At 39.2% G+C, this 72,089-nt stretch overlaps 3 protein-coding genes across 5 annotated transcripts in view; 2 read left to right on the top strand and 1 right to left on the bottom strand.

Moving 5' to 3' along the window:
• LOC128693045 (secreted protein C-like) overlaps window positions 1–6,352 on the top strand; it is a 234,384-nt gene extending 228,032 nt beyond the window's left edge. Inside the window, exon 3 of the mRNA XM_053782549.2 lies at window positions 3,173–6,352. Coding sequence (XP_053638524.2) covers window positions 3,173–3,234 — 62 coding nt within the window. The 3' untranslated portion in view covers window positions 3,235–6,352. The remainder of the gene's footprint in view (window positions 1–3,172) is intronic.
• An 8,610-nt stretch (window positions 6,353–14,962) lies between these two features.
• LOC128693044 (uncharacterized) lies at window positions 14,963–42,156 on the top strand. Of its 2 annotated transcripts, XM_053782547.2 has the most exons (7): window positions 14,963–15,352; window positions 23,454–23,654; window positions 23,837–23,923; window positions 35,044–35,246; window positions 38,266–38,313; window positions 39,702–39,843; window positions 41,696–42,156. In XM_053782547.2, exons 1-7 carry the CDS (start codon window positions 15,094–15,096, stop codon window positions 41,863–41,865), a joined length of 1,110 nt encoding a protein of 369 aa, XP_053638522.1. In that variant the 5' UTR covers window positions 14,963–15,093; the 3' UTR covers window positions 41,866–42,156. The 2 variants fall into 2 exon arrangements, with proteins under 2 accessions (XP_053638522.1, XP_053638523.1); XM_053782548.2 differs by lacking the exon at window positions 38,266–38,313 and having other exon boundaries at window positions 14,965–15,352.
• A 17,810-nt stretch (window positions 42,157–59,966) lies between these two features.
• The window catches only part of LOC128692873 (centrosomal protein of 131 kDa), a 145,241-nt gene continuing 133,118 nt past the window's right edge, over window positions 59,967–72,089 (bottom strand). For both annotated transcript variants that reach the window (XM_070092152.1, XM_070092153.1), the window contains exons 12-13: window positions 68,287–68,458; window positions 59,967–65,306 (exon numbers count right to left, since the gene is read on the bottom strand). In XM_070092152.1, the coding sequence (XP_069948253.1) occupies window positions 65,283–65,306; window positions 68,287–68,458 (196 nt within the window). In that variant the 3' untranslated portion in view covers window positions 59,967–65,282. The remainder of the gene's footprint in view (window positions 65,307–68,286; window positions 68,459–72,089) is intronic.

Raw genomic sequence — 72,089 nt, 5'->3', positions numbered from 1 at the left:
AGTGTAGTATCTAGTGTAGATACTCTAGTGTACTATCTAGTGCAGATACTCTAGTGTATTATCTAGTGTAGATACTCTAGTGTATTATCTAGTGTAGATACTCTAGTGTAGTATGTAGTGTAGATACTCTAGTGTAGTATGTAGTGTAGATACTCTAGTGTAGTATGTAGTGTAGATACTCTAGTGTAGTATCTAGTGTAGATACTCTAGTGTAGTATGTAGTGTAGATATTCTAGTGTAGTATGTTGTGTAGATACTCTAGTGTAGTATGTAGTGTAGATACTCTAGTGTAGTATGTAGTGTAGATACTCTAGTGTAGTATGTAGTGTAGATACTCTAGTGTAGTATGTAGTGTAGATACTCTAGTGTAGTATCTAGTGTAGATACTCTAGTGTAGTATGTAGTGTAGATACTCTAGTGTAGTATCTAGTGTAGATAATCTAGTGTAGTATGTAGTGTAGATACTCTAGTGTAGTATCTAGTGTAGATACTCTAGTGTAGTATGTAGTGTAGATACTCTAGTGTAGTATCTAGTGTAGATACTCTAGTGTAGTATCTAGTGTAGATACTCTAGTGTAGTGTCTAGTGTAGATACTCTAGTGTAGTATCTAGTGTACATATTCTAGTGTAGTATCTAGTGTAGATACTCTAGTGTAGTATCAAGTGTACATATTCTAGTGTAGTATCTAGTGTAGATACTCTAGTGTAGTATCTAGTGTACATATTCTAGGGTAGTATCTAGTGTACATATTCTAGTGTAGTATCTAGTGTAGATACTCTAGTGTAGTATCTAGTGTACATATTCTAGTGTAGTATCTAGTGTACATATTCTAGTGTAGTATCTAATGTAGATACTCTAGTGTAGTATCTAGTGTACATATTCTAGTGTAGTATCTAGTGTACATATTCTATTGTAGTATCTAGTGTAGATACTCTAGTGTAGTATCTAGTGTACATATTCTAGTGTAGTATCTAGTGTAGATACTCTAGTGTAGTATCTAGTGTACATACTCTAGTGTAGTATCTAGTGTACATATTCTATTGTAGTATCTAGTGTAGATACTCTAGTGTAGTATCTAGTGTACATACTCTAGTGTAGTATCTAGTGTAGATACTCTAGTGTAGTATCTAGTGTAGATACTCTAGTCTAGCATCTAGTGTACATGCTCTAGTGTTGTATCTAGTGTACATACTCTAGTGTAGTATCTAGTGTAGATACTCTAGTGTAGTATCTAGTGTAGATACTGTAGTGTAGTATCTATTGTACATACTCTAGTGTAGTATCTAGTGTAGATACTCTAGTCTAGTATCTAGTGTACATGCTCTAGTGTTGTATCTAGTGTACATACTCTAGTGTAGTATCTAGTGTAGATACTCTAGTGTAGTATCTAGTGTAGATACTGTAGTGTAGTATATTGTGTAGATACTCTAGTGTAGTATCTAGTGTAGTATCTAGTGTAGATACTCTAGTGTTGTATCTAGTGTAGTATCTAGTGTACATACTCTAGTGTAGTATCTAGTGTAGATACTCTTGTGTAGTATCTAGTGTAGATACTGTAGTGTAGTATCTTGTGTAGATACTCTAGTGTAGTATCTAGTGTAGATACTCTAGTGTAGTATCTAGTGTAGATACTGTAGTGTAGTATCTTGTGTAGATACTCTAGTGTAGTATCTAGTGTAGTATCTAGTGTAGATACTCTAGTGTAGTATCTAGTGTAGATACTCTAGTGTAGTATCTAGTGTAGTATCTAGTGTAGATACTGTAGTGTAGTATCTAGTGTAGATACTGTAGTGTAGTATCTAGTGTAGTATCTAGTGTAGTATCTAGTGTAGATACTCTAGTGTAGTATCTAGTGTAGTATCTAATGTAGATACTCTAGTGTAGTATCTAGTGTAGTATCTACTGTAGATACTCTAGTGTAGTATCTAGTGTAGTATCTAGTGTAGATACTCTAGTGTACTATCTAGTGTAGTATCTAGTGTAGACACTCTAGTGTAGTATCTAGTATGCCAATGTTTATGAAATTTTGTAGTTTCCAGTGTTGCGTTCTGTAGTGTCGGTGACGGCGATTAGTGAGGCTTCTGCACCGCACCTACACTTATTAATAAGTGTAGGTGCGGTGCAGGAGGCTTCACCACACCAACGCTCCTTCATTACCGTTAATAAGTGGAGGTGCGGTGCAGGAGGCTTCACCACACACACGCTCCTTCATTACATAATGCCTCCTTCCTTATAACACAAACGAAAACGTTTTAAAATTGTAACTTAAAGGACTTTTTTTTCGTGGGTGTAACTTAATGCCTTTTCTCTGAAATCCAGCATGGTAATTATTATCATATTTGTCACAATGTTACACTGACTGTTGCTGGTATATTTAGTTGTGTCCTCAGTCTACTTCACTCAATATTCTTCAAGCTTACCATATATTTGATGCCTTAAAAATAAGCATTGATTTATTTTTTAATGTAAAAACGTACATAAAATATGTCAATAACGTCATTTTTCCATATTATTTTTGTCAAATATTGTTATCTTTATATAATTTTAAGGAATTTCGTGTTGTCTTAAGACTATATCATGTAAATTTAAAAGACTATGAACATAATTTTAAAGGGGTGGACCGGTAAGCCAGCGGAAGGCCTTGGTCAGGTGACCAAAAACTCGAACGGCGGGTCATCATCTTAGAGCGGCGTCAGAAAATACATGTCCTGTTTCCTGACGAACCTTACCTAACCTGTATTTTTTTTTACATAATTTCCCTGTATCACTTAGAAGACAATCATTTTTATCTCACACCTCACAACAAATTTTGAAAAAAATTTGTCTGGCCTATTGTCTCATTATAGGCCGGTGGTAGATAAGCCCACCTTAATTCAAGCTTTTCTTTCCAAACTTTTAAGCTGTTGGTGTATAGCGTAGTAGAGTTTCATATAGATCTGTCTGTTAGTTTCTGCTGCACGTCAGCTCCTGGGCCTCTTGAGAGTGCTTGAGGTCCAGCTCCTGGGCCTCTTGAGAGTGCTTGAGGTCCAGTTGCTGGGCCTCATAGGTATTACTGAGACCTTTTATATATTTTTTGTCAAGTTAGTCTTCATGTATATCCGTCTGCCTCTCACTAAAATATTCACATTTTTACAAGTTGAACCATGTTAACGTTTTCTTCTTTCTTTTCAGATCGCTTAAAATTATCGCCGAGTTTGTTGGTGTTGTTGGTGTTGCTGTGTACTCAAGGCTAGTCAGGAAGGTCTGTATCTGCTTCACACAGCTCTCTTCAAGAGTCCAGGAGACCTTCGTCCTCTGGAGCACCTTACCGTGTAACAAGTTAGGCAAAGGTGCGTCCAGCGGTGTCTGCTGGTTCTTATGGTGTATACCATGGAAATGTTACCAGTGAAAAGTGTCACTTGGTACACTACAGTACGTCGTCCGACTTGAAATGGAGGTTGTGGTAACTGGCTCCTGTAGGTGCAGTTAATGTGATAGCGCTCTGCGTCGTGTGACGGAAGAAATTGTTGGTTGAAGGAAACAGCCACTTGACTGATACCATACAAAAAAAAATTGATTAAAAGTGAATGCCAGCGAAATTTTGTCCCTTGATGAGCCTGTTAAGCGATGTATGTATCCCTATTGTGTATCCCTAGTGTGTATCCCTAGTGTGTATCCCTAGTATGTATCCCTAGTATGTATCCCTAGTGTGTATCCCTACCTGACTGTACGCTGTGTAAAATACTTGTGTACACTACATTAGTAATACTTAATATTTTTAGTATGTAAAATATATTTGAATAACAATTACTGCTTTGTTGATATGTGTTCTTATTGTTCTTAATGTACATAGAAAGCATCTTACAATTTCTTTACAGCAGCAGTCTTACATCAACATGTTAACTGGTGGGCAGTTAGTCACACACAAAAAAATTCCCGCCTACAAAAATAATACAGTAGCATGTCGCCCCGATGAAGTATATTTATTTGAGTTCTAGGAAGTATCTAGTACTTCGTGGTGATGTGTCATTCCTTGCTCATCACTTGACGATGATGCTGAAACAATTGAGGAGCTTGTTGCTGATGTACGGTCGCCTGATTCCATAGCTCCATCACTTTCAGCTGGTGATGAATCTGCCAATGCAGAAACAAATGCTGGGCCATAGAGAAAACTGAATGATGAACTGAATCGCTTTGTTCATGCATACGGTATTATGTGTCATATCGAATCACAGCTGTTCCTGAAATGAAACAATGATATAAGTGAAGGACACGGTGACATACTTACAAGTGCCAACACCAAACCTGTGAAGAGGGAACTCAAAAGACTTGGCCTCACTTTCAAGTAGTTTGTCAAGCCACGTGATGGTAGATTTCCTCTCCATGCTGGAGTCGTGTACCTAAGAGAGCTCTGTTAGTGTCTAGCTTGTGTTGCTACCTGCCATAACATCACGAATACTGTGGATAAGGTTGCTGGATATTTGCGAATGTTGATTAAGTGCACTGATGACATAGTCTGCTTCATCTCGCATGCTTTCACAAACAGTTTCAAAGAACAGGCCTCCTACTGTGTGGTATGCCAATTATACAAACTTAGATGCACTGGGCACGTCATGGTAATCGTGGACAAATTCTATCATGGTGGTTGTCAAGAAAAGCTTGAAGCAGGGCCAGGCACTGATGATCCCAAATATAAAGATGCGCTTGAGCGGAACAGCAAATTAATTCTTAAATATGTCAAAGACAGATCCCACATTGCTGTTCCATAAAACCAATTGAAACATAATTTTCTTGGAAAACGGATGGGCCAGGGAATAATTCCCTCATTGACAGAACTCTCAGCAGTCTTCAACTGTACATCTCTCACTGATACGGCTAGAAGGATCAAAATTTTCTGAAAATGAATGAGTTTCTGATCCCATGCAAGTGACAGTATATACCTTTTCAGAAAGGATACAAGTTTTTTTTTTATAGGGTATATCTGGAGAGTATACCTGGAGAGAATTTCGGGGGTCATCGGCCCCGCAGCCCGGTCGGAGACCAGGCCAGCTGACCAAGGTCCCAGGACCTAAATGTATCCAATAAAGGTGTCTTGAGTGGATGATGTACTCGTGTCCTTCCATCCAGTGCTTGTCAGTCCTGTGCAAAATTTAGCTCCATATTCTGTGGTAAAAATAGTTGATCCCCATTGCACTCTTTTTTTTTTCGTTGTGACAAAAGACTTTCAATGTCTTTACAAAGTTCAAATGGTAGAGTATTCGTTGCCTTGAATGGACTTGCAACAACTCATTCTGAGCGGCGTCCAGCTGTACCAACACTACAGTGAACGAAGCAGCGACGGTACAAACACCCACAGCAACACTACAGTGAACGAAGCAGCGACGGTACAAACACCCACAGCAACACTACGGTGAACGAAGCAGCGACGGTACAAACACCCACAGCAACACTACGGTGAACGAAGCAGCGACGGTACAAACACCCACAGCAACACTACAGTGAACGAAGCAGCGACGGTACAAACACCCACAGCAACACTACAGTGAACGAAGCAGCGACGGTACAAACACCCACAGCAACACTACGGTGAACGAAGCAGCGACGGTACAAACACCCACAGCAACACTACAGTGAACGAAGCAGCGACGGTACAAACACCCACAGCAACACTACAGTGAACGAAGCAGCGACGGTACAAACACCCACAGCAACACTACAGTGAACGAAGCAGCGACGGTATAAACACCCACAAGTTAACACCTATATCACACATTTGTAAAAACAATCTTCCGCAGTAATTACTCTCTCAGTAATTACAACTGACTGATAAATGAGAATACATCAAGTTTATTTAATTGGATTTGTGTTATTCGTACTAAATAAATTATTATTATAATCAAAACTAAGCACTAAACCCACCAGGGTCATGCAGATCTGCCCGTACTAAATAAAAAAAAAATACCAGACTGACTGATAAATGGACATTACTGTTTGATCTGACTTTTATTTGTGATTAATAAAAAAAAAACAAAAGTAGGCCTATGCAAAAGTGAATTATAATTTTTTTTTTGCCTTTTCTCCTTGTACTTTTACTCAATATACAATTAATGCTTTAAAATCTTCTTGCTTATTGCCCCGACAGACATTAATAATGTACATAGGAAGTAACGTAGAATCTCTGTTCAAAATACAACATGTCTCTCTTCCTTCTTAATTCTTAAGTAAATGTTTATTTGATATTTTAAAATCTTCCTTTTGATTATAATAATAATTTAAAATCTTCTTATTGGCCTCAAATATTAAGAAATGTACATAGCAAATATTTTAGAATCTCCTGTTAAAAGTGAAACATTTTTGTTCAATCACAATTATTGAATAAATGTGCATTTTATGCTGTAAAATTTAGGGTAGTGGTTTATTAACCTCTTGTATGTTAAGACGTTAATGCCCAGTTTAACAGTGGTGGGCATAATGAAGATATTTCTCACCATACCCATGGTGTGGGTGGTAGTCACACCATACCCATGGTGTGGGTGGTAGTCAAACCATACCCATGGTGTGGGTGGTAGCCACACCATACCCATGGTGTGGGTGGTAGTCACACCATACCCATGGTGTGGGTGGTAGTCAAACCATATCCATGGTGTGGGTGGTAGCCAAACCATACCCATGGTGTGGGTGGTAGTCACACCATACCCATGGTGTGGGTGGTAGTCACACCATACCCATGGTGTGGGTGGTAGTCACACCATACCCATGTGGGTGATAGTCACACCATACCCATGGTGTGGGTGGTAGTCACACCATACCCATGGTGTGGGTGGTAGTCAAACCATACCCATGATGTGGGTGGTAGTCACACCATACCCATGGTGTGGGTGGTAGTCAAACCATACCCATGATGTGGGTGGTAGTCACACCATACCCATGGTGTGGGTGGTAGTCACACCATACCCATGGTGTGGGTGGTAGTCACACCATACCCATGGTGTGGGTGGTAGTCAAACCATACCCATGATGTGGGTGGTAGTCACACCATACCCATGGTGTGGGTGGTAGTCACACCATACCCATGGTGTGGGTGGTAGTCACACCATACCCATGTTATGGGTGATAGTCACACTATACCCATGGTGTGGGTGGTAGTCACACCATACCCATGGTGTGGGTGGTAGTCACACCATACCCATTAGTAGTGAACCATGTACGCTGCTGGCGGGGTTGTAGCAGGAGTCTGTTGTCGCAGCTCCACTGACCTGAAGTGCAGGCAGAGTTGTAGCAGGGGTCTGTTGTCGCAGCTGCACTGACCTGAAGTGCAGGCAGAGTTGTAGCAGAGGTCTGTGGTCGCAGCTGCACTGACCTGCTCACTTCATTTCAACTTGTCCTCCCTCTACAGAGTGTAAGTCTCTGGATTCCAGCTCGTGATAAGAGGAGTGGCTCACGCAGTCTCCTTGACCATACCCAGGGTGAGCATACATGTTGTTGATGCCCAGTTGAACCTCAACAGCAATATTCTGGAGTAATCATTCATTATTCGTGCATGTTAATGCACGAACGTTAGTAAACATTAACATTATATTCAGACCAAAGTGCTAAACCAGTAGAGGATATACTGGACTTGGAGAAGGGGAGGCAATCTGTCAGTCACATACCTGGCAGTCTGTCAGTCACATACCTGGCAATCTGTCAGTCACATACCTGGCAGTTTGTCGCAGTCACATACCTGGCAGTTTGTCGCAGTCACATACCTGGCAGTCTGTCACAGTCACATACCTGGCAGTCTGTCACAGTCATATACCTGGCAGTCTGTCACAGTCACATACCAGACAGTCTGTCACAGTGTGATGAATGGTTTTGAAAACCGACAAGTTGAAGAATTGAGACATTTATGCCACATATGGGAATCTTTATTGAAGAAACGTTTCGCCACACAGTGGCTTCATCAGCCTTATACAAAGCAGGATGTTATAAGGAGAGAAGGAGTTTGAGGTAATCAGTCCCTCGGCCTGGAGTCGATATGTTCAGTCCATCAATCTTGTAGAAAGTACAGAAGAGGTCCGTAGCTTTGGACGAAGACCTACTTAGCCTAGTGGATGGTACCACTATGACACCGCCTCCTCCTACTTCGCCTCACCTGACTACAGTGTATAAGCCACTGCTACGGCCCTGTGCTGTACATTCTACAAGATTGATAGACTGAACACATCGACTCCAGGCTGAGGGACTGATTACCTCAAACTCCTCCTCTCCTTATACCTTCCTGCTTTGTATAAGACTGATGAAGCCAGCAGTTGTCCCGCAGTGCAAGTGACATCTAGATGAGAGTGACTTAGATTGTCCCGTGACCTCGTATATTGAGCGAGGACTTCACCTCTTCAACAGTAAAATATTTACTGACTAAACGATAACACATTAAGTGGTAATTTTACTGACTGAATGATGACAGACTAAGTGACAACTTTACACATACTGTACTTACTGTAGAATGCTTGACTGTGTCACACTGCCCATCCAAAATCTGATGGATGACGGCAGCAGAAGTCACAACAATACACATGAAAACTATATAGTGTGAATTTTCAGTTCGCACCTTGTGACTCTGATAGACCAGCGTAGCCACACAGTGCGGATGTACCGATGATCATTTAATAATAAAGCAAGAGCTGATCGCTCTGGTGTTGGTGGTCGTGGACTGGTGTGGATAAAGACAGTTATGTACATTGTTCAGGACATTTATCAGAGGAAACGTGTCGCCACGAGTGACTTCTTCATTAGACACATGTGCAACACTTGGGTATCTTATTTTGTGTTTCCTCAATAAAGATTCCCAGGTGTTGCACATGTGTCTAATTGATCAACTTGTCGGTTCTCTGAACCATTTATCTACATTCTTCATGAGGACTGAAGAAGTCACTCCTGGTGAAACATTTCCTTTAATAAATGTCCTGAACTGTACATAAGCGTCTTTTTCCACATCTCGTGGGTATCACCATACGATTTGTCAGTTGTGGAGTGTGTGTACTCACCTAATTGTACTCACTTAATTGTGGCTGCAGGGGGTCGAGACTCAGTTCCTGGCCCCGCCTCTTCACTGAACGCTACTAGGTCCTCTCTCTCTCTCTCTGCTCCCTGAGCTTTATCATACCTCGTCTTAAAGCTATGTATGGTTCCTGCCTCCACTACATCACTTGCCAGACTGTTCCAATTCCTGACGACTCTATGACTGAAAAAATACTTCCTAACATCCCTGTGACTCATCTGAGTCTTCAGCTTCCAAGAGTAACCCCTTGTTTCTGTGTCCCATCTCTGGAACATCCTGTCTCTGTCCACCTTGTCTATTCCACGCAGTATTTTGTATGTCGTTATCATGTCTCCCCTAACTCTCCTGTCCTTCAGTGTCGTCAGGCCGATTTCCCTTAGCCTTTCTTCATAGGACATTTCCCTTAGCTCTGGAACTAACCTTGTCGCAAACCTTTGCACTTTCTCTAATTTCTTAACGTGCTTGACCAGGTGCGGGTTCCAAACTGGTGCTACATACTTCTGTATGGGTCTGACGTACACAGTGTATAGTGTATAGAGTCTTGGATGATTCCTTACTGAGGTACCGGAACGCTATTCTCAGGTTAATAATAATAATAATAATAATAATAATAGATTTATTTACTACAAGTACATGTACATGGCATACAGTCCTAGCTGACATCAATGACATACTACTATATAGAAAGCCCCTTGTTATGCTGAACATTTCGGGCAAATTAAGTCAAGTGTCAAAGGATGCGACCCACACCAGTCGACTAACACTCTGGTACCCGTTTTACTGATGGGGAACATAGACAACAGGTGGAAAGAAACACACCCAATGTTTCTACTCTGGCTGGGAATCGAACACAGGCCCTCGCCGTGGGAAGCGAAAGCTTAAGCACCAGGCCACCAGGCCACTTAGAGAATTGTAAGGTTGTGGAGTTATCCACTAGATCCATCACATGATTATTCTTCCTTGACTTATATTCAGTGACATACACACTACCTTCTTACTGACTTACTGCTGCGTTATTCCTCTCCACCTTATTACAGTTCACCTCAACATGAAGGTAAAGCTGCCTGCTTCTGGCTTAAAATTTCTTCATTTGTCTTTCCTTCTTTAAATAATAATAATAATAATAATAATAATAATAATTATTATTATTATTATTATTATTATTATTATTATTATTATTATTATTATTATTATTATTATTATTATTATTATTATTATTATTATGTATGGTAAATTGATTCAACCTCAACAAACTACAAATAATGGCTATACAGCCCATCAGTCTGTATAGATCAACCTGATACAAGTGACTTAACAAATGGACGATGGTTACATCCAGATTTATTTATCATATCTGATATAACGCTGTCTTCTTGAACTCTGTGTTCAAGTGAACATTCAACAACGCTGTCTTCTTGAACACTGTGTTCAAGTGAACATTCAACAACGTTCTCTTCTTGAACACTGTGTTCAAGTGAACATTCAACAACGCTGTCTTCTTGAACACTGTGTTCAAGTGAACATTCAACAACGCTCTCTTCTTGAACACTGTGTTCAAGTGAACATTCAACAACGCTCTCTTCTTGAACACTGTGTTCAAGTGAACATTCAACAACGTTCTCTTCTTGAACACTGTGTTCAAGTGAACATTCAACAACGCTCTCTTCTTGAACACTGTGTTCAAGTGAACACTGGCATGCTTGATGGCTGGTCTCGGGAGATCAACTTCAGCTGATGCATCACTAACGACTAACATCTTGCACTAGCGGTGAAAATGAAGACATAATCTGTTGTTTATGTCATTTTATTAATGAAGGCGACTGGTCCATAGTGACTTTATCAACCCTCAACCATAGTGACTTTATCAACCCTCAACCATAGTGACTTTATCAACCCTCAACCATAGTGACTTTATCAACCCTCAACCATAGTGACTTTATCAACCCTCAACCATAGTGACTTTATCAACCCTCAACCATAGTGACTTTATCAACCCTCAACCATAGTGACTTTATCAACCCTCAACCATAGTGACTTTATCAACCCTTAACCATAGTAACTTTATCAACCCTCAACCATAGTAACTTTATCAACCCTCAACCATAGTGACTTTATCAACCCTCAACCATAGTGACTTTATCAACCCTCAACCATAGTGACTTTATCAACCCTCAACCATAGTGACTTTATCAACCCTCAACCATAGTGACTTTATCAACCCTCAACCATAGTGACTTTATCAACCCTCAACCATAATGACTTTATCAACCCTCAACCACAGTGACTTTATCAACCCTCAACCATACTGACTTTATCAACCCTCAACCACAGTGACTTTATCAACCCTCAACCACAGTGACTTTATCAACCCTTAACCATAGTAACTTTATCAACCCTCAACCATAGTGACTTTATCAACCCTCAACCATAGTGACTTTATCAACCCTCAACCATAGTGACTTTATCAACCCTCAACCATAGTGACTTTATCAACCCTCAACCATAGTGACTTTATCAACCCTCAACCATAGTGACTTTATCAACCCTCAACCATAGTGACTTTATCAACCCTCAACCATAGTGACTTTATCAACCCTCAACCATAGTGACTTTATCAACCCTCAACCATAATGACTTTATCAACCCTCAACCACAGTGACTTTATCAACCCTCAACCATACTGACTTTATCAACCCTCAACCACAGTGACTTTATCAACCCTCAACCATAGTGACTTTATCAACCCTTAACCATAGTAACTTTATCAACCCTCAACCATAGTGACTTTATCAACCCTCAGCCATAGTAACTTTATCAACCCTCAACCATAGTAACTTTATCAACCCTCAACCATAGTAACTTTATCAACCCTCAACCACAGTGACTTTATCAACCCTTAACCATAGTAACTTTATCAACCCTCAACCACAGTGACTTTATCAACCCTTAACCATAGTAACTTTATCAACCCTCAACCATAGTAACTTTATCAACCCTCAACCATAGTGACTTTATCAACCCTTAACCATAGTAACTTTATCAACCCTCAACCACAGTGACTTTATCAACCCTTAACCATAGTAACTTTATCAACCCTCAACCATAGTAACTTTATCAACCCTCAACCATAGTGACTTTATCAACCCTTAACCATAGTAACTTTATCAACCCTCAACCACAGTGACTTTATCAACCCTTAACCATAGTAACTTTATCAACCCTCAACCACAGTGACTTTATCAACCCTTAACCATAGTAACTTTATCAACCCTCAACCATAGTAACTTTATCAACCCTCAACCATAGTAACTTTATCAACCCTCAACCACAGTGACTTTATCAACCCTTAACCATAGTAACTTTATCAACCCTCAACCACAGTGACTTTATCAACCCTTAACCATAGTAACTTTATCAACCCTCAACCATAGTAACTTTATCAACCCTCAACCACAGTGACTTTATCAACCCTTAACCATAGTAACTTTATCAACCCTCAACCATACTGACTTTATCAACCCTCAACCACAGTGACTTTATCAACCCTCAACCATAGTGACTTTATCAACCCTTAACCATAGTAACTTTATCAACCCTCAACCATAGTGACTTTATCAACCCTCAACCATAGTAACTTTATCAACCCTCAACCATAGTAACTTTATCAACCCTCAACCATAGTAACTTTATCAACCCTCAACCACAGTGACTTTATCAACCCTCAACCATAGTAACTTTATCAACCCTCAACCATAGTGACTTTATCAACCCTTAACCATAGTAACTTTATCAACCCTCAACCATAGTGACTTTATCAACCCTCAACCATAGTAACTTTATCAACCCTCAACCATAGTAACTTTATCAACCCTCAACCATAGTAACTTTATCAACCCTCAACCACAGTGACTTTATCAACCCTTAACCATAGTAACTTTATCAACCCTCAACCATAGCCCCAACGCTTCCGACTCTCCCCTATCCCCCCCCTCCCGCCTATTTAGTGCTCAATATCCCAAACGGGTTTAACGCTTTTTAATATAAGACTGCGTCTGAGGACAGCGGCTAGCATGGAAAGTACCTGAAGACAGCCACTGGCTCCGATACCTATAATAATAATAATAATAATAATAATAATAATAATAATAATAATAATAATAATAATTTTATTTCAGTATGATCTATGTTTGTACAAAGAAATGTAACAATTTGGTGTATATGGCAAAAGGACCCTCATATACAGAACATTTCCAGAAAACTTTAGACTAACTTCTGATTAATAAAACAATAATAATGCAGTAATTTTGTACAAATGGTCATTAGGTGAGTTACAATGAATACAAGAGAATACAATATTCTATTAGTTCATGTTATATGGCTTTAATAAATTTGGTAAAGAAGAATTACAGTTTTGATTATTAATCTGAGGTGGATACGGTGAAATATTTAACATCTGAGAGGATTACTGATATTGAGAGTAATTATATATTAATTATAATGTTTTACCTATGTTCATGATATTGAACAAATGTATGTATAGTTTTTACATATGTATTTATGAAGCCACAAAGGCACGAAAAATAAACTGAAAAGGGTAAATAATTTTAATGTCCAGTGTAATGGGGAGCCCATTACTTCAGTATCCTCAGTGAAGTATCTGGGAATCACCTTTGACTCAAGTTTGTCAAGAGAATTGGTAGGGAACAGTGCAGTTAAGAAAGCGAATACCAGACTGAAGTTCCTCCACAGACAGTCACGGTGTCTACCTACTGAGGCTCGCAGGACCCTATGTCTAGCTCTTATACAGTACCATATACATTACTCTTGCTCTTCATAGTACTCTGCCTAAACAACAACAACAACAAAAATAGACCACAACTCATCCAGAACAAAATGGTGAGGTTCATCCTGGACCCGTGGGCCTGGCTGGAAAAGCTCTCGCTTCACACTTGGAGGGCCCGGGTTCGATTCCCGGCAGGGTGGAAATATTTTGACGCCTTTCCTTACACCTGTTGTCCTGCTCACCTAGCAGCAAATAGGTACCTGGGTGTTAGTCAGCTGGTGTGGGTCGCATCCTGGGGGACTATTAATATTGAGGACCCCAATGGAAATAAGACAATCAGTTCTTGATGACGGACTGCCTTTCTTAGGTTATCCTGGGTGCCTAACCCTCCCGGGTTAAAAATCCGAACGAAATCTTATCTTTCCTTACTTGGCTCAGGTCGAGGTCACCAACTTGTGGGTTCACACGGCCCTCAGGTCGGAGCCACCAACTGGTGGGTTCACACGGCCCTCAGGTCGGAGCCATCAACTGGTGGGTTCACACGGCCCTCATGTCGGAGCCATCAACTGGTGGGTTCACACGGCCCTCATGTCGGAGCCATCAACTGGTGGGTTCACACGGCCCACAGGTCGGAGCCACCAACTGGTGGGTTCACACGGCCCTCAGGTCGGAGCCACCAACTGGTGGGTTCACACGGCCCTCAGGTCGGAGCCACCAACTGGTGGGTTCACACGGCCCTCAGGTCGGAGCCACCAACTGGTGGGTTCACACGGCCCTCAGGTCGGAGCCACCAACTGGTGGGTTCACACGGCCCTCAGGTCGGAGCCACCAACTGGTGGGTTCACACGGCCCTCAGGTCGGAGCCACCAACTGGTGGGTTCACACGGCCCTCAGGTCGGAGCCACCAACTGGTGGGTTCACACGGCCCTCAGGTCGGAGCCACCAACTGGTGGGTTCACACGGCCCTCAGGTCGGAGCCACCAACTGGTGGGTTTACACGGCCCTCAGGTCGGAGCCACCAACTGGTGGGTTCACACGGCCCTCAGGTCGGAGCCACCAACTGGTGGGTTCACACGGCCCTCAGGTCGGAGCCACCAACTGGTGGGTTCACACGGCCCTCAGGTCGGAGCCACCAACTGGTGGGTTCACACGGCCCTCAGGTCGGAGCCACCAACTGGTGGGTTCACACGGCCCTCGGGCCGTCCTAACATTACCTCTAAACAACAACACAAATTTTTCATGGTCGCATTGTTTACATTTATTCTCATACATTAATCTCATGAAGTTAGAATGTCAGACGGGAAGACTATCAGTCTCCTGGAGCTGGATAGAATGAGGAAGAAGCCCAGACAACTCACTCTACTGAAGAAAGTCGAAATTCTGGACAAACTCAAAAACGGTGTGAAAATTAGTCACCTGGCAAGGGAATATGATGTGTCTACCCAGTCAATTAGAACAATGAAGAAGACTGAAGAAGCAATTAGGTTAAGTGTTAGTGTGGGAGGTAGTCACCACCGCAAGAAGATCACCATGATGCCTGTGAAGTCAGGTAAGATGACATGTTCAGTTCACTCTTAAATACAGCACCTGATACGACTTTATTATTATTATTACTGATCAGTACCCCTCAAGGGAGGTTCCTTGAGGCTGGGCTCTTGATCTACGGAATTGGATCTGTGTTCCAGTTCCCTGAATCGAGCCTGAATACCTTCCATCCCCCCCCCCACATGCGCTGTATAATCCTACGGGTTTAGCGCTCTCCCACGATAATAATAATAATAATACTGATTAGTACATAAGGATCATAGTGGAATAAGTAAGTTTATTTAAACACAGGTACACATAAGTACAAGTATCATACTTAGTAATATGTGTGCTACAATAAGTATTAATAATATAATAATAATATCTTTATTTCTACAAGTACATGTACAAGGTATACAGTCCTAGCTGACATCAGTGACATACTACTATATAGAAAGCCGCTTGTTATGCTGAGCATTTTGGGCAAATTAGGTTAGTTTTATCCCAGGATGCAACCCACATCAGTCAACTAACACCCAGGTACCTGTTTTACTGATAGGTGAACAGGGACAGCAGGTACCTTAAGAAACACGTCCTAATGCTTCCACCCGGGCTGGGACTTGACCCCTGGACCTCAGTATACGAGCTGTGGTTGTTTTGCATAGTAATATATGTGTAAATTATGTAGGATAACCCAAAAAAAACAAAAGTCAAAGTGACTTTTTTTTCCATTGGGATGATTTACTTATTTCAGTTTGACTGACTTTTTTTTAGGTTATTCTAGGTAATTTACACATGTATGTATGATAAATGTAATCATCTAAACTTGTGTAACTACACTTATGAGATTTGTTCAGATTTTTAACCCAGAGGGTTAACCACCCAGGATAACCCAGTAAAGTCAGTGCTCAGGATGTAACCCACACCAGTCAATTAATACCCATATACCTACTTATTGCTAGGTGAACAGGGACAACAAGTGTAAGGAAATACATACGCCCAATGTTTCCACCCAGCCAGGGATTGAACCACAGACACTCATTGTGTGAGGCAACAGCATTGCCATACTTTGGAAATTGTACCAATTGTTCATTAGCTGCCTCTATTATTGTATATACAGTACAGTGGACCCCCGGTTTACGATATTATTTCATTCAAGAAGTATGTTCAGGTGCCAATACTGACCGAATTTGTTCCCATAAGGAATATTGCGAATTAGATTAGTCCATTTCAGACCCCCAAACATACACATACAAATGCACTTACATAAATACACTTACATAATTGGTCGCATTGGGAGCTGATCGTAAACCGGGGGTCCACTGTATATGATTATAGTTAACTTCATACGAAATCTTACTTGTTAGTTTATGTCTAGATCTTAAGTAACATTTAAGCATTAGGATTAGTTTGCCCAAAATGCTTTACATAATTAGTGGCATTTTTTTTGTGCCTCCCACTGTGTTATTACATGTAAACTACATTTTATGTATTACATAAGGAAATAAAAATTTTGTATTGTAAATAAACTTACACATAATATTTAGGCTATATGGCATTTTATAAAGTTAGAAAAAGTGTAATTCTAGTTGCCTAATTCCACTACGACAAGGTCCTAGATGCACTAGAAGACAAAAAGAATGCAAATGTAATATACACAGGCTTAGCAAAAGCCTTCGCCAAGTGTGACCATGGCGTAAAAGCACACAAAATGCGTGCTAAAGGAATAACAGGAAAAGTTGGTAGATTGATCTATAATTTCCTGACAAATAGAAAACAAAGAGTAGTAGTCAACAGAGTAAAGTCTGAGGCAGCTACGGTGAAAAGCTCTGTTCCACAAGGCACAGTACTCGCTCCCATCTTGTTCCTCATCCTCATATCCGACATAGACAAGGATGTCAGCCACAGCACCGTGTCTTCCTTTGCAGATGACACCCGAATCTGCATGTCAGTGTCTTCCATTGCAGACACTGCAAGGCTCCTGGCGGACATCAACCAAATTTTTCAATGGGCTGCAGAAAACAATATGAAGTTCAACGATGAGAAATTTCAATTACTCCGATATGGTAAACATGAGGAAATTAAAACTTCATCAGAGTATAAAACAATTTCTAACCACACAGTAGAGCGAAAAACTGATGTCAAAGACCTGGGAGTGATCATGTCAGAGGATCTCACCTTCAAGGACCATAACATTGTATCAGTCGCATCTGCTAGAAAAATGACAGGATGGATAATGAGAACCTTCAAAACTAGGGATGCCAAGCCCATGATGACACTCTTCAGGTCGCTTGTTCTATCTAGGCTGGAATATTGCTGCACACTAACAGCACCTTTCAAGGCAGGTGAAATTGCCGACCTAGAAAATGTACAGAGAGCCTTCACAGCATGCATAACTGAGATAAAACACCTCAGTTACTGGGAGCGCTTGAAGTTCCTGAACCTGTACTCCCTGGAATGCAGGCGGGAGAGATACATAAATATATACACCTGGAAAATCCTAGAGGGACTAGTACCAAACTTGCACACAAAAATCACTCCCTACAAAAGCAAAAGACTCGGCAGGCGATGCAACATCATCCCCAATGAAAAGCAGGGGTGTCATTAGCACGTTAAGAGGCAACACAATAAGTGTTAGGGGCCCAAGACTGTTCAACTGCCTCCCAGCATACATAAGGGGGATTACCAATAGACCCCTGGCTGTCTTCAAGCAGGCACTGGACAAGCACCTAAAGTTGGTACCTGACCAGCTGGGCTGTGGTTTGTACGTTGGATTGCGTGCAGCCAGCAGTAACAGCCTGGTTGATCAGGCCCTAGTCACAGACCAGGCCGCGAGGGTGTTGACCCCCGGAACTCTCTCCAGGTAAACTCCAGGTGCAGGTAAATATTGCAGAACTTGAAAAGTGAAAGTTCGATAATGGAGATAAGATTGTTTCCTTAAAATATTCATCAGAGTCATGGCAGGTATCCAGGCACCAGTTTCTTTAACTTGTTAACATATATCAGCAAGTTTTCCAACAGTGTAATTTAGGTTTAGAGTAGGTCAGAGTATTTTATGAAAATATCAAAGACTTCCCAACAGCTGATGACTTGGTAACGTCAGTGAGATCATTGGCATTCTTCCTTTCATTTATTGTTCCTAATACATAGTAAGTAGGTACCAGGTGTTTTTTGACTGTTGTTGGTCGCTGCCTGGAAAAGATGATTGAAGGACCCTAATGGAAATTACTAACAATGAGTGATTTTCATGGGTTAACCTAGGTTATTAGCCCTCCAGATGAATAATCTAAAATCTTGTTTTTCATCTTGTAAATTGTGTTAAACACTAATATTATATCAGGTGTTATACATACAGTGTGCCATTATCTGCTTAGTTTAAAGTTCACCAGAACACTATTCCAGCTATATTTTAATTTTTTAATATTTTGATTTGCAATATTATCAGTCTTCACTCAGCCTGAAATTATATATATGCATTACATCATCACCAGCTTATTTTTTTCTACACGCCGGCCATCTCCCACCGAGGCAGGGTGACCCAAAAAAGAGACACTTTCACCATCATTCAACACTTCACCATTATTCACACAAAATCAATGTCTTTGCAAAGATGCCCAGATATGATAGTTTAGATGTCACTCCAACCAGCCAGTATCTGAAACCTCTCCTTTAAAGTGCAGGCATTGTACTTCCCACCTCCAGGACTCAAGTCCTGCTAACCAGTTTCCCTGAATCCCTTCATAAAAATATTACCATGCTCACACTCCAACAGCTCGTCAAGTCCCAAAATCCATTTGTCTCTATTCACTCCTATCTAACATGATCACACATGCCTGCTGCATGTCCAGGCCCCTTGCATACAAAACCTCTTTTACCCCTCCCTTCATACTTTCCTAGGACAAACCCTACCTCTCCTTCCCTCCACCACAGATTTATGCACCCTCCAAGTCATTCTATTATGCTCCATCCTTTCTAAATGACCAAACCACCTCAATAATCCCTCTTCAGCCCTTTGAACAATATTTTTTGTAACTCCACACCTACTAATTTCTACACTATGAATTCTATGCATAATATTTAAGCCACACATTTCTCTCAGACCCAACAGCCTCCTTCTCACTGCAGCATTCACAACCCATGCTTCACACCCATATAAGAGTGTTGGTACCACTATACTCTCTTACTTTCCCTTCTCTGCCCTCATGGATAACGTTTTTTTTTTGTCTCCACAGACACCTTAATGCACCATTCACCTTTTTTCCTTCATCAATTCTATGGTTAACCTCGTCCTTCATAAACCCATCTGTTGACAAATCTACTCCCAAATATCTGAACACATTCACTTCTTCCATATTCTCTCCCTACAATGTGAAACCAAATTTTTCTTTACCTAACTCATTTGCTATTGTTATCACCTTACTCTTATCTATGTTCACTTTCAACTTTCTTTTTACACCCTCCCAAACTCGTCCACAAACCTTTGCAACTTCTCTTTAGAATCTCCCAAAAGCACAGTATCATCAGCAAAAAGGAACTGTGACAACTCCCATTTTGTATTGGATTCCCCATAATTTAATCCCACCCCTCTCCCTAACACCCTAGCATTTACTTCTTTTAGAACTCCATCTGTAATGATGATAAACAGCCATGATGACATTACACATTCCTGTCTAAGACTTACTTTTACTGGAAAGTAATTTCCTCTCCTCCACACCCTAACCTGAGCCTCACTATCCTCAAAAACTCTTTAGAGCATTTATTAACTTACTACCTAATCCAGCTTATACCTTCTTTATTTTTTTAATTATAATACATTGAGTGTTACTGTCATTCATATTTTGCCCTTGTGTGCAGTGATACATAATTTTTTGCCATTGAATCTTAAGATTCTGTTCATCATTAGTATTGTATTTTTTTTTACTAATCTTTGTTGTACTTCATGTTATTGTGTATTCTTAGTAGTGTCTTCCAGAGTTATACTGTATATGCTTTACAACATTATCAACATCTTGGTTCATTGTAGATAAATGCAAGGTTCTGAAGCTTGGGAGTGCCCATAACCCTAGTACTTATAAGTTAAATGATGTAGAACTTAGCCATACAGATTGCGAAAAGGACTTGGGGGTTATGGTGAGCAGCAACCTTAAACCAAGACAGCAATGCCTAAGCGTAAGTAATAAGGCAAATAGATTACTGGGATTTATATCAAGAAGTGTAAGCAACAGAAGTCCAGAGGTCATACTGCAGCTTTATACATCATTAGTAAGGCCTCACCTAGATTATGCAGCTCAGTTCTGGTCTCCGTATTACAAAATGGACATAAATTCGTTAGAAAACATTCAGCGTAGGATGACTAAATTAATACATAGCATTAGAAATCTTCCTTATGAAGAAAGATTGAAGACTCTTAAGTTACATTCACTTGTTAGACGAAGAATGAGGGGAGACCTGATCGAAGTGTATAAGTGGAAGATAGGTATTAATAAAGGGGATATTAATAAGGTCTTGAGGATGTCTCTCCAAGAGAGAACCTGCAGTAATGGATTTAAATTAGATAAGTTTAGATTTAGAAAGGACATAGGAAAGTATTGGTTTGGAAATAGGGTAGTTGATGAGTGGAACAGTCTACCTAGTTGGGTTATTGAGACTGGGACTTTGGGTAGTTTCAAATCTAGGTTGGATAAGTACATGAGTGGGAGGGGTTGGATTTGAGTGGGACTTTCACATCAGAGCTTATTTCTTGGGTGGCATTGAAAATTGGGTTGGGCAAATGTTTTGTTAGTGGGATGAATTGTAAAGGACCTGCCTAGTATGGGCCAGCAGGCCTCCTGCAGTGTTCCTCATTTCTTATGTTCTTATGAAAGTGCCAAAGCCATATGGGTCATGCAGTTCTTGAGGATAATGGGAAGGGTTGAAGTAGTCAGGTTTGATCCAAGGAAGGGAAGGGTAGCTTCATGACTGGATTAGAAAAAAACATTAAAGTGAATTCAACACTTACAGAATAATAACATGCTAACTGGTAAGCAATTTGGTTTTCTATCTGCACATTCATATACTTACAGTGGAACCTCAGTTGTTGATTGCATTACTTGTCAAATAAATTGGATTTCAAATGAAGTGCTTGAGTAAAAATGTTCTGGTTTTTATACGTTCTCTTGGTTGTCAACAGACAAGTTTTTGCATGTATGGAACGGGACAAAATGGCTCAGGTCACGTGAGTTTGCTGAAATATAATATCCAGACAAAGCAGTGGCCATTCATCTCTCTAACATTTACAATGACAGTGTAATGTCTCAATTTAGACAAGTGTTAAAATGGAACTTGAAATAGACCTCACTGGACAGGTTTTTAGCGAGACAAAGAACCAGTGAGCCAGAACAAGGTGTTAGTTGTGAAAAGAGACAAAGAAGAGAACACTAGAAGGACAGTTGCCTGACATATTAACAGAAGGTGACTCTCTTTCCAAGCAGTAACATCCCCCCCTGCTTTCAGTATGCCATTAGCTCTCCTCTGTTAGGTAAGGGGCAGTTAAATTTTCATTTAGTATTCAGTATTTCAGTTAAATTTTCATTTAGTATTCATGTTTACAGTTTCCCTGTGCTGTATAATTTTATATCTTGTTTTATATAATAGTACATTATTAAAATATTATTATATTTCATTTGGGGTCTGGAACTGATTAATTCTATTTACATTATTCTTTATGGGAAAAATTGCTTTGGTTGTCGTCAATATTGGTCATCAAATCGACATCTGGAATGAATTAAAAAACAGAGGTTCCACTGTATATCAAATTTGTTAAGTTATTATGGCAGAGTTACAGTAATTGTTCAATCAATGGGCAGATTGCATTTACCTGGACTTTAAGAAAACTGTTATAGTGTTCCCCATAAAAGAGGAAATATATCTACATGGGAGATGTCACAAGTGGGATGCCACAACATTCTGTATTTGTCCCAATAATGTTTCTACTTTATATAAATGATTTACCAGAAGGAATAAAATATTATAAAAATAGGTTTGCAGGTAATGCAAAAAGCATATGTAAAATTAATAATGAAAATGACTAAATCTTTATGAGAGGATGTAGATACTGTACATTGAGCACGAGAAGTGATCGGTGGATGATAGAAATAATGTAGATTAGTGCTAAGGGAGAAGTGGGAGAAAGTGAAATCAGGCCACATGAAGAATATAGACTCTGACAAAATATTGAAAATATCATTTAGAGAAAGGAATCTAGGAATTATTACAGGTCGTCCATCACTAATCCAGCATCATTGGGACCTGTAGTGTGCCGGATTAGTGAGTTTGCTGGATTACAAAGTGGTTAGGTTAGAATGCACTTAATTAACCTATTAATAAAGACTTTCTGCTACATCTTCCTCATTTTCATCACTGTTTTCTCCTCCACTGGCTTTCTGCTGTGGATTTACAACCATCTGCACAATTTCTGAGTCAGTATAATGATGAAATTTGAGTCAGTATAATGATTTGAGTCAGTGTAATGATGAAATTTGAAATTATGTTAGCCGAAATTAGTGCCAGATTACTGATGGAACTGGATAACTGATTGCCGGATTAGTGATGTCTGACCTGTATTAACCAAAAAATTTCACTGGAAGATCATATAAATGAAATTGTGAGAAATTTACATTCTACACTGACAAACTAATTATTATTATTATTATTACAATCAAAAGTAAGCAGTATACCTACAAGGGTCATACAACACTGCAGAGTAGGATGTGTTTAAGATAAAATATGTGAAGATGAGAGGATAGGAGTATACAAGAGGCAGAGTTAGCTAGGGTGGTGAAGTGCACTAAAGGGAAAATATAATCAAAGCTGATGTAATAAGGCAGGTTGTGGCAAAAAGTTAAAGAGGGAGTCTGCATCAAAGGTGGGGCTGTAGGTTAGGTCAGATAAAGTAAGTGCATTAGGGTGGTGACAACATCAGAAGTAAATTGTGTGTGCAAGCTGATAGACAGACAGTCTGTTAAGAAATGGTGAACTGACAACAGAACTTGACAGCTCTCACAGTGATGGTGAGAACTGTAACAAAGTGCGATGAAGAACAGTACTTCCCTATTAACAAAACTAATTTTTCCTGTTTTCATTGCTAGTCGAAATTGCAGAACTAGAATATTTGGAGGCCAAGAAAGCTGTTGAAAACAGAATTAAAGAGTTGGACGAGTTGAAGGCCATAAGAGATCATGAAAACCAACAGGCAGGTTTTCCACCTGAAGAACCAAGATTTAAAAAAGTTGAAGTAATGAAATTTAGAGGGAGACCAACAGCTACAAAAAATACAACTAAATTAACTGGTAAAAATATTTTCACTGTAACTTTGTGAATTTCTCTTCCATTATATGATACTGTGCTTGAAAATATATTGCATATAACTACAATTTTCCATTAAGTTACAGAGTAAACCTCTGACTATACATGACAAAGTGTTAACAAATTTAAAAACAAGTTAACATTAATTGTGCTTAAATTTTTTAAGGCAAAACCCCAGTTTCTCACCCAAGCAGAACTTCCAGCCTCGAGTTTCCTGAGCTTCCTAGAGAAAACGGCGAATCAAACAATGATGGTGCGTAATATTTTTTATACTGTGGAAAAGCGAATATGTATAGATGTACATTTTTGTATAGGTAGTTGTTTTGTAGACACTAATTCCCCAAGGAGGTACTACCATCCTACCAGATGAATGTGAAACAGAAGCCTGTAATTGCTGCACTCAATGGTATGATTGCTGGCATCTTTTCTTTCTGTCTCATAAACACTTAAAATGACAGGTAAATCTTGCTTCTATTACTTACACTTAGTTTACTATACATGCAGTTGTACATGTACGTACATGTATGTATACACACACTTATCTGAGTTTTCTTCTAATTTCTTAATACAGGTACAACATCAATTTTCTGGACCTTTGGTTCCAAAGCCTTTCCAGATTAATTATGTTTCCTCCCTTAGAGAGCACAGTATTCCTTGGTCTTGGGGTTGGATAAGTGACATACAGTTTGGTGGTATATACACTGCTGTGGGAATTTCAAGTTCGTGCTCGTAAATTTGTATGGTTCCAGACCATGTGTGTCCAGAAAATTGATGTTGTACCTGTAGTTCTTGTTCTTGTAGTAGTTCCATTCATCTCCATGCTGTTGTAAAGAGTGACTAAAGTGCCTGGAGCAGAGGGCTAGTAATCCCTTCTCCTAAATAAATTAGTAAATCAGAGAAGAAACTTTTAAAGCTGGAATGTTTTGAATAATCTTAGGTGTAGTACAAATGATAAAAAATTAATTGTGAATGTTATGAATGAAATGAAGCTGGATGTCCTAGCTCTTAAGTGAAACAAAGGTAAAGGGGGGTAGGAGAATATAATTGGGAAGGAGCGAATGGGATTGAATCAGGTGTGTTTGAGAGAGCTAGAGGAAAAGAAAGGATATCAGTAATGTTAAATGGTCAGTTATGGAAGGAGAAGAAAGGATGTAGATTTATAAATTCAAGAATTATATGGATTAGAATATGGGTCTGATGTGAAAAGCGGGTTATAATAAGTACTTATGCACCAGGGAAAGAGAAATGTGCAGAGGAGAGAGATTTGGGGAGATATTAAGCAGGTATTTAGGGAGTTTTGAACCAAGTAAGAAAAGTAATTGTGGGGGACTAGAATGCTAAAGTTGGAGAAACTGTTGTAGAGGGTATAGTAGGTAAACTTGGAATGTCAGGGGTCAACTGTGTAGAGGTGTGGTAATAGGTAATACATTATTTTAAGGAAAAGAAGATAAATAAGTATACATGGTATTTTGTTGGTTGTAATAACAGCCTATTGTTAGACTGTGTATTAGTAGATGAAAGGTTGAGGGGGTAGACTTCTGGATGTACATGTTTTTAGAGGGCAAACAGATGTATCAGATCACATTATTATTGGTAGATACAGTAAGAGGCAGAGGTAGATGGGTTACAAGGAGGGGTAAGAGAGAAATGAGAGTTTAATAGTAAGGGTAAAATATAAGTAACTACTGGGAGAAAAGTGGGCTAGAGGCAGTATATACAGGTAATGAGGGGGTTTCAGGTATAGAGTAGGTTTAAGAGTGTGCAGCAGAAGTTTGTGGATATAAGAGGGTGGGCATGTGAGGGAAGAAGAGTGATTGGTTGAATGATGAGGTAAAGAGGATGATAAGGAAGACAAAGTTACCATATGAGGGATTTTTGTAATGTAGAAGTGATATACAGAGGGTGGAGTATATGCAGAATAAACGAGAGGTTAAAAGAGTGGTGAGAGAGAGCAAGAGAGAGCCAGGGAGTGAGTGAACTTTTAACATATTTTTTTTGAGAGTAAGAAAAAGTTTTCAACCGAGATAAAAACAAAAGAAGGGATCTATTGAATGGAAAGGTGGAGGTACTGGTAAGATGGCAGGTATATTTTGAGGAGTTATCAAATGTCAGGGATGGCACCAACACCCACACACACTCAAACATCCCACCTTGAAAATTTTCTCCTTTCTCCTTTTAGTAATTTATACAGCTGAAAGGGTTATAGTTTATAGTTATGGCCTCTTATTCTTCTAGCTAATGACATTTAGAAGCCTTACTTGTTATTTCCATCATATCCTTTTCTGATCATGAATGTGATTGTCATGTCTCACTTTTTATTCCTATCAGCCAGTGACAGCACATCCAGTGCTTTCAGTCTTCCTTCATATCTCTTATTGTTTAGCTCTTGCAGTTATAAATCCAAGGTAAGTCAAAATGAACAACTGTCTGTGAATAAACAGAAGAATGGATGGAGACTAAACCTATTGCCTGTACATATAGCAAGTTAATAAGACACAGTATTTATTTTATTTATTTATTTTATTTTATTTATTTATTTTATTTTATTTATTTATTTTAATAATTTGAACATACATACAGAGGTACAAAAAAATACAGGTAAGAGCAGCATGCCACTTGTATGCATAGCATTACGGGCTGGCTTAAAATTAACTTAAGATTAACTAAGCAATGATGTAATCAGTGATAAAACATTATTGTAAACAGATAACAATAAAGCACAAATGAGTATTACAAAGACAGGTCATGTGGCTGCATGCATTGCTGTACATTCAATAGAATGGAGTATTCTGTTAGGTAGTGTATTTAAAAGATAACAAAGTTAGATTGGGTCTTAGGTTTAACATTTATGTGATATAATTGTGAGAAACATTTAAGGTATACAATTTATAAGGTTAAGTTATTCAGTATTTATTTGGTTTTGGGTGAGTTAGTGATCTTTGAGAAGAGACTTGAATTTATAAACAGGTAGTGTTTCTTTTATATTTACAGGTAATGAATTCCAGATTTTAGGGCCTTTTATGTGCATTGAGTTTTTGCATAGTGTGAGATGGACACGAGGAACATCAAAGAGTGATCTGTGCCTTGTGTTATGGTCATGTGTTCTGTTGAGGTTGGCAAGGAGATGTTTGAGGGGAGGGTTAATATCAGAGTTAAGTGTTCTATGTATGTAATAGGTGCAGTAATAAGTATGGATGTTTTGTATGGTGAGTAGGTTTAGTGTTTTGAATATTGGTGGAGTGTGCTGCCTGTAGTGGGAATTTGTTATCATTCTGACTGCAGCCTTTTGTTGGGTAATTAGTGGTCTGAGATGGTTAATTGTTGTTGAGCCCCATGCACAAATTCCATAGGTGAGATAGGGGTAAATAAGAGAGTGATATAGGGCCAGGAGGGCTGACTGTGAAACATAGTACCGTATCTTCGATAGTATGCCTACGGTCTTGGAAATTTTCTTAGAAATTTGTTGTATATGTGTATGAAATTTGAGTCTATTATCAAGGTGGATTCCTAAGAATTTTCCCTCTCTTAGCTTTTTGATAGGTGATCCGTTTATCATTATGTTAAGAGGGACATCTGTAGCTCTGTTACCAAACTGAATGAAGTAGGTTTTGTCAATGTTTAGTGTAAGTTTGTTAGTCCTCATCCAGGTAGATATTTTCTGTAATTCGGTATTTACAGTATTGGCTAGCGTGACTGGGCTCGGGTGAGAGAAGACGTATGTAGTGTCATCTGCAAATAGTGTGGGTTTGAGTAATTGCGAAGCATTTGGTAGGTCATTTATGTATAGGAGTAAGAGAAGAGGGCCAAGGACACTTCCCTGTGGGACACCAACTGTAATTGGTTGTGCAGAAGAGTTTGCCCCATTTGCGTACACATATTGGCTTCTGTTGCTGAGGTATGACTTGAGGTAGTTGAGGGAGTGCCCTCTTATACCATAGTGGGACAATTTTATGTGGAGCAAGTCATGGTCAACTGTATCAAAAGCTTTACGTAAGTCAATGAAGATCCCCAGTGGGACTTCTTTTTTCTCTATTGCAGTGTATACGTGTTCTAGCATGTGTATAATAGCATCATTAGTATTTTTATTAGACCTGAATCCAAATTGGCAGGGGTTGAGTATGTTTTGGGAGATGAGGTAGGAGTAGATTCATTTATGAATTAATTTTTCGAAGATTTTTGAGAGATGGTGTAAGTTGGATATTGGTGTATAGTTATTCAACTCTATTTGGTCTCCTCCTTTATGGATCGGGTTGACCCTTGCTATTTTGAGAACTGTAGGGAAGGTGGAGGATTCAATGGATTTGTTAAAGAGTGTTGCAATGATTGGTGATAGCACTTGTGACACTTTTTTGTATATAAAGGGTGGTAAGGTATTTAAATCTCCTGCCTTGTTTTTTAGTGCGTTGATAATAAGGGAGACTTCGTATGGATTAGTCGGAGCTAGGAACAGTGTGTTCGGGTAGTTGCCAGTGAGGTAGTCATTTGGTGGGGTATCTGAGCTTGGGATTTTATTGCCAAGGTTTTGTCCTATAGTAGAGAAGAAATCATTGAGTCTGTTTGCTGTTTCTGTTGGTGGGAGTTGGGGCTCATCTGATTTTGCTAATTTTATTTTGCTATTTTGTGATATCTTTTTTGTTCCTAGAATTTCTGATAGGGTTTTCCAGGTCTTTTTTATATAACCTCATAAGTTGGATAATCTGTTCTCATAATACAATTTTTTTGCCCTTCTTATCAGGCTGGTTAGGAATGACGAGTAACGTTTTGTTTGGTCTCTGGTTATGTGACCCATTCTGTACTGTTTTTCATATCAGTGTTTTGTATTTATGGATTTGAGAATGCTGGGTGTTAGCCAGGGACTGTTCAGTCTCTTAGCTGTCATCTGTTTAGTTTTTTTAGGGCAGTGCTTGTTATAGAGGTATTGGGTCTTTTTTAGAAAATTATTAATTTTTTTTTTTTTTTTTTTTTTCAACAAGTCGGTCGTCTCCCACCGAGGCAGGGTGACCCAAAAAAAGAAAGAAAATTCCCAAAAAGAAAATACTTTCATCATCATTCAACACTTTCACCACACTCACACATTATCACTGCTTTTGCAGAGGTGCTCAGAATACAACAGTTTAGAAGCATATATGTATAAAGATACACAACATATCCCTCCAAACTGCCAATATCCCAAACCCCTCCTTTAAAGTGCAGGCATTGTACTTCCCATTTCCAGGACTCAAGTCCGACTATATGAAAATAACCAGTTTCCCTGAATCCCTTCACTAAATATTACCTTGCTCACACTCCAACAGATCGTCAGGTCCCAAGTATCATTCGTCTCCATTCACTCCTATCTAACACGCTCACGCACGCTTGCTGGAAGTCCAAGCCTCTCGCCCACAAAACTTCCTTTACCCCCTCTTTCCAACCCTTTCGAGGACGACCCCTACCCCTCTTTCCTTCCCCTATAGATTTATATGCTTTCCATGTCATTCTACTTTGATCCATTCTCTCTAAATGACCAAACCACCTCAACAACCCCTCTTCTGCCCTCTGACTAATGCTTTTATTAACTCCACACCTTCTCCTAATTTCCACACTCCAAATTTTCTGCATAATATTTACACCACACATTGCCCTTAGACAGGACATCTCCACTGCCTCCAACCGTCTCCTCGCTGCTGCATTTACCACCCAAGCTTCACATCCATATAAGAGTGTTGGTACTACTATACTTTCATACATTCCCTTCTTTGCCTCCATAGATAACGTTTTTTGACTCCACATATACCTCAACGCACCACTCACCTTTTTTCCCTCATCAATTCTATGATTAACCTCATCCTTCATAAATCCATCCGCCGACACTTCAACTCCCAAGTATCTGAAAACATTCACTTCTTCCATACTACTCCTCCCCAATTTGATACCCAATTTTTCTTTATCTAAATCATTTGATACCCTCATCACCTTACTCTTTTCTATGTTCGCTTTCAACTTTCTACCTTTACACACATTCTCAAACTCATCCACTAATCTTTGCAATTTTTCTTTAGAATCTCCCATAAGCACAGTATCATCAGCAAAAAGTAACTGTGTCAATTCCCATTTTGAATTTGATTCCCCATAATTTAATCCCACCCCTCTCCTGAACACCCTAGCATTTACTTCTTTTACAACCCCATCTATAAATATATTAAACAACCATGGTGACATTACACATCCCTGTCTAAGACCTACTTTTACCGGGAAGTATTCTCCCTCTCTTCTACATACCCTAACCTGAGCCTCACTATCCTCATAAAAGCTCTTTACAGCATTTAGTAACTTACCACCTATTCCATATACAGTGGACCCCCGCATAACGATTACCTCCGAATGTGACCAATTATGTAAGTGTATTTATGTAAGTGCGTTTGTATGTGTATGTTTGGGGGTCTGAAATGGACTAATCTACTTCACAATATTTCTTATGGGAACAAATTCGGTCAGTACCGGCACCTGAACATACTTCTGGAGTGAAAAAATATCGTTAACCGGGGGTCCACTGTACTTGCAACATCTGCCACATTGCTCCTCTATCCACTCTATCATATGCCTTTTCTAAATCCATAAATGCAATAAAAACTTCCCTACCTTTATCTAAATACTGTTCACATATATGCTTCAATGTAAACACTTGATCTACACATCCCCTACCCACTCTGAAACCTCCTTGCTCATCCGCAATTCTACATTCTGTCTTACCTCTAATTCTTTCAGTTATAACCCTACCGTATACTTTTCCTGGTATACTCAGTAAACTTATTCCTCTATAATTTTTACAATCTCTTTTGTCCCCTTTCCCTTTATATAAAGGGACTATACATGCTCTCCGCCAATCCCTAGGTACCTTCCCCTCTTTCATACATTTATTAAACAAAAGTACCAACCACTCCAACACTATATCCTCCCCTGCTTTTAACATTTCTGTCATGATCCCATCAGTTCCAGCTGCTTTACCCCCTTTCATTCTACGTAATGCCTCACGTACCTCCACCACACTTACATTCTGCTCTTCTTCACTCCTAAAAGAGGGTATACCTCCCTGGCCAGTGCATGAAATTACCGCCTCCCTTTCTTCCTCAACATTTAAAAGTTCCTCAAAATATTCTCGCCATCTACCTAATACCTCCCTCTCCCCATCTACTAACTCCCCTACTCTGTTTTTAACTGACAAATCCATACTTTCCCTAGGCTTTCTTAACTTGTTTAACTCACTCCAAATTTTTTTCTTATTTTCATTAAAATTTCTTGACAGTGCCTCTCCCACTCTTTCATCTGCTCTCCTTTTGCACTCTCTCACCACTCTCTTCACCTTTCTTTTACTCTCCATATACTCTGCTCTTCTTATAACACTTCTGCTTTGTAAAAACCTCTCGTAAGCTACCTTTTTCTCTTTAATCACACCCTTTACTTCATCATTCCACCAATCACTCCTCTTTCCTCCTGCCCCCACCCTCCTATGACCACAAATTTCTGCCCCACATTCTAATACTGCATTTTTAAAACTATTCCAACCCTCTTCAACCCCCCACTACTCATCTTTGCACTAGCCCACCTTTCTGCCAATAGTCGCTTATATCTCGCCCGAACTTCCTCCTCCCTTAGTTTATACATTCATCAATATCTGTATAGATTTCTAGCTCAGTGTGCCAGTCATTGTTTGTTACTGCTGTTGTGAAGTTATTAATGGCTGCCTCTTTGTGAAGTCTGAAGGTGACTTTAGTAGTGTCTTGGGGTAATTTACCAAGAGTTGTTATGAGGAAAGTATGGTAGTGGTCTGTGGTATTATCTGTGATTATGCCTGATTTTAAAGGGGATATGGTGTTGGTCCAGATGTAGTCAAGTAGGGGAACACTAGTCTCTGTAACTCTTGTAGGTTTTGTTACTGTTGGTAGCAACAAGCAGTTACTCATAGTGTTTGTGAATTCAGTAACGTGTGGGTCCTGGTCTTGCAGGAGATTTATATTGAAGTCACCTGAGAGTAGTAAGTGATCTTTGTTCATGCGTGCATCAGTTATCATACTTCCTAGGTTTTGACTAAATTGGCTAATGTTTGACTGTGGAACTCTGTAGATGTTTATCAATGTGAGAGGTTTTTATAGGTATTTGGATTTGAATTTAGCTATTATATATTCCCCATGTTCATCCCTTGTGCAAGTATTAGTGATACATTCTAGTTGGTCTGAGTAGCATATAGCTGTGCCACTCCCTTGTTGGTCTGGCCTACAGTTGTGTATGGCTGTGTAACCAGGAATGGCATAGACATCAGTAGTATCAGGCTTTAGCCAGGTTTCAGTTAGTGTAATGATGGACATATTGGCATGCAAGGAATTTAGTAATGCTATGAGGTCATCGTAATGCTTGCTTAAAGATCTGATATTGTAGTTAAAGACAGTTATGTTGTTGTTGGCTCTGAGGAGTGCCTTTGATTGTTCTGCTGTGTAGTAATTACAGTAACTGTTTGATTCATTTAAGTCATTAAATAAGAGGTTGGTATCAGGACCAATGCTTGTAATCATAAGATTTGTAGTGAATCTATAGTTAGAATTAAGTATAAAACAAAGTAAATAGTCAATAGGCATTTCATCCACCAGGGGCTTTATCAATTGATAAAGTCACTGGTGGTCAAAAGTATTCTCAGTAAAATTCTGTAAACTGTATATTGTGTCTTATTTACATACTTGTCAGTATATAATACCATTGATATAGTACATGCATACAGCAGGCACAATGCTGTATCGACTCAGCCACAGAGTTCATAATAGGATGATTTTACACCCAGCACTTCCGTGACATGGTTGTATCAGTGGCACTAACTGTCACCCTACTGTCTTATCCCACAGCCCCAGAAGCTTCTGTGGTATTGCACATCATTCATGTACAGTGGACCCTCAGTTATCAGCCGTAATCTGTTCCAGAAGGTCAGCCTAAATCCAATAAGACCGATAACCAAAATAATATTTCCCATAAGAATATAAATACAATTGTAATCTGTTCCAGACACCCAACAATATTAACAAAAAATTAATTTTTTAAAGATTAACTATAGTTTTACATACAGAAAACAACGAGAAAGAAATATAAAGCACTAATTTTACTAATACATGAACATTACATACCTTTATTAAAGACTCTTGTTGGCATATGGAAGAAGGCGAGGAGGGGAGAGGGAGTTGGGGTTATTGTTTGGAAGGGGAATCCCCCTCCATAAGGACTTCAGGTATCAAAGCCCTCTCTGGAGTTACTTCCATTCTTTGTCTTTTACTGCCACTAGGACCAGCTTGAGAGTCACTGCACCCCTGTTGCACAAAAAAACTGTCCAGAGAGGTCTGTTTCTGGCACCTCTTTAAGATTTGCCTGAAGTGGGACAAGGTTTTGTTACTGAACATGTTGCAAACATGGCTTGAGCTTGGTCAGGGTGATATTTCTCCATGAAACTTTGCAACTCACTCTACTCTACACACGTCCTTAATCACTGAAAAAGGCACATTCTCCCCTCTTTCTTCCTCCTCCTCTGAAGCAGTTTTGTCAGCTGTGGTTTGTTGCTGTTGCAGATGAAGGTCTTGCAGCTCTTGAGTGATTAGCTCTTCCTTGTGGTCCTCCACCAATTCTTCCATATCCTGGCCACTCACATCCAACCCCATGGACTTCCCCAGAGCCACAATACATTCTGCAACAGGCAGAGGGTTGACAGGGTCAGGGTCAGCCTCAGCCTCAAACCCTTCAAAATCCTTCTCATGGACACATTCTGGCCACAATTTTCTCCAAGCAGAGTTCAAAGCCCTGGAAGTCACTCCCTGCCAAGCCTTACCTATAAGGCTTATGCAGTGGAGGATACTGAAGTGATTTCTCCAGAACTCTCTTAGGGTCAAGTCAGTCTCCAAGGTCACTTCAAAGCACCTTTGAAACATTGCTTTTGTGTAGAGTTTTTTTGAAGTTAGAAATGACCTGTTGGTCCATGGGCTGGATGAGAGGAGTGGTGTTAGGAGGCAAGAACGTCACTGTTATAAAACTTAATTCTACAGACAATTGGTCTACCAAGTTTGGAGGATGAACAGGAGCATTGCCCAGTACCAGGAGGCACTTGAGTGGCAATTTATTTTCCTGGAGATATTTTTTCACATGGGCCAAACACTTCATGGACCCAATCAATGAAATTTTGCCTTGTGACCCATGCCTTATTATTAGCTTTCCACAGCACACACAGTTTAGTCTTGACAACATTGTTTTTCTTGAACACTGGGACTTTCAGAGTGACACCAGTAAAGGCTTCACTTTGAATTCCCCACTAGCATTACCACAGAACAAAAGAGTAAGCCTATCCTTCATAGGCTTGTGTCCTGGCAGTGCCTTTTCCTCCTGTGTGGTGTAGGTCCTCTTTGGCATTTTCTTCCAAAAGAGGCCTGTTTCATCACAATTGAACATTTGTCGGGGGAGGAATCCTTCAGCCTCTGCGTACTCCTTGAATTCATGCACAAATTCTTCAGCCGCATATTTGTTTGAACTTGAAGCCTCGCCATGCCTCACAACACTGTGTATGCCACTACGCTTCTTAAATCTCTCAAACCAGCCTTTGCTGGCCTTAAATTCACTAACAGCCTTGCCTTTTCACAAATGATCGACTCCACAACACTATCTCCCACTAATTGCTTATCGTTGATCCACACCAACAATAACTTCTCCACATCTTCAGTTATTGGAAGCAACATTAGCTTCCTTGATTTCTACTTTCCTTGGCAGGATGGAAGTGATTGTTGATTTGGATTTCCCGTACATCCTGGCAAGCTCCAGGACATGTACACCATTCTCGTACTTTGCTATAATTTCTTTCTTGAATTCTATCATGTTTCACACTTTCTTACCAATGGGCTGGCACTAGGAACTTTCTTTGGGCCCATGGTGGCTTATTTTGCAGTTGCACTCAATAAACAACCACAAAAAAAATGGATTATAACGAAATGTTTGGATGAACGCGCAGAGCCTTGCTCACCCACCCAGAGACACAGCCAGACTGACTCATGAATGTGGTGTGGTGGGCGGGCGGATGCATCCAATATGGCCGATTCCAAGTTGCCGGCCGAAATCCAAGATAGAATTTCAGCCAAAAAAGCAGCCGAAATCCAAATTGGCCAATATCCAAGGGTCCACTGTACCTCTTGAAGCCATTTAGTCCATAAACCCAAGATATGTAATGAAGGAAGGACTCTGTGGTTGTATATTATTTTCAAGTTCTTAATATTTTATTAGTGTCAGATTGTTTCTTACAGGCCTTTTCAATTTCATTTTATTATGACAGCAGATCACTGATGCTCTTACGAGCTTACCAAAGTTAATGATTTTTTTCAGGTCTCAGAGGAAAGTGCAAGAGAATGTGTCCGAAATGCTCAGGTATAGTTTCAGTGGGTAAATACAATTGTGACTGTGGTTATAGTTTCAAGGAGGAAAAACAGATGAAGAAACGAAAGAGAGATTCCCACTTACTAGAAATGGGCAGGAGAGCCAGTAAAAATAGAAACCTCTGGCGGGCATTTAATGCTATAGAGAAGCAGGTACAGTACAAAACTATATTTTATTATGTTACTGGGGGTATCTAGTTTATTCTGTTAAAACATGGGTACCAGAACCAGTGAAAATTAATCCTCCTTAGAAATGCCAAATTAAGTCGTATATTTTAAATTTTGGGTAATAGGTTGCAGTCTGACTTGCCAATTTTGACAGGATATGGTAAATTAATTTCTATTAGTTGAAAGCTCATCAAAAAAATTCTTTAAATTCAGTTTCTTAAATATTTTTAGATATTCCTGAAGTGAGATCTTTAACCCTTTGACTGTCGCAACCCCAAATCCTGAAGTGTCTCCTGGTGTCAAAAAATTTTTGGAAAAAAAAAAATATATTTTTCTTATGAAATGATAGAGAATCTTTTCCCAATGGTAATGATACCAAAAGTACAAAATTTGATTGAAAACTTAAGGAATTACACTCCCACGAAGTTAGCAATCTCGGTGATATATACACATCGGCGATTTTGCCGAATTTGACCCCTATTTTCGGCCAATTCTATTGTTCCAGTCGACCAAACTCATAGCTATTTCTTTAGAACTCCATTTTTTCTATCAATTGAGTACAAGATACCGCCCATTTACCGATTTCAGTTACCCAATAAAGTGGTCAGAAATTGGCAATTTGGCCAATTTCACACAAAGTAAAAAAGATGCCAGTTTCAAAGTAGGTTCCAGAATAAATAATGCAGACATTCTTGGCACTAAAATAACATATCCTCTGTTCATTAGTCATGTCTCCAGGCCCCTCTTATATTACTTGTGCTTTCTATTTTGATTTTTTATTCACACAAAAAATAGAAGATTTACTGTTATGCAGAGTACTGCATTATTGTAAAAATAGTATAAATAATATCAGTGCACTACTAAAACAATATTAGACTTCCCAGTTGACGTGTATTGGATGTGTGGTGTGATTTGCTTAATTTCAAAGTCGTTTTCTTCATGAAACTAATGAAAATCATCTCTATTTCTGTAATATGTTTTCCATTCTATCAAATGAGACCAAGAAAACGAGAATACAGCCATAAATACTATAGGAAAATACACCTCAGAATTGGCGTTTTAATCTAAAAACACGGTCGGAGTTTTTTTTTTCTCTCATGCACTGCGTGCTGCAGGACTTTTTTTTATACAGTGCACAGTGACCACACAGACCCATTCTCTTGCATGTGGGCCTACCAGCTGTCTCGTGCTTGATTTGAAGCCATTAGAATTATTGAGTATATATACTACGTCCAAAACACAGGCCCGTAAGACGTATATTTACGGCCAAAACAGTCAAAGGGTTAAGAGTTTGCCTTATTTTTTTATTATTTCTTATTTTTTCTTGCATTTTTTCATTTTTATTTTGCTCATAACTCGTAAAGACCTTATTTAGTTGACTTCAAAATTTCAACCCTTGTACATGATCATTGGGGCCAGATTCTTGGAACAATTGGCATGCTCATGTGCACTATAGCCATTGTTGCACTCATTCCCAGCATCCTGAACTGGCTCAGATAACTTCCAAAGCCCTCAGTGGCATAGCTTTAAACGTTCAAGAAAAATGCTTCCTAATTCAGCTATAGCAGAGAGTGAAATTCAAGTGGTGTTGGTGAAGATTTTACCATTTAGTGTGTAAAATTGTATAAAAAAAAATTTCTCATTACATCCCTTTAAATAAATTTTAGTTTGCCTCTTCTGAATGATCTCAGTATTTATTGGCTGATGCATCTTAGGGCCAGGATAGTACCCACTAAGTTTTACTTGCATGCAGGCAAATTTGTTGATGTAGTAAAATAATTAAAAAAAACTAGAAATTGTTGGAATCTGTGCCATAACTAAAGAATGACTTGTTTGATAATCTTCAGATATTTATCACTGGTGTGGTTTCCTGACTACAAGGCTCATGCTGTTACTAGGTGGCATAAGTCTCAAATCTACATAATGTTTATTTAGTAAATCTCACTTAATTCATTATTTACATACATACTTAAACATTCATACTTAAACTCTGGTAAATCTTATTTAGAGAAAAGTTTGGATTTATTTTGGCCTTTATTGGTCCCAGTTTACCTTTTTTTTACTTGTAGAAGAAACTGTCAAAGTTAAAATACTAATTTGTACGTGATAATTTCTGAGTGCTGATAACTTGATATGCACTAATTCAAATTCTAACTGGCTTCAAATGTAATATGCTGGTGTATTTTAGGATATTGGTCCCTATAAGATAACAAGAGAATTGCTCTTTAGTTTGGCTTCAAAGATGGTGTTTCTTAGTGAAAAGTTTGAATTAGTTTAGTTCTGCATATGTCCTAATTTGTCATTTGTATTGAAAAAATGGGATATTAGTGTCCATGTGATAATTTATGAATACCAAATCTGATTCCCTTCAAATCTTTAACACTAATACTTTATCACTTTACAACCTTATGCCACACTCTTCACCAGTCCTTTTTGAATGCATTGATGTAGAGGGACCAGTGGTTATGCAGTGTAGGGATACCTTTCTCAGGTCATGCAGCGGCTAATGTACATACATGTAGTTTAATTGAAACCCTTTTAAGGGCAGACATTTGTGACTTATAATGTTAGGTGTATTTTCATATTGTACAATTGCATTTTGATTAGTTATCTCATTCTCTGGAAATTCATGTTTCATTATTATTACTGTAATCACTATTATTGGAAGTACATACAATAAACATGTCAACATATTAAAATTGAGATGGTATAAATCAGAATTTTTACATATTTCCTTCAGACATAAAAAAAAAGTAGCAGTAGTGGCATGCCACTAATTTTTATAACAAGTAGTATTTGCAGTGTTATTATTTTAACCCCATTACTGTGGCATAACCTGATATTCAAATTCTTGTGTGTGTGGCAAGATTTTGAAAAATATAAAAGCATTGCATAGACTGATATTGCCCTACAAGCAATATATAGTTTAAATTAGAGCAAATAATTTTTTTTTACTGTTTTTGTCTTTTAACACTATGTGCAAGGAATACTTATAATATTACAGTTGTTTCAAGGTATAATTCATCCTGGCAGTTCCACATCCTGTTTACTGGTAAGGAAACAACAGGTCTTGGTTTCATTATTTACGTACCTATGCTGGTTAGGCATTGTTACCCCATGATACAGTGTTTGGACCCATCTGGTCTTAAATTTGTTTTTCCTAAGGCCTGAGAAGGTTATAGGAGACCCAAACAGTTGAACTGAGATAAAAAATATTGGCAGGTGGCATATTTGCAGGCATGAAAATTTGTGCATGGTGGCACATAGAATACAATTATCACCTGCATCTTAGTATGTTGGACACAGAATGTTAAACAAATATAAATAGAATAAAAGGAAAGACATTGGAGAAAGGTTGAACAATTGCCTTCTTATGATTTATTAAGTTTTATGGAATATTAGTTTTCCCTGTAAAATAAAGTGTGCTTGTTCTGAGTGCCATCAAACTTTTATGGCTGATGTATCATATGCAAATGATAATTTTTTTCTGTTTCACCTTTATAGATGCAAATTTACTGTTTTACTAACATAGTTAATAAACTTATGATTCTCGGAGTCTGTTTGATAACTAGAGAATGCATCTTTCGATTGACTTCAAACTTTTAGTGATGATGTGTGTTTTCAAAGGATCCTTTGCATTGATTTTGCCAGTTTTATTGTTTTTATTTGTGCAATTAGTGGAGAATGCCTCTTCTGATAGACTTCAAACATGAAGAACTAGTTCATGTAACGTAGGTATTTAACAGTATTAGAAATTTATTCCACCCTCTGTACTGTTCATTTTGTTTGCATTCAGGGAGATGAGGCTAGGCTTGTGGAGTATGAGGATACCTTTCTTGAATTGCTCAGTGACTTAAATATGTACATCTAAGTTTCACATTCACATTGATTTCATTTTAGATGTCTTCTACAATGCTTTGACATGTTTATTTTGTCCTCCCTCCTTTCTGGCAGTGGTAGTGCAATCTTTTGTGGATTCTCACTATGACTTCATAACTGACACTGATCTGCTACACTGACTGACCCATTTTTTTTTTTTAACCTTTATCCACCCACCATCACCTCCAGCACTTACCCTCTACTGTCTCTCTCACTCTTGTTGTGTAACTTCCCCTCTACTGTCTCCCTCACTCTTGTGTTAACTTCCCTTCTAGTGTCTCCTTCACTCTTGTTGTGCTAACTTTACCTCTACTGTCTCCTTCACTCTTGTGTTAACTTTCCCTCTACTGTCTTTCTCACTCTTGTTGTGTAACTTAAACCTCTACTCTTTCTTTCACTCTTTTTGTGTAATGTTCCCTCTACTGTCTCTTCATTCTTGCCACCTAGCAATGATCAAACCACATGGGTTTAATGCTTTCCATGAATATAATTATATATTCAAATTATTAATTAAACTTTTGCTATTAAATGGAAATCAGAAACATTGTTCTCATTTTTCAGAGCATCAAAATACAAGCTGGAGGCTACAACTTTGTGTGCCTCTACTACAAAGAATGTCCAACAAGAAACTTGAAGGGTATTGTTGGGGGAGAGTGGATCAAGAAAAATGATGTCGATTTACTGTTGCATTTATTTTGTAATGGTGAGTACACATGTTAATATTTTTTCCTTTGTTTTAGGTTAATTAAATGCATTTTTTATATGTTTGGCATGATACAATTTGGTTAGGAAATTTGACTTTTATTTTTACAATATTTATAAATCTTGTTACAACCAGCTCATCCCAGTAGGCTCAAGTTAACCTTCCCCACAGTCCTTAAGTGCTTCAAGTAATGACTAATGCAATGTAAGATTAGATAAACTGGAGTAATTTTTACCTACTTGAATAATAGAAAGTAGATGTTTGACAAATTTAGAGGTGTGTGGAACATAACCATATTTTTCCCATATGTTCTTCACTTCATGCAACACGAATTTTAACCCTTTCACTGTTGGTGTTGTAGTACTATGGCTTGCGAACCAATGTTGGTGCCATAGTACATGTACTTCGCCAAAATTTTAGCGGCTTCATATCTAGCGGGAGAAAGCTGGTAGACCTACATGTGAGAGAATGGGTCTGTGTAGTCAGGGTGCACAGTATAAAAAAAATTGGGGAGGCCGCAGTGCATTATGGGAGTGCTAATTCAATACGCCTTGGTCACCAAGCCTAGCGGTAAGGAATACCTCACTCCCCAGCGAATTGGGATTCTTCTCTTCCCAAGTGATAGTTCTGACACAGATTGAAGTGTCAGTGAAGATGAATCTCATGGTTTTGAGGAGTTTGTAAATGGCAGCAATGCCCAAAATACCAGAAATAGTGCTGAAAACCCAGATGATCAACAGCCTATCACCTCTGGTGCTGGGCCATCCCTTTCGTGTTCACTTGTACCACAGCAAAAGAGGGAACTCATATTTTCCCATGTCTCAAAGAATAAGTAAGTTTATTCAGGTATACACAAATACAGTTACATAGATTATCATACATAGCATATGGTGGGGAAGACAGTGTGGGTCATGGGGAAGGCAGCATGGGTGATGGGAAAAGGCAGCGTGGGTTTGTGTAACAGCATAGCAGCATATGTGTAGATTACCAAAGATAACCCAAAAAAGTCAAAGTGACTTATTTCCATGTGAGTGGTGGGGAAGACAGCATGGTTGGTGGGGAAGGCAGCATGGGTGGTGGGGAAGGCTGCATGGTTGGTGGGGAAGACAGCATGGTTGGTGGGGAAGGCAGCATGGTTGGTGGGGAAGGCAGCATGGTTGGTGGGGAAGGCAGCATGGGTGGTGGGGAAGGCAGCATGGGTGGTGGGGAAGGCAGCATGGGTGGTGGGGAAGGCAGCATGGGTAATGGGGAAGGCAGCGTGGGTTTGTGTAAACAGGTTTTGTAAACAATACAATAATGTTTGTGTCGCATACAGTGAGTGGATATATATACATTATGCATTATATTGGTCTCACAGGCCTCAAAAGTTACTTGAAAAAATTAAATATTAGAAAAGAAAAGAAAAAATACAATGAAAGTAAAAATAATATTACCGAGTGAGCGGAAGTCGCCGATGTTGTCGTAAGCAGCTCACTTTCTGTCAACTTCACGCCTCTAGATCTCGGTAAGTATTGATTGCAATTTTTTTTTTTTTAAACAATCAGAAAAAATATTCTTAACATTTTGGTAAGAAATTTTTTTTTTTCCCCGAATATTTTTCGACACTGAGAGCAAGTTCGTGAGCAGGGGTCTTTACAATTAAAGGGTTAGGTTAGATGCAGTTTGTCAGGAATGCAACTTGTACATTAATTGAGAGCTTACTGTATCTGTTTTACTTATTTATTTGTAAATAATGCTGAAAATTATATATTTCACTTTATTATGCAGCACGTAATATCTTTAAGGAAAACAATAACAAAAAAATTATTGGTATTTTAAAAGCATATTTTTCAGGATTTCATATCTTTTGCAGTAATTAAATCATCAGACAATGAGGAGGAACTACTACAACTACCACAAGATAGGCACAGTGAGGAGCAGCTAGCAAAAAATAAGCAACAAGCACAAATACCACAAGTGACAGATACACAGGAAAGTCAAAAACAAGAAACACAACCAACAGTAACCCTTCAAATGGGCTAAAGACATGATAAGTTAAAGTACTCTCAGTAATACAATACTGTTATTATTATTATTATTATTATTGAAAAAGTGCCAAACCAGTATAGATCATATATTGCAGCAGTATTGTTATAACATCATTCTATATTAGAGAGGGAGGTTTGGGTTTTGGAGCTAGGCAAGGATTTCACAAAAATTATTGACCTGCATATTTAAAATACTAACACTCCTTTTCAAGTCTAAAATAAATTTATTTGTAGTAATTAATCCAAACTTGTCACTTGCATGCCAGTAAATAAAGTGATTCATTTAGCAGATGAGTTTCATTGTTTTCAGTATCTAATTACATGGCTTTCTAGGCTCGTGTGTTTAATTTTTGGAAAGTGTACAGGTCAAGGGCTGGTTATTTCCTTGTAGCTTTATTATTATTTTTTACAAATTTTCTCTTAATTCAATTATTAATTTTAATCAATTGTTTTAGATTTGTACTAGGGTATTCTTGAAGATCATTTGTGGAATTTATTATTACACCTTGATGCTGGCAAAGGACTCTTGATCTAAGGAACTGAACTTATCCCTTCCCTTCCTTGGATCAACCCTGATTGCCTCCTGTTCTGCAGGTTCTGCACGACCCTATGGGTTTAGCACCTCCAGATGGTAAAAAATTTTTATTACAAGGATTATTACTATGTATTCAGGGAAAGTTTTTCTTCTTCTCTTTTTTAGTAATTGTATACAGGAGAAGGGGTTACTAGCCCATTGCTCCCGGCATTTTAGTCGCCTCATACGACACGCATGGCTTACGGAGGAAAGATTCTTTTCCACTTCCCCATGGACAATAGAAGAAATAAAAAAGAACAAGAGCTATTTAGAAAAAGGAGAAAAACCTAGATGTATGTATATATATATATATGCATGTGCGTGTCTGTGAAGTGTGACCAAAGTGTAAGTAGGAGTAGCAAGATATCCCTGTTATCTTAGCGTGTTTATGAGACAGAAAAAGAAACCAGCAATCCTACCATCATGCAAAACAGTTACAGGTTTTTGTTTCACAGTCATCTGGCAGGACGGTAGTACTTCCCTGGGTGGTTGCTGTCTACCAACCTACTACCTATGATAACAAAAAAAATAGGTGATGAAAGATTGAATATCAGATTGGAGGGAGAGAGTATGGAGGAGGTGAACGTATTCAGATATTTGGGAGTGGACGTGTCAGCGGATGGGTCTATGAAAGATGAGGTGAATCATAGAATTGATGAGGGAAAAAGAGTGAGTGGTGCACTTAGGAGTCTGTGGAGACAAAGAACTTTGTCCTTGGAGGCAAAGAGGGGAATGTATGAGAGTATAGTTTTACCAACGCTCTTATATGGGTGTGAAGCGTGGGTGATGAATGTTGCAGCGAGGAGAAGGCTGGAGGCAGTGGAGATGTCATGTCTGAGGGCAATGTGTGGTGTGAATATAATGCAGAGAATTCGTAGTTTGGAAGTTAGGAGGAGGTGCGGGATTACCAAAACTGTTGTCCAGAGGGCTGAGGAAGGGTTGTTGAGGTGGTTCGGACATGTAGAGAGAATGGAGCGAAACAGAATGACTTCAAGAGTGTATCAGTCTGTAGTGGAAGGAAGGCAGGGTAGGGGTCGGCCTAGGAAGGGTTGGAGGGAGGGGGTAAAGGAGGTTTTGTGTGCGAGGGGCTTGGACTTCCAGCAGGCATGCGTGAGCGTGTTTGATAGGAGTGAATGGAGACAAATGGTTTTTAATACTTGACGTGCTGTTGGAGTGTGAGCAAAGTAACATTTATGAAGGGATTCAGGGAAACCGGCAGGCCGGACTTGAGTCCTGGAGATGGGAAGTACAGTGCCTGCACTCTGAAGGAGGGGTGTTAATGTTGCAGTTTAAAAACTGTAGTGTAAAGCACCCTTTTGGCAAGACAGTGATGGAGTGAATGATGGTGAAAGTTTTTCTTTTTCGGGCCACCCTGCCTTGGTGGGAATCGGCCGGTGTGATAATAAAAATAATATAAAAATATTCAGGGAAAGCATTCAAGCAAAAGGGTCATGCAGCACTACATGGCAGAAATGTTGTAGTGGAGCAGGAGAGGTGAGGTGCTGGGGGCAGGATTTTACCATCAAGGAGATGGGAACTGTGGGTCATGTAGCAAATTGGTGTCAGTCAGAAAATCATGGACATTCTTCGTTAACCCTTAAACTGTTAGCAGTAAGTACTGATAATTCCTGTGGTTCTTTTATTTTATCTTATTATAGTACATGTTAAACCATTCACAAAAGCCAATCCCCAAAAAATAATAGGGCCATACTATTCTATTCAAATTCAGATTCAAATTTCTATTTCACTTTTGATGAACAAAGATAATGTAGTTTACATGTAATAATACATTATTAGGTACGAAAAAAGCAATTAGTATACAAATGCATTTCTGGCAAACTAATGCAAATGCTGAAAGACTACTTAAGAATTTGGCATAGACTATTAAGTTAGATTTTTTATGCAGCTAATTACAGTTATATGTAAATAAGAAAGGTAGCTAAATGTACAATGGTAAAATTTTTAAAAGTAAGACTTATTAGTTTAATCTGATAAAAAAATCATCAGTTAAGTAGGACTTCTTAAGCAATTAACTACAGTTATATGCACTATAAGAAAGTTAGCAAATGTTCGAATGGAGCCGTTTTAGAAGTATGATTTATTATTTCTGATTGATTCAGTGATCCTCAGTTTTGTGGAGTGATTGAACAGAGATGGTGGAGATAAGGAAGATACAGTAGAGATATAATGGCATAAGGTGAGTAGTTAATTTTCTATGGGAGTTGGAGGAAGACTAGAAGAAGAACATGGACAGAGTTGTTTTGAAGCTTAGCTCCCTGAAGCCTGTTTGCACTGGTGGTAGAAATTATCCATAGCATCAAATTGTTTATTATATATATCACATACAATTATAGTTTTTCTAAGCTTTCTTTTTTTTTTATAACTATACAATGTATACAAGTGTTCATTATTGTTATGAATGTGTACTAGGGTTTAAGGAATGTGTTTAGGGTGTGGGACTTTCTGATGCATGGTTTAAGGCATATGTACCAGGGTTTGGTGCTCCCTGATGCCTGGTTTGAAGACTGTGTTCCAGGGTGTGGTACTCCCTGATGCATGATTTAAGGAGTGTGTACCAAGGTGTGGTACTCCCTGATGCATGGTTGCAGGCTCTACTACCACGCCAGTCTTTGTATAGTCGCATTGCTTGATGTGGATTCTCTTTGTACAAATTCATTTATTTCTACCAGGAATCCACTATATGTAATAAACTAGTCACTCATCATAACTGGATTGGGCAGTTACTGTGTCGTTTGAACTCATATGCGATCACCCAAATCCAGCACCATAATTTTTAACAAAATTACTGTAAATATCACTCTTATCTGATTTTATTGCATGCATAAAGAGCTCACACTTTTTGGCACAGATTGGTCAAGAACTGTTTTATCGTTTGTTTCTATTAAGGATGAATTAAAGCCTCTCCTCACTTAACGATGGAGTTCCGTTCCTAAGACCACGTCAGTAAACGAATTTCTCACTAAGTGAGGAGCATTCTATAATGGTAGTGGGTTTGTGTTAACTATCTTTCATATTGTTTTAATGTCACCTTTGCACCATTTATAACATTTCTAGTATACAGTGGTCCCTCAATAATCGTCCGGCCTGAAAGCCGTCCATTTCGAAAATAATCCCGTTATTTCGTCTAAACATTGGCTCGCAAATGGTCTGTTAACTCGGTAATCATCTTTCGTCCTGGACGCGTACTCACGGCTTTGAGCCGCCTCGGCCTCCCTTCCCAGCCGGTGTGCCATTGTTTACCAGTGAGCGACGGTCCCCTCACGTGTTCATACGAAATATTTCATAATATTCCATTCATTTTAGTGCTTGCAAGTGCTAAATAAGCTACCATGGCTCCAAAGAAAGCTCCTAGTGCCAAGCCTTTGGTAGAGAAGGTGAGAAATACAGTTGAATTTAAGAAAAACCATATCTTCCATCATAGCCAAGAAAAAGGAAATCACCAGTACTCGAAGATGTTGAGAAGTTATTATTGGTGTGGATAAACGAGAAACAATTAGCAGGAGATAGTCTTATGACGTCACTTATTTGTGAAAAGGCTTGGCAGTTGCATGACGATTTGGTAAAGAAATTGCCTGCAACTAATGGTGATGTGAGTGAATTTAAGGCCAGCAAAGGCTGGTTTGAGAGATTTAAGCGTACTGGCATACACAGTGTGATAGGGCATGGTTAGGCTGCCAGTTCGGACCAAAAAGCGGCTGAAAAATATGTGCAGGAATTCAAGGAGTACATAGAGGCTGAAGGACTGAAACCTGAACATGTGTTCAATTGTGACGAAACAGGCCTCTTTTGAAAGAAAATGCCAAAGAGGACCTACATTACTCAGGAAGAAAAAGCACGGACACAAGCCTATGAAAGACAGGCTGACGCTCATGTTCTGTGGTAATGCTAGTGGAGATTTCAAAGTGAAGCCGTTACTAGTGTACCATTATGAAAATCTCAGAGTGTTCAAGAAAAACGATGTTATGAAGAGGAAATTGTGTGTGTTTTGGAGATCTAATAATAAGGCATGGGTCACGAGGGACATTTTCGTCGAGTGGTTCAATGAAGTGTTTGGCCCTAGTGTGAAGAATTACCTCCTGGAAAAGAAATTGGATCTCAAGTGCCTCCTAGTAATGGACAATGCACCTGCTCATCCTCCAAACTTGGATGACCTAATTCTGAAGGAGTTTGGGTTCATCACAGTAAAGTTCTTGCCCCCGAATACTACTCCTCTCCTCCAGCCCATGGACCAGCAGGTCATTTCAAACTTTAAAAAACTCTACACCAAAGCAATGTTTGAAAGGTGCTTTAATGTGACCTCAGACACTCACTTGACCCTAAGAGATTTTTGGAAAGAACACTTCAGTATTCTCCATTGCATAAGCCTTATAGGTAAGGCTTGGGAGGGAGTGACTACCAGGACTTTGAACTCTGCTTGGAGAAAATTGTGTCCACAAGAGGGATTATGAAGGGTTTGAGGCAGCCCCTGATGTGCCTATGTCAGTTGTGAACTGTATTGTGGCACTGGGGAGTTCCATGGGGTTGGATGTGAGTTTGGAGGATGTGGAAGAGTTGGTGGAGGACCACAACGAAGAGCTAACCACAGAGGAGCTGCAAGAGCTTCAGCAGGAAGAGCAACAGATTCCAGCTCAGAATCTTGCTGCAGAGGAGGAGGAAGAGAGATGGAAGAAGGTGCCTTCTTCAGAAATTAAGGAGATTTTTGAAATGTGGGGTAGGATGGAAAGCTTTATGGAGAAACATCACCCTGAGAAGGATGTTGCAAGCCATATTGGCAACTTGTACAGTGACAGAGTCTTGGCCCATTTTAGGGAAGTTTTAAAGAGATGCCAGAAACAGAGCTCTCTCGACAGTTTTTTTTTGAGACAGGACTCCAGTGACTCTCAAGGTGGTCCTAGTGGCATTAAGAAACAGAGAAGAGAAGTAGCCCCAGAAAAGCACTTGGTACCTGAGGTGTTGATGGAAGGGGATTCCCCTTCCAAACAGTAATTCAATCTCTCTCCTCCAGTCTTCCATACACTAAGAAGAATCGCCAATAAAGGTAAGTGCTATGCTGTTAATGTTTCATTCATCATGTGCCATTGTATTGTTTATGTACTACATCTATATTTCATGTAAAAAATTTTTTTGTTTTAATACTTCTGGGTGTCAGGAATGGATTAATTGTATTTACATTATTTCTTATGGGGAAAATTGATTCGAAAATCGTCTATTTCGATAATAGTCCCACTTCCAGGAACGGATTATGGATGATAATTAAGGGACCACTGTATTTTTAAATGTTAGAGTAGTGTACTGTATACTGTAATAAACAGAATAGAGGAAATCAGCTCTAATATACATTATTTAGGCATGCATTCTAGTCAGAGAGCCCTTCGTAAGTCTGAGGTGTCAGTAAGCGAGTACATTGCTAAGTGAGGAGAGGCTCTATAAGCATTTTTCCATTAGTTTTTACTGAATGCCTTCATTCATTGTGTATGTTCATTTTATGCATATGTAATTACCTCGCATTTTATTCTGTGATGGGCATTAGTTAAGAACCGCATATTTATTAAGTATCACCAAAATGGGACCTTTCAGTGACTGCCTGAAAGAAATTTCCCCCAAAGCAATTTCTTTTCATTCATAGCACAAAAAACGCTGTCTTCAATCACCTTCAAATTTTCAACGCTGGTCTACAGTATTAGAGCAACATTATAGGAACTATTGGCTTGTGCAGATGCCCTGTGACCCAAGCTGGAGAACCCATTCCAAGATGCCTGGAATGGATCTGATAACTTCTAAAATTCTCTGCAGTTTAGAATGAATGTCAGTTTTGCTTAAAAGATTATGAGTTTTTTTTTTTTAACACATCGGCCATTTTCCACCTAGGCAGGGTGACCCAAAAAGAATGAAAAACCCAAAAAAGTAAGAAAAACCTTTCATCATCGTTCAACACTTTCATTATTCATACATAATCACTGTCTTAATTACAGAGACGCTCAGATACAGCAGTTTAGATATCCCTCCAAACAGCCAATATTCCAAACCCCTCCTTTAAAGTGCAGGCATTGTACTTCCCACTTCTAGGAAATCACGTTTAATAAATTTGAGTCTTCTTTCCCTGAAGAGCTTCAGTTTTATAGTCGTTGCATCTTATAACAAGAATAGTATCCATTAAGTTTAGTTTGTGTTGGCAAATATGTCAGTATGTTCAAAAAATTTGTTAATTGAAATCTGTGTGATGACTGGAGATCGCTGCTTCTGATTGGCTTCAGCCCTGGCATGTTTTCCAGAAAGCAAGGCTTGCTATATTTTTGGGCTGCAAAAGCTCTAATTTACAAATATTAATAAATAGTAATATTAATTTCCATTCAGTAACCAAAAAATGGCTCTTCTGATCAGCTTCAAAATATTAATGCTGATGTATTCCAAGTCTTGGAAAAAATTATATCAAATTGGATTTTCCTATTAATAATATCCTGGGGAGCACTAAACCCATAGGGATTATAAAGCACCTGTGGGGGAGATGGAAGGTATTCAAGCTTAATTCAGTGAAGTGGAGTACAGATTCAGTTCCCTAGACCAGGAGCCCCTCGCCAGCTGAATTTTCTTAAAAACATAAAAGATTTTTGTAACAGAATTGTAGAGAATTTTAAATAGAACAGAACAGCAAACCAAAAATTTTGAAATACTGAAAACTTGCATTGTTTTGTAGTTTTTAATTTTCATGGATTTAGTTAACCCTTAACCCTTTTACTGTTTTTGAGGCTAGTTTTATAGGAGCACTGTCATTATTCGTGGCAACCCAAGGCAAATTTTTTGTCACAGTCCAAACCTATTCACGAGTTATAAGCCATAGCAAATTTTGACGAGTGAGGGAATGTCCTACTTGTTTGTGCATACAGAAGAGGGTAGGGGGTGGGGGTATTTAGATTTGGTCAGAGGGAAGCTCCAATTCTTTAAATCAAGAACCTTTCTTTGTGGCAAGAATCCCCTTAAAAGGGGAGGGTAATAAAAAAAATGGAAGCAGAGATGGATGACAAGTGAACCTTAGCAGTGGAAGACTGCAAGAGGATCCTTGATGCTGATGTAGCATTCTTAATCCACTCTTCCTTGTATCATAGCTGATTGCCTTCCTCTTTTCCAGGTGCTGTACAATCCTTATGGGTTTACCACTTCCCCCTCCCCATTGAATGTAATAATTACAATAATAAATATGTAGGGTTTGACCTAGCTTAAATTTTGAATTTGTTGCTTCTACAGGAGGGCCCCTCTTATACAGTAGGTTAGGTCCCGGGCTACTGCTGTAAAGTGAAACATAGCCTTTTTTTTTTACTTTCAAATGCATATAAATTTTGCCTGATAACATGTTTAGACTATCATATTTAATGAGCAATAGAGGTAGGCCTAAACAATTCACATATTCACTTTAAAAAATTTTTGTCTTTAGCATATAGTGAGGGTTGAATACTTTATTGTAAGAAGTCTAAATAAATTTAGAATGGGTATAATTGAAAACCGCTGTATTAGCAAAACATCGTAAAGTGAAGTGCTGTAAAGTGGGGGCCTGCTGAATAGATTTTTACTTTCCCTTAGTTTTGGTTTCTGTTATGTTGTGTGCACTTTATGGGGTTTTCACAGATATTGAACCCCACCAATAAATTTTAGTGAACTGTGTAAATTTTTACTACAGTGTAGGTTTGGACCCAGTTGAAGTATTGGTTCTGTCAGTTTCGTGCACCTTGGGGGCAGTACTCTTCACTTTTGTCTTTACATAATTGTCCTGCTTGATAAGTTGTGCCCTGGAGTATCATTTGAGTTTTGTATGATTACTTCATTTTATTATTACATAAACAATTTTTTTTTTTCAATAACCATTTGTTGATTTTACGATCAATGTTTGTTTTGCATGACGATTATCTGTTTTGTTACCAATGTCTGTTGTGCATGACGATTATCTATTACATGTATTTCACCATCTTGTTATTTGTGTCTATTTGACCATTATGATCAGTTTCCACTGTCTGTTTTGTGCAACCATTTCTGGTATCATTTCTCTGTAGCACTTAATTTTTTTCTGTAGAGCGCTGTATGACTCCTGGTTTAGTGCATTTTCTTTTCTGAATAAATAATAATAAATATAATGATTAGCTTCTTGCCATGAAGTACCAGGCTTTTGGAAAAGGAAGACCACTGAATTTTTTTGGTGAAAAGGTGTAACCCCTTCAGATTAAATAGGTGCAAGAGGAAGACTGGTGTTGTTGGGGTTTAAGTGTTGAAGCATGTGAACCTGGATGTTATCAGGCATGGCTGCTGTTGGCTGGCATATGGATAAATAAACATATTTTTTTTTTTTCAACATGTCTGCCATATCCCATGTAAGCAGGGTAACTCAAAAAGAAAGAAAATACTTTCATCATCATTCAACATTTTCACCTCACTCATACATAATCACTGTCTTTGCAGAGGCGCTCAGATACGACAGTTTAGAAGTCCCCCCCAAACTGCCAATATCCCTAACCCCTCCTTTAAAGCGCAGGCATTGTACTTCCCATTTCCAGGGCTAGAGTCCAGCTAACCGGTTTCCCTGAATCCCTTCACAAAATATTACCCTGCTCACACACCAACAGCTTGTCAGGTCCCAAAAACCATTTGTCTCCATTCACTCCTAACACGCTTGCTGGAAGTCCAAACCCTTCGCCCACAAAACCTCCTTTACCCCCTCCCTCCAACCTGTTCGAGGACGACCCTTACCCTGCCTCCCTTACCCTACAGATTTATACACTCTCCAAGTCATTCTACTTTGATCCATTCTCTCTAAATGACCAGACCACCTCAGCCACTCTGACTAATGCTTTTAATAACTCTACACCACGAATTTCCTGCATAATATTTACACCACACATTGCCCTGAGACATTTTCACTGCCTCCTCGCTACAACATTTACTTCTTCCATACTCGCTCCAATGTGATATCCAATTTTTCTTTATCTAAATCATTAGTAATCCTCATCAATGCTCACTTTCAACCTTTACGTGATTATTGCATAGTTAGGCGACATTTCACATACTGAAAATCCCATTTGCTATATGACCCTTACAGGTGTAGTGCTGGGTTATGATTATAATAATGAAAATCCTATTTATGCAAATTGTTTCAGGCAGACTGACTCTAGAGCTTAAAACTATGATAATTGACATTGTATAACCCAAATGGAACTCATTTTTCAATAACTTCTAGAACCCTATCATGGAGCCTCTAGCTAATAGTAAAAGGCTTTGCCTTGGATCAGAATGGCTTAACTTCAATCCTTGTGAGTCAAGCAGCCAAATGACTTGACAGAATAAAGGGTGGCACTGGTAATAGTGCCACTGCCTTTGATGATAATGATAATATTTAACCCTTTCAAGGTCCACACCATAGTACTACTGCTTTGAGCTTAGGGTTCATGCCATAGAACTATGTGATGAGCTCAGCTCACTCATAAGTTGTAAATTTTGGCCTAGATTTAGAGAATGGGTCTAAGCACCATATACTGAAAACTCTTGCCCCCCATGCAGTGTATGATAGGAAAACAAAACTGTGTGTGTGTATGGCTTAAAATAGCAAATTTTCTGTCTATATTCTCAGTACAGTATCATTTGATAGAATGAAAGATATGCTACAGAAATAGAAATGATTATGATTGGTTTCAGGACTGTTTTGCCAATATTTCAAGAGGACATAAATCAATCACTTATCCATTATGCATCTATCTGGTTGGTCTAATACACTATGTGATTTATACAATTATTACAATAATGCAGTAGTCTGCATAACAGTAACTATTTTTTTTTTTTTTTGTAAATAAAAATTCAAAATGGAAAGCAATGTAATACGTATGTATATTATTATAATTGTAATATAGGAGAGGCCTGGGGACCTAACTAATGAACATGGGAAATGCTTTAGTACCAGGAATGTCTACAGTGTTTATTCTGGATCCTATTTTTAAAGTGGCAATTTTTAAATTTTGTGTGAAATTAGCCAAATTACCAATTCTTGATAACTATTGGGTAGTTTCTTGTACTTGATAAAATGTAAAGGTATACTAGTGAAATAGCTAAGAGTTTGGTCAACTAGAACAATGGAATTAGCCTAAAGCAGGACTCAGAGTGGGCAAAATCACCATTTCTTAAATATCTGAGACTGCTAACTTTGTGAAAGTGTAATTCTGTAGGTTTTTCCATCAAATTTTGTACTTTTTGTCTCATTACTTTCAGACAAAGATTATTATTTCATAAGAAAAATATTTTCTTAGAATATTCTTGGACCCCCATGATCATGTTTCAGATCCAGGGTCAGTATTCATATTATGACTATTATATTCATATTTGAATAGTCAGTGATGATATTTTTTAAATTTCAAGTGTAACAATTCCTTATTAACAGGAAATAGAGTACAACAATCAATTTTTTTCAGTTATGAATGGAACAGCAGCTCTGGTATGACCCTTGTGGGTTTACCACTTAGTTTTGATTGTAATAATAATACTTAATGAATGGAACAAGTGCGCTTCATGGAACTCAATAAATATAATTCGAGTATAACGAGTTTACCTAAAGTGCTTCTTTGCATTGTGGAACATTTAGCTGGAGTGCCCCCACAGAAAGTCTAAGACTGAAAAGTAAAGACCATTCTTCCTTTTGTGGAAGAAACACTGCAGGTATGCATGGCATATAAGATTGTTTACTCTAATTTATTATTATTATAATAATAAAGAAGCGCTAAGCCACAAGGACTATACAGCACTGCAGGGCAGGAAGAAAGCGAGGGTATCAGGTGGCAAAAGGGAGATGGATGAGTAATAGGTTACGGATAACAGCGGGGCAGTGGATGGTGAAGGGGTAAAGGGCAGCAAGAGACTGAGCTAGAAAGGGCTGAGGGGAGTGCGAAAGGTATCATCATCAGAGTTTGTGGAGTAAATCAGTCATTGTCAAGAAGTCACTGAGAGAGTCAAGATTAAAGGAGGGTCCATCAGCAAGAAGGGAAGGTAAAGAGAGAGTAGTAGAACGAAGACGACGTTGGAGGTAAATTCTGCGTGCTCGTTGATAGAGAGGGCAGTCTAACAGAATGTGGCTAATCGATACTGGAACTTGACACTGCTCACAGAGAGGAACAGGGTGCTTCTCCATGAGATACCCATGAGTAAGACGAGTGTGACCAATGCGAAGGCGGGAGAGAGTAGTCTCCCAACCTCGGCACTGATGACAAGAAGACGGCCAGTAACCTATGCTCGGTTTAATAGAATGAAGTTTGTTACCAAGCAGAGTTGACCAACGTTGTTGCCAATGGGTGTGAAGGTGGGTAGCTATTGCAGCAAAATAATCCAGAAATGGAACACCTCTATAGGAAATTGGTAGGTCATGTACTGCTGACCGCGCAGCAGTGTCTGCCTGTTCATTGCCCTGTATGTCGACATGACCAGGGACCCAACAAAAAACAATATCTTTATGCTTGGTAGAGATATGGCATAGCCAAAGTTGGATACGGAGAACTAGGGGGTGAGATGTATCAAATTTTCGTATAGCCTGTAGAGCACTAAGGGAGTCTGAGACTACCACAAATGATGACACAGGCATAGATGCGATACGAATAAGTGCTGCAAGAATGTCATACAATTCAGCAGTAAAAATGCTAGCCGAAGATAGTAAATGCCCCCGCATGACGCTGTCCGGAAACACTGCTGCGAATCCGATGCCGTCTGAAGACTTAGAGCCATCTGTGTACACAGCGATGGCATGAGAATGAGAGTGGAAGTGATCAAGAAAAAGAGAGCGGGAAGCCACTGTAGGCAGTTGGGCTTTCGAGCAAGGGAGTGAGAAAGAACAGATCCGAACAGCTGGAACTTCCCAGGGGGGTAGGGAAAAGTGAGATGCTACATGAACATATAAAGGTGGTAATTGAAGGGAAGACAAGAGCGAATGTAGGCGAAGAGAGAAAGGACGGAGCAAACAGGGGTGGCGAACAAATAAAGAATGTCTACTAATATCGGTGACCATTCTATAAATGGAAGGATTGTGGAGATCATGAGAGCCTACATAGTAGCGAAGGCAATGGGCATCACGGCGATCAGACAAGGATGGAACATTCGCTTCTGCATGCCATAGAGGCTCTCAACAGGGGAAGAGCGAAAAGCACAGAGGCATAAACGTAATCCTTGGTGATGGATGGGGTTAAGGCTAGAGAGAGTAGCAGAAGAGGCCGCTGAATAAATCTGGTCACCATAATCGAGTTTCGATAAAACGAGGGCTGAATGTAGGTGAAGCAGAGTTCGACGATCAGCTCCCCAGGAAAGATGAGCAAGGGCTTTAAGAAGGTTTAACCGGCTGTGACAAGTTACCTTCAGAGAGGTAATGTGAGGTTTCCAGGATAACCTACGGTCAAAGAGAAGGCCTAGATACCTGGCTGTATCACGTTCGGGGATACGGGAGCCATAGAGATACAAAGGATGATCGGAGATGACAGAGCGTCTAGTGAAAGTAATTTGGTGAGTTTTGGTACTGGAAAATTTAAACCCATGCGTGGTGGCCCAAGTGGAAACACAGTCGACCGCATGCTGGAGAGAAACTGCAATGAGATGACAGTCAGCGCCTGCACAAGCAATAGCGAAGTCATTAACATAGAGTGATGACCAAATATTGGGTGGAAGAACAGAGGCCAAATCATTTATAGCAAGGAGAAAAAGTGTTGTGCTCAGAACACATCCCTGAGGGACACCTTCAGCTTGGGCGAAGTCCGGGGAAAGCACATTATTGACTCGAACACAGAAGTGTCTGTCAGTTAAGAAGTTCTTAAGGAAGGATGGTAGATTGCCTCAGAGGCCTAAGGAGTGGGCTTGGGCCAGAATATTATACCTCCAAGTTGTGTCATATGCCTTCTCAAGGTCAAAAAATATGGCAATAACTGAGTGATTATTCGCAAAGGCATTACGAACATACGTATCCAAGCGTAGTAAGGGGTCTATGGTAGAACGGCCCTTACGAAAGCCATATTGACTAGCGGAGAGACTGTTGTGTCTCTCTAAATACCACATTAAACGTTGATTTACCAGACGTTCCATCACTTTGCAAACTGCACTAGTAAGAGCGATGGGACAATAGTGGGAGGCATCATGTCCTGTAGTACCCGGCTTGCGGAAAGGGAGAACAATGGCAGATTTCCACAGCTGGGGAAAAACTCCTTGTGCCCAAATAAGATTGAAGAGGTGTAAGAGGACTACAAGGGTTGATTGATGTAAATGTTGTAACATACGAATATGAATGTCGTCAGGCCCAGCTGCCGATGATCAGCAAGCTGAGAGTGTTGCCTCCAGTTCCTGAAGTGTAAAATGCACATTATACTGTTCTTCTCTGAGAGAAGAAAAGTCCAAGGGTACTAACTCTCTGGCAGACTTTGAGGAAAGAAACGAGGGACATAGATGGAGCCCCCGGGAAATACGGACCAGATGAGTGCCAATTTCAACGGCAACATCAAGAGGGTTTGCTACATCAATACCGGCGACCCGTAGAACAGGAGCCGGGTCAGGAGAGTATTTACCACTCAATTTCCTCACTTCTTTCCAGACTGCACTCATAGAGGAAGCAGAGGTGATGGTGGAAACATAGTTTCGCCAACAAGTGCGTTTAACATCACGGATGACACGGCGAGCGATCGCACGCTTCTGCTTAAAATCAAGAAGTCTCTCATTGGTTCTATTGTATCGGTACCTGCCCCATGCAGTGCGTTTCAAACGTACTGCACGAGCACAAGCAGGAGACCACCAAGGCACGCACTTCTGAGAATGCCTGCCTGAGGTTTGGGGTATAGAATGAGAAGCTGCGGTATAAACTGACGTCGAGAAGAGGTGTAGGAGCTCATCAATGGAGGATGAAGAAGGAACCTCACTAAAAGCAGTGAGTTGCGAGTAAAGGTCCCAATTTGCCCGATCAAATTGCCAGCGAGGGCTACAGAAAGGTGGTGAATATGAAGGAGAAGTAAGAATGATTGGAAAATGATTGCTGTCATGTAAGTCCAGTAGAACAAACCAGGTGAAGTCTAGTGCAGTGGAGGAAGAGCAGACTGATAGATCGATGCAAGAGAGAGTATGAGTATGAGGATCAAAATGGGTGGGAGTACCCGTATTTAAAACATGGAGGGGGTGAGAGGCGAGAAAAGCCTCCAACTGGATGCCACGTGAGTCACAATGAGACCCCCCCCCCCCAGAGGAAATGGTGGGCATTAAAATCACCAAGTAACAGAAGTGGTGATGGTAAGGATGAAACTAGAAGGGCAAAATCTGGGATAGAAAATGCTCGAGAAGGAGAGAGATATAAAGAACATATTGTAAACCACTTATTCAAGTGGATACGGGCTACAGTGTAATGCAGCGAGGTGTGGACAAATAGTTGACAGTACGGAATATCATTGCGTAGAAGAAGGGCACTTTCATTAAAGGTCCCATCTGAGAAAGGATCCGAAGAATACAATAAATTATAGCCTGAGATAGGTTGGAAAACAGCTGAGTGTAATTTTGGTTCTTATAAGCAAGCACCAACAGGGGAAAACCTAGAAAGCAACATCTGAAGCTCACCCCGATTACCCCTGAGGCCGCGGATATTCCACTGTAAATAGGCCATGATTGGCAATGAAGAAAATACCAGGAATCCATAGGGAAGGGCACCTATGGACTAGAGGGGTTAGAAAAGTCAACATGTGGTGGCATTGGAAGACGTTCAAGCAGCGAAGGAACGGAGTGTTGCGAAGAATGGGGTTGTGAAGATGGAGGAGAGGGAAGAGAAGGAACAGGAGGTGAATCAGTGTCCATTGAAGGTTTAGTCTCTGTAATATATTCTGAAATGGCTTCAAGTGTTTCTGAATTCAAAGATGTATGGGAGACCATATTGGAGGTAGCAGGAGGAGGGTGAGTAAAGATTGGGACAGTAATGGACTGTACCAAAGTAGAGGGGGAGGGAAGAGTGTAAGGTACTGGAGATGAAGTGTGGGGGGGGGACAGAAGAGGCAGAAACCTGGGAGGTGGCAGAAGAGGGAGAAACTTGGGAGGGGACGGGGGTGGAAGGCATAGTACGAAGAGGAGGGTGAACCTCCACACTTGTAATAGAGCCAGAGAGAGAGGAAGAACTAGGCACAGACACTGGAAAGGTAAAGTGTGGAGGTGGAAGAAGGGAAGGAAGGGGCAAAGAAGATTTGAGCAATGTGGATTTTTTGGACTTCTGAGAAGTAGAGGGGTGATTGGTATAAGGTGTCGTACGAGGTCTTGTTGATACTGGGGCTTGTGAGGAAGGACGCGAAGATGTGAGAACAGACTTGAGTTGTAGTCGGGACGTCAGAGCCAAGGACAGCAAAAGGATTAGATGCCGAAGTGGCTATGGGAGGGGTAACAACAGAGGAGGCTGCAGAAAATGGGACCCCAGAAGTGGGGGGATGGTTTGAAACACGAGAATAAGAAACACGGGGTAATCTTCCTTGGAGGCGGAGATGAGTAACTGCCATAGCATAAGGGAGACCTTCTGCCTCTTTGAGGCAACGGATTTCACACTCATTTAAGTAGACCTGGCAACGGCGGGAGTACGAAGGGTGAGCTTCATTACAATTAAGGCAAGATGGAGGTTGACTGCAAGATGTATTAGAATGGTCGTCGGCACCACAGACTGGGCATTCGGCTATAGATCTGCAATATTTCGCTGGGTGACCAAAACGGCAGCAATTTCTACACTGTTGCGGTGTAGGGATCACCTTTCGAACTTGTAACCTATGTCCCGTGACATAAACAGAGGACGGGAGTTCTTGGCTGTCGAAAGTTAATCGAGCCACATTGCAAGGGTAACGTCTCCGCCCATGGGCAGGAAGGACATAAGCGTCGACTTTGAGGATTGGGAGATCCTGGAGTTCCAGCAGTTCAAGAATGTCATTGCCACATGACTGGAAATTCTGTTGGACTATGGTATGGGGCAGAATGACGGTACCACTACAAGAATTGAGAGAAAGATGTTTTTCAATAGTGATAGGAGTAGTATTGATATGCAAAAGGAGAGAAAGATCATGAGCTTGGGTAGCATTCTGTACAGTGACGATGCGCGTACCGCTCTCGAGAGCATGAAATGAAATATCTCTACCAACATGACGTAGGAGCGCTTTGCCAATACTATGGTCAGATAGGCAGAAGAAGAAGTCGGTCTTAAAGTAAAGAATTTAGTCCATTGTGTGGTCCGAAACTGAGCATGGAGAGGGAGTGCATGACGTGTCAGTCTTTTCCAAGTAGAATGGGAAGGTAACGAAGGAACACCATCAGGAGATTGACGTTGGCGTTTAGGAGTAGGACCGGAGTTGGTCCGTCGTGAAACGGGCTGGCGATTCAAAAATTGCCGTACCATAGAGGGAGAGGCCGGAAGCATAGTCAAAGGAGAGCGGAGGTCAGACAAATCGAAGGAGTCAGTCGAAGCCCCGGTACCTGAAGCGGGTGAGGAAACAGCACCAGCAAGAGGTACAGGGGCATCAGGAGTGTCCGAAGAGTGGTCGAAAAACAAGGCAGGGTCAGAATGGGGTGCGGTATCGAGAAGGGGCCCGGGGGTAGTGGGTTCATGGATTGGGTTCTCCATGGTTAGGTTACTCCTTTGCTTTTTGTTTTTAAGAAAAAAAAGAAAGAAGAAAAGAAAATAAAAATAAAAAAAGAATAAAAAAAGGGGGGAGTGGGGAGGAATAGTTCCCAGGAATGAAAGGGCCGGAAATCTCCCTCCACGCCTAAGAGGACCTCAGCACCGCTATTAGCGCAGATGCAGCATGGAACCCGTGCCATACCCTTCATGCCAGCAAACCAGCAATCCGGGATAGCAACCTCACATCTGCCGAGCTACCTCGGTGGACAAAAGAGAGGGCGGCCGGATATCCGCCACAAAGCATACCTCCTTCGGCCACCACCCCCGGAATCCGAAAGGTGGCTTCCAGAGATACACCCGTTGCCCGAAAGACACCCATGGCTACACTCCGGGAGACTGGAGAGGGATCGGGACATCCCCAGGCGATCCAGATTTCACAGCAAACTACGCCATCGCCAAGAACCTCAACGGAATGGGATGGACCCTGGTATCCTTTCCCCTACCTAGGAACTAGCGTGCCTGTGGGAGAAATCCCAAAGGCCAAAAAGAGGAAGGGTAAAAGGGAGGGGTGGGGAGGAGGAGGAAGAAAGGAAAAAGGGGAGGATGGGATAGGGGGGTAATTAGGTTCGGTCTGATTATTATTATTATAATCAAGGGGGAAGCGCTAAACCCGGAGGATTATACAGCAGGTTCGGTCTGAGGAAGGAGACCGACAAGTCTAATTCCTCAGACCAAGAGCCTCTTCACCACAACAAGGAGCCCCCCTTGAAGAGGTTTTGTGGAAGAAACACTGCAGGTATGCATGGCATATAAGATTGTTTACTCTAATTTAGCCCTGGATAACTCTCATGAGTTTAGCACTTTTTGGGAATATAATAATGCATAGTATAACAGAAATCTTTATTATAAAGAATTATATATTTACAAGTTATTTTTATACATAAAATATTTATATTAAAATCATGGGTATAAAATCTAATATGACTAGTAGCACTAATGGCTTATATAAGTTACCATAATTTTTTTTATTTTTTAACACAATGGCTGTCTCCCACCAAGGCAGGGTGACCAGAAAAATAAGAAATATAATTCTTATCTTCTCTAATTAGTCAAGATACTTGATCATAATCATTTTAAATATACACAAATTGTGATACAAACTCACTCTTCAGAAAACACTTCATGAAGACAAACCGAATATTTTAACTGGCATTCTGTTTTTTTTTTTATTTCACTTGATTAAAAAATGGTACACATTCCTTAATGACAAAGAAATATGCCTCATTTTTAGTAATTATATTTTCTTTTAAGCTTCACACAAAAGGACACAAATGAAATCCCAGATATTAAAAATTGTAAAAGTCAAGATGAAAAATTATGCAAGATCAAAATCACTAGCATCATAGTCCTCAGACAGATTAAAACCAAAGCAAGACCTGACAAACTGTTTACAAGGGTTCTAAAGGGATTTAGAGAAACTTAGTAAACCATTAACTAGTTTCTTAAACACTACACTACAATCACTACAAACTGGTTTCATACCAGATAAGTGGAAAATGGCATACATGATACTTATATACAAATCAGGTGATCAGTCCTTAGCTTCAAATTGTAGGCAAATTAGTCTAACTTCAATTATAGGAAAGTTGATGGAATCAATAACTGCAGACAATATTCAAAGCCACCTTCAAAAATGCAATTTGATCTATGAATCTTGGCATGGTTTTACAAAGAGATGTTCATGCCTTGCAAATTTATTAGCCTTTTCTATATTTTTACTAAAATATTTGAGGCATTAGACCAAGATAAAGTATATGGTAATGTGCTTATGGATTTCAGTAAGGCATTTGATAAGAGTTCCACACACAAGAATATTAAAGAAAGCAGCAGTACACAGAATAGGAGAAATCTCATGGAATGAGACACTGGTTGACCGAAAGGGAACAGAGCCTTTACCAGTGGTGTTGAACAGGGTCAGCACTGCACCCAAAGTTGTTCACAATATACATAAATGACAGGGGGGGGGGAGAGAATAAATAACAACATAAGCAAGTTTGCTGATGACACCAAAACTTGCTGTGGTGGTCGGAGAAGTGGCAGATACAGATTAATGTAGACAAATGGAAGCATCTAATCCTGGGAAAAGAAAATAACTATGGCACCTATAAACTAATTGATGTGTAGATCCCAATTAAGCAGAATCCAATAGTTTTAGGAATTCTATTTAGCAATAATTTAAAGCCAAGGCAATAGTGCATAAGTGCTTGCATTAAAGCTAATAGAATTCCAGGCTTCATATCAAGAAGCATAAATAATAGAAGTCCTCAGATTATACTTCAACTTTAGATATCTTTCGTAAGGCCTCGTTTAGATTATGCTTCTTAATTCTGGTCTCCATATTAGAGAATGGATACAAATATGTATGCTGAAAAAATCACACAGAAAAGAATGAAGTTGCTCCACTGTATCAGAAAACTCATGAATATTTGCAACCTCTGAAGAGGTAAGGAATTAAATGGATATGATTAAAATGTGCAAATGGAACATGACTCATGGCAATGGATTCACAGTGAACAAACTTAAATTTAGAAGATAGATTTTCAGTGAACCAAGAAATTTGGGTAGATTGAAAAACCAGGTTGGACAAGTACATCAAGTGGGTGTGGGTGGATAAGAGTTGAACCAGCTAAGCATGGCCCAATAGGCCTATTACAGTGTTCCCCCATTCTTATCTTTTTATATGGAGGCAAAAATATTTAGTTTATCTTGTAGATATTTTTTCCAAAGAGATGGTGTATATCACATTGACTAGTAAACTAATGTACTTTGTTTTCATACACAAAAATATACCATGTTCTATAAACACCGAAGATGAAAAGAAGAGTACCAGAAAATCTTAGTAGTTAATGGTGCTGTCAATAAGTACATTTCAACAAGCTTAGTGAACATACAGCAATTAGTGATGTAAGATAATATGTAAACCTCAATTGGGTGTTGAGCATAAAAACCTACACTGAGGTTTCATATTACTGTTTCTTGCAAATTTTTTATGGACTAGGCTCCTAGCAGAAGCAAGGTTGCTTCTCAGAACAGGTAGAACTAGTAGATTATTTATGAATTTATTAGTGCTAGTCCTAGTCTCAGGTGAAAGCACATCCCTTCTAGAGCTGACAATCCTGGTGATCATACTGCCACTCTTGAGCATAACCTTTGGTAATTTTTTCATTAGTGATGAATATATGGTTTGGTGTCAAAGTGCTTGTGAATTTCTTGAATGAACAGGTAATCAAGATTGATAGAATCCTATAATGTATTATTAGTGGTTAAAATTATTTGTTACTCATTAGCATATTGTAAACTGATAAGAACACTAAGACCCTTGTGAGTTTAGCACTTAGTTATAATAAGAATAATAATAACTGATAAAGTCTATTCAATTTATAATAGTCACTAATGGTGTATTAACTCTGCATGTTTTCTTTTAAAAAGAAAACAATGCCCATTTTCTCTAGATGGAATTAATGATATACTGTGTCATCAAACACCAACTTCCCTAGGCTTTACTTGAGTTTATTAAATAAGTTTTTATTTAGGTTATGAGTAAATAACATACATGTCATGATCAACATTCGATGACACCTATAAGATAATAAAAATTTAATATTTTTTGATAAAACAAGTACCTAAAAAACTTTACTTTATAGGTGTTATGAACATAACCCCTTTTTTCAGATATATCATTCACATTACATAACATGAAATTGCAAAGCATCAATTTCAGGAACATAATAACCCTTGCGCTGTACAAGATTTCACTATTGTATCTTTTCTTATTTACTATGAAACAATCTGTTTTCAATTACATGAGGCATTTAACAAAACTTAAATATTGTTTTCAGTAAATTTAAGCTATATAGTTTCAGCCAACATTTTCTTTTTTAAATACACCAGCTGTCTCCCACTGGGTCAGGGTAACCCAAAAAAGAAAAAAGTCACTATCATTAAAGGAAATATATAGAAAATATTTTTATTTATTATCACACTGGCCGACTCCCACCAAGGCAGGGTGGCCCGAAAAAGAAAAACTTTCACCATCATTCACTCCATCACTGTCTTGCCAGAAGGGTGCTTTACACTACAGTTTTTAAACTGCAACATTAACACCCCTCCTTCAGAGTGCAGGCACTGTACTTCCCATCTCCAGGACTCAAGTCCGGCCTGCCGGTTTCCCTGAACCCCTTCATAAATGTTACTTTGCTCACACTCCAACACACTAAACAAATAAATAGCAACATAAGCAAGTTTGCTGATGACACCAAAACTTGCTGTGGTGGTCGGAGAAGTGGCAGATACAGATTAATGTAGACAAATGGAAGCATCTAATCCTGGGAAAAGAAAATAACTATGGCACCTATAAACTAATTGATGTGTAGATCCCAATTAAGCAGAATCCAATAGTTTTAGGAATTCTATTTAGCAATAATTTAAAGCCAAGGCAATAGTGCATAAGTGCTTGCATTAAAGCTAATAGAATTCCAGGCTTCATATCAAGAAGCATAAATAATAGAAGTCCTCAGATTATACTTCAACTTTAGATATCTTTCGTAAGGCCTCGTTTAGATTATGCTTCTTAATTCTGGTCTCCATATTAGAGAATGGATACAAATATGTATGCTGAAAAAATCACACAGAAAAGAATGAAGTTGTTCCACTGTATCAGGCACTGTACTTCCCATCTCCAGGACTCAAGTCCGGCCTGCCGGTTTCCCTGAACCCCTTCATAAATGTTACTTTGCTCACACTCCAACACACTAAACACACTGATGGCATTACCAAAACAAATATATTAAGGGCCATCACACCTTGATCTAGTCTGGTGGCTAACTTTGAAGCAAAACCACAATTTTTTTTTAGATTTTACAAATGTGATTTCTTTAAATTTTCAAGTTGAGTTTTTGAAATGTATTTAAAAAAATTATACATTGTAGAAGAGGTCCTGGCCCTCATGTTTATGGATTAACAGTGTCCTTTATATAATACTTTTATAGTACTTAAACCATGTAGGCTGAAAACTTCTAATTAAAATATAATTTTAACAGTGACTTAACCCTTGATGTGCCTAGTGTTTATTTAAATTCCTTTACATACAATGCAGTCAATCATACATAAATTAAACAGGTAGAAGCTGAATCACTGGCATAACTGGATACAAGACATTTGTTAGAAATGCACCGAGAGTTTACCAATCTTCCAGCATATAAAGAACCATACCCATAATACTGAATGAGAACATACTCCTATCAGATATGGAACAAATTGCATATACATGTGTAAAATCCTCAAGACAGTTATGTTTGCTTCAGAACCCATTTTAACATCTCACAAGGCCTGTGGAGGCAATACCATAATTACCCTTGCCCTAAATTACTTGTTTATGCACATAAGTTTGTTCACCTGATTTACACCATGCAACTTTTGTCAGGTGAGATTTAATGAACTTTTAATTTGTACACTTTTTAGTGCTAAAAAGAGTTTCACTGGTAGGCCAAAATATATATTCTTAAAATCTTTAATTTTAACCATGCAAGTTTGTACCATAGACAAGTGTTAATAGCACTTCTGTGTTTGGATATGGTACTGAAATTGACTAATTTGCCTTGAGAGTATTTATATTATCCTCTCACTAATAAGTGTTTCATGCACATTGTAACTAAAGAGTTATAAACTGATTTAATACTTGGAGGTCCCTGGGATAAACACTTAAAACTATTGACAAACTTCTCAGCTTTGGATATTTTCTGCAATGTATTATATACATAGCATGAAGAACAAATAATAACTGCAGTATTGACATTTTGTTGAAAAATCTAAAATTTGTATTTTCTCTTAATTAACTTACAAAAATAATTATTAAAGGATAATTACTAGCAAGATGAGTCAGATATTGATGGTAATTATGATGATTATAATACAATAATACTAACAAGTAACAAAAAACAGTTAGATCATGATAACAATGTTGAACAAAATGATACAAGAACATTATTAAAAAACTTACGCTTATTATGTAAGACGCGCTCAACATCGCACAGAAGTGGTACAAGATCATAACTCTGGGTAGTATTTTAGTAATGAACATGTCAGAAAATACCACTGCCCCACTACAGTATCACTGTATGCATCCAGTTATAACTAAATGATGTTAGTCATCTGGAGGACGAAACATCTGAAACAGATGAAAGAAAAGTTAAATGAAATTCTAACTAACATTTTGAGTTTAGTAAAATAGGGCACTTAACTTTCTTACAGCAACGTATTTATAATCAAGTTAAGAAAGCCTAGAGAATGAATGGATTTGTCAGTTAAAAACAGAGTAGGGGAGTTAGTAGATGGGGAGATGGAGGATTTGGGTAGATGGTGAGAATATTTTGAGGAACTTTTAAATGTCGACGAAGAAAGGGAAGCGGTAATTTCATGCACTGGCCGGAAAGAGGGGAAGGTACCTAAGGGATTGGCAGAGAGCATGTATAGTCCCTTTATATACAGGGAAGGGGACAAAAGAGATTGTAAAAATTATAGAGGAATAAGTTTACTGAGTATACCAGGGAAAGTGTACAGTAGGGTTATAATTGAAAGAATTAGAGGTATGACAGAATGTAGGATTGCGGATGAGCAAGGAGGTTCCAGAGTGGGTAGGGGATGTGTAGATCAAGTGTTTACATTGAAGCCTATATGTGAACAGTATTTAGATAAAGGTAGGGAAGTTTTTATTGCATTTATGGGTTTAGAAAAGGCATATGATAGAGTGGATAGGGGAGCAATGTGGCAGATGTTGCAAGTATATGGAATAGGTGGTAAGTTACTAAATGCCGTAAAGAGTTTTTCTGAAGATAGTGAGGCTCAGGTTAGGGTGTGTAGAAGAGAGGGAGACTACTTCCCAGTAAAAGTAGGTCTTAAATAGGGATGTGTAATGTCACCATAGTTGTTTAATACAGTGGTCCCTCGCTTTTCGTAGTTCTCGGCAATCGTAAATTTCGCCAATCATAGGGGTATTTTCGTATAAACATTGACTCGCTTTTCATAGGTTGACTCGCGAATAGTAGTTCGTCCGGGACGCGTACGCACGGTGTGAGCCGGGGAGGCCTCCCTACCCAGCCAGTCTGGCATTGTTTACCAGTGAGTAAAGGTCCCCTCAAGTGCTCCTACGAAATATTTCATAATATTCCACTCATTTTAGTGCTTGCAAGTACGTACTAAATAAGCTACCATGGCTCCAAAGAAAGCTCCTAGTGCCAAGCCTGTGGTAAAGAAGGTGAGAAATATGTACAGTGACAAAGTCTTGGGCCATTTTAGGGAAGTGTTAAAGAGACGCCAGAAACGGAGCTCTCTCCACAGTTACTTTGCGAGACAGGACTAGAGTGACTCAAGGTGGTCCTAGTGGCATTAAGAAACAGAGAAGAGAAGCAACCCCAGAGAAGCAATTGGTACCTGAGGTGTTGCTGGAAGTGGATTCCCCTTCCAAACTGTAAACAATCCAATCTCTCTCCTCCTCCAGTCCCCCATACACTAAGAAGAATCTCCAATAAAGGTAAGTGTTATGCTGTTAATGTTTCATTCATCATTTCCCATTGTATTGTTTATGTACTACATGTATATTTCATGTAAAAAAATTTTTTGTTTTAATACTTCTGGGTGTCAGGAACGGATTAATTGTATTTACATTATTTCTTATGGGGAAAATTGATTCGCAAATTGTAAATTTTGTTTATAGTAGCTCCTCCAGGAACGGATTAATTACGAAAAACGAGGGACCACTGTATATTTATAGATGGGATTGTAAAAGAAGTAAATGCTAGGGTGTTTGGGAGAGGGGTGGGATTAAATTATGGGGAATCAAATACAAAATGGGAATTGACACAGTTGCTTTTTGCTGATGATACTGTGCTCATGGGAGATTCTAAAGAAAAATTGCAAAGGTTAGTGGATGAGTTTGGGAGTGTGTGTAAAGGTAGAAAGTTGAAAGTGAACGTAGAAAAGAGTAAGGTGATGAGGGTGTCAAACGATTTAGATAAAGAAAAATTGGATATCAATTTGGGGAGGAGTATGGAAGAAGTGAATGTTTTCAGATACTTGGGAGTTAACCTGTCGGCGGATGGGTTTATGAAGGATGAGGTTAATCATAGAATTGATGAAGGAAAAAAGTGAGTGGTGCATTGAGGTATATGTGGAGACAAAAAACATTATCTATGGAGGAAAAGAAGGGAATGTATGAAAGTATAGTAGTACCAACACTCTTATATGGGTGTGAAGCTTGGGTTATGAATGCAGCAGCGAGGAGGTGGTTGGAGGCAGTGGAGATGTCCTGTCTAAGGGCAATGTGTGGTGTAAATATTATGCAGAAAATTTGGAGTGTGGAAATTAGGAGAAGGTGTGGAGTTATTAAAAGTACTAGTCAGAGTGCTGAAGAGGGGTTGTTGAGGTGGTTTGGTCATTTAGAGAGAATGGATCAAAGTAGAATGACATGGAGAGCGTATAAATCTGTAGGGGAAGGAAGGCGGGGTAGGGGTCGTCCTCGAAAAGTTTGGAGGGAGGAGGTAAAGGAGGTTTTGTGGGCGAGGGGCTTGGACTTCCAGCAAGTGTGCATGAGTGTGTTAGATAGGAATGAATTGAGATGAATGGTATTTGGGACCTGACGAGCTGTTGGAGTGTGAGCAGGGTGATATTTAGTGAAGGAAAACTGGTTATTTTTATATAGTCTGACTTGAGTCCTGGAAATGGGAAGTACAATGCCTGCACTTTAAGGAGGGGTTTGGGATATTGTCAGTTTGGAGGGATATGTTGCGTATCTTTATACGTATATGCTTCTAAACTGTTGTATTCTGAGCACCTCTGCAAAAACAGTGATTATGTGTGAGTGAGGTGAAAGTGTGGAATAACGATGAAAGTATTTTCTTTTTGGCGATTTTCTTTTTGGGCCACCCTGCCTCGGTGGGAGACGGCCGACTTGTTTAAAAAAAAAAAAAAAGTTTGACAAGAGGACCTAAAAAGTAAAGTGTATATAGTATTTACAGAATTTACTGAAGCAATAGAATACATATATGGTAATATTAAAAAGAAAAGTGTTATTAAACAAATTTAAGACAATAAGGCATAGATAAAATATAGCAATGTCAAGAGTTACTATGAAATAAAATGAAGCAGCTCACATGCTGTAATTCACAAAGTTCCAGATCTTGTGTATGAAGCCGAGCTCTTAGATACACAATTTCCTCTTCCTTTTGGGCCAGAATGGATTTCATCTCCAAGTACCTACTTCTAGCATTTCGTTCACTGGACTCTAGTTCATTTAGTTCATTGTCATATCTTTCTCTGAGATTCCTGAAAGAAAATATATTATCAATTAGATACCTATTTTATGCAATACATATGCAGAGTAAAAACTACACAGATCTGAACCATCAAAGCAGATACATACGAGCCTCTTGTGGAATTATGTTGGTAGGTAAGTAGGCCTTAGAGACATAATGTAACCATGGTTAAGAAATTTATAGATGGGGTTGTAAAACAAGTGAATGCTGGGGTGTTGGGAAAAGGTGAAAGATTAAATGATAATGAATCTAAATACTGTTCATATGTATGCTTCAATGTAAACACTATCTACCCATTCTAAAGTAGGGTTTAGAATAGGTAGGGGATGTGTAGATCAAGTGTTTACATTGAAGCATATATGTGAAGAGTATTTAGATAAAGGCAGGGAAATTTTCATTGCAATTATGGATTTACAAAAGGCATATGATAGGGTGGATAGGGGAGCAATGTGACAGATGTTGCAAGTATATAGAATAGGTGGTAAGTTACTAAATGCTGTAAAGAGATTTTATGAGGATAGTGAGGCTCAGGTTAGGGTATGTAGAAGATAGGGAGATTACTTTCCAGTAAAAGTAGGTCTTAGACAGGGATATGTAATGTCACCATAGTTGTTTAACATATTTATAGATGAGGGTTGTAAAAGAAGTAAATGCTAGAGTGTTGGGGAAAGGGGTAGAATTAAATTATAGGGAATCAAATACAAAATGGGAGTTGACACAGTTACTTTTTGCTGATGATACCATCTTTTGGTAGATTCTAAAGGAAAGTTGCAAAAGTTACTGGACAAGTTTGGGAGGGTGTATAAAGGTAGAAAGTTAAAAGTGGACATAGAGAAGAGTAAGGTGATGAGGATATCAAACAATTTAGATAAAGAAAAATTAGATATCACATTGGAGGGAGGGAGTATGGAAGAAGTGAATGTTTTCAGATATTTGGGAGTTGACTTGTCAGCAGATGATTTTAGGTAAGATGAGATTAACCATAGAACTGATGAAGAAAAAAAGGTGAGTGGTGCACTGAGGTATCTGTAGAGACAAAAAACATTATCCATGGAGGCAAAGAAGCGAATATATGAGAGTATAGTAGTACCAATACTCTTATATGAGTGTGAAGCATGGATTGTAAATGCTGCAGCAAGGAGGAGGCCTGAGGCAGTGAAGATGTTGTGTCTAAGGGCAATGTGTAGTGTAAATATTATGCAAAGAATTTGTAATGTGGAAATTAGAAGGTGGTGTGGAGTTACTAAAAGTATTAGCCAGAGAGCTGAAGAGAGGTTGCTGAGGTGGTTTGGTCATTTAGAGAGAATGGAACAAAGTAGAATGATTTGGAGAGTGTATAAATCTGAAGGCGGGGTAGAGGTCATCCTAGGAAGGCTGGAGTGGGGGGGCGGGTTAAGGGAGGTTTTGTGGGCGAGGGGCCTGGACCTCTAGCAAGCGTGCATGATTATGTTATATAGGAGTGAATGGAAACAAATGGTTTTTGGGACCTGATGAGCTATTGGAGTGTGAGCAGGGCAATATTTTGTGAAGAGTGTCAGGGAAACTGGTTAGCCATACTTGAGTCCTGGAAATGGGAAGTACAATGCCTGCACTTTAAAGGAAGGGTTTGGGATATTGGCAGTTTGGAGGGATGTGTAATATATCTTTATATATGCTTCTAAACTGTTGTATCTGGGCACCTCTGCAAAAACAGTGATTATGTATGAGTGAGGTGAAAGTGATGAATGATGATGAAAGTATTTTCGTTTTGGGGGATTTTCTTTCTTTTTGGGTCACCCTGCATAGGTGGGAGATGGCCAACTTGTTGAAAAAAAAAGTAAAAGAAGAAAACTAAAAGTAAACATAGGACAAAACAAAGTAATGAGAGTCAAATTAAATTTAGGTAATGAAAGAGTGGATATCAGATTAGAAAATATAAAGGAAGTAAATGTGTTTAGACATCGGAAGTGGACTTGTCAGCAGATAGGTCTATGAAAGATGAGGTGAACCATACAAATGATGAGGGAAAAAAGGTAGGTGGCCACTGAGGAGACAAAGAACCTTATCCCTGGAGGTAAAAAGGAAAATGTATAAGAGTATAGTGGCACCAACTGTTATATGATGTGAAGCATGGGTTTTGAACATTGTAGTGAAGTGGTGGTTTGAGGCAGTAGAGATGCCATATTTGAGGGCAATCTGTGGTGTGAATATTACGTAGACAATTCATAGCTTGAAGATTTGGAGAATGTGTGGGTTACCAAAAATATTATTCAAAGGACAGAAGTGGTGGGTGTTGAGGTGGTATGGACATAGAGAGAGAATGGAGCAAAACAGTGTAACTAGAAGGGTATATAAATCTGGGGTTGAAGGAAGGAGAGGCAGGGGTCATACCAGAAAGGATTGGAGTGAAGAGGTAAGGAAAGTTTTGAGTGCTATGGACTTGGATTTCCAATAGGCTCATTAGACAGGAGTGGAGGTAAATGGTTTTTATGATCTGACATGCTATTGATGCATGAGCAAAACAATATTTATGAAGGGCATCAGGGAAACCAGTCAGCCAGACTTGAGTCCTGGACATGTAAAGTACAGTGCATATACTCTGAAAAAGGGGTGGGGATGTTGCATTTCGGAAGGTTATCTGAACTGTGATGTCAGCATGCTTCTGGCAAGGTAGTAATTGAATAAATGAAAGCATTTCTTCTTTTCCAGGTCACCCTGTCTTGATGGGAGATGGCCAATGTTTAACCCTTAAACTGTCCAAACGTAGATCTACGTTTTTTCAACATTTGAAAGTATGTAAAAAAGTACATCTTTTTTTTTTTTACGTTCGAAAACGTGGAAAAAACACTTTGATTACGTTTTTTTTTTTGTTATATTTGAAAATATATAAAAAAGTAGACCTACTTTTGGAGCACTACGCGTATGAACGTAGATCTGCTTGGACAGTTTAAGGGTTAAAAAGAAAGTTAGTTGATAAAACCATAGGCCTTGCCTCATGAATTAACTCAGATGTGCGTAGGTGAGTGGTGTGTTGTGGTATATGTGGAGACAAAGAACATTATCTATGGGGGCAAAGAAGGGAATGTATGAAAGTATAGAGATACCAACACTCTTATATGGGTGTGAAGCTTGGGTTGTAAATGCTGCAGCGAGGAGGTGGTTAGAGGCAGTGTAGATGTCCTGTCTAAGGGCAATGTGTGGTGTAAATATTATGCAGAAAATTCGAAGTGTGGAAATTAGAAGGTGTGGAGTTAATAAAGGTATTAGTCAGAGGGCTGAAGAGGGGTTGTTGAGGTGGTTTGGTCATTTATAGAGAATGGATCAAAGTAGAATGACATGGAGAGCGTATAAATCTGTAAGGGAAGGAAGGCGGGGCAGGGGTCGTCCTCGAAAAGGTTGGAGAGAGGGGGTAAAGGAGGTTGTGTGGGCGAGGGGCTTGGATTTCCAGCAAGCGTGCGTGAGTGTGTTAGATAGGAATGGAGACGAATGATATTTGGGACCTGACGAACTGTTGGAGTGAGAGCAGGGTAATATTTAGTGAAGGGATTCAGGGAAACCAGTTATTTTATACAGCCAGACTTGAGTCCTGGAAATGGGAAGTACAATGCCTGAACTTTAAAGGAGGGGTTTTGGGATAATGGCAGTTTGGAGGGATATGTTGT

The sequence above is a fragment of the Cherax quadricarinatus genome, chromosome 38, assembly GCF_038502225.1.
Source record: "Cherax quadricarinatus isolate ZL_2023a chromosome 38, ASM3850222v1, whole genome shotgun sequence".
NCBI classification, from domain to species: Eukaryota; Metazoa; Arthropoda; class Malacostraca; order Decapoda; family Parastacidae; genus Cherax; species Cherax quadricarinatus.
Note: the sequence above shows the minus strand (reverse complement) of the source record. Positions and strands in the feature narration are given on the sequence as shown.

Coding starts and splice junctions, on each gene's coding strand:
- LOC128693044 (XM_053782547.2), top strand. CDS start 15,094: ATGTCAGACGGGAAGACTATCAGTCTCCTGGAGCTGGATAGAATGAGG. Junction 23,655..23,836: donor AAATACAACTAAATTAACTG/GTAAAAATATTT, acceptor AAATTTTTTAAG/GCAAAACCCCAGTTTCTCAC. Junction 35,247..38,265: donor TTAATGCTATAGAGAAGCAG/GTACAGTACAAA, acceptor ATAATATTACAG/TTGTTTCAAGGTATAATTCA.